This window comes from Cucurbita maxima, unplaced genomic scaffold (assembly GCF_002738345.1).
Source record: "Cucurbita maxima cultivar Rimu unplaced genomic scaffold, Cmax_1.0 Cma_Scf00044, whole genome shotgun sequence".
Classification (NCBI taxonomy): Eukaryota; Viridiplantae; Streptophyta; class Magnoliopsida; order Cucurbitales; family Cucurbitaceae; genus Cucurbita; species Cucurbita maxima.
Genome location: NW_019272060.1, coordinates 1,032,311 through 1,103,025, shown reverse-complemented (window position 1 = coordinate 1,103,025; position 70,715 = coordinate 1,032,311). Strand labels below are relative to the sequence as shown.

General features: G+C 39.2%; 7 protein-coding genes and 2 pseudogenes across 8 annotated transcripts; 4 read left to right on the top strand and 5 right to left on the bottom strand.

Annotated features, from left to right (window-relative positions):
• Window positions 1–402: 402 nt before the first annotated feature.
• LOC111470397 lies at window positions 403–1,130 on the top strand. Its single transcript, XM_023115961.1, has one exon. It carries the CDS (start codon window positions 461–463, stop codon window positions 959–961), a length of 501 nt encoding a protein of 166 aa, XP_022971729.1. The 5' UTR covers window positions 403–460; the 3' UTR covers window positions 962–1,130.
• A 716-nt stretch (window positions 1,131–1,846) lies between these two features.
• Window positions 1,847–3,523, top strand: LOC111470375 (protein JINGUBANG-like). The gene is made up of 2 exons (XM_023115939.1): window positions 1,847–1,856; window positions 1,930–3,523. Exon 2 carries the CDS (start codon window positions 2,080–2,082, stop codon window positions 3,484–3,486), a length of 1,407 nt encoding a protein of 468 aa, XP_022971707.1. The 5' UTR covers window positions 1,847–1,856; window positions 1,930–2,079; the 3' UTR covers window positions 3,487–3,523.
• Window positions 3,524–29,098: 25,575 nt separating this feature from the next.
• On the bottom strand, window positions 29,099–31,456 carry LOC111470376 (B3 domain-containing protein REM8-like). Of its 2 annotated transcripts, none has more exons than XM_023115940.1 (4): window positions 31,281–31,456; window positions 30,873–31,206; window positions 29,583–29,764; window positions 29,099–29,499 (listed from the first exon to the last, which is right to left on the bottom strand). In XM_023115940.1, exons 1-4 carry the CDS (start codon window positions 31,401–31,403, stop codon window positions 29,239–29,241), a joined length of 900 nt encoding a protein of 299 aa, XP_022971708.1. In that variant the 5' UTR covers window positions 31,404–31,456; the 3' UTR covers window positions 29,099–29,238. The 2 variants fall into 2 exon arrangements, with proteins under 2 accessions (XP_022971708.1, XP_022971709.1); XM_023115941.1 differs by having other exon boundaries at window positions 31,317–31,456.
• Window positions 31,457–37,568: 6,112 nt separating this feature from the next.
• LOC111470377 (B3 domain-containing transcription factor VRN1-like) lies at window positions 37,569–38,500 on the bottom strand. Its single transcript, XM_023115942.1, has 3 exons — window positions 38,417–38,500; window positions 37,934–38,332; window positions 37,569–37,862 (listed from the first exon to the last, which is right to left on the bottom strand). Exons 1-3 carry the CDS (start codon window positions 38,492–38,494, stop codon window positions 37,602–37,604), a joined length of 738 nt encoding a protein of 245 aa, XP_022971710.1. The 5' UTR covers window positions 38,495–38,500; the 3' UTR covers window positions 37,569–37,601.
• Window positions 38,501–42,242: 3,742 nt separating this feature from the next.
• LOC111470419 lies at window positions 42,243–42,354 on the bottom strand (annotated as a pseudogene).
• A 766-nt stretch (window positions 42,355–43,120) lies between these two features.
• Window positions 43,121–46,539, bottom strand: LOC111470388. The gene has a single exon (XM_023115951.1). It carries the CDS (start codon window positions 46,050–46,052, stop codon window positions 43,347–43,349), a length of 2,706 nt encoding a protein of 901 aa, XP_022971719.1. The 5' UTR covers window positions 46,053–46,539; the 3' UTR covers window positions 43,121–43,346.
• A 1,952-nt stretch (window positions 46,540–48,491) lies between these two features.
• Window positions 48,492–51,083, bottom strand: LOC111470373 (cell division cycle-associated protein 7-like). Its single transcript, XM_023115936.1, has 5 exons — window positions 50,777–51,083; window positions 50,346–50,582; window positions 50,066–50,149; window positions 49,681–49,810; window positions 48,492–49,584 (listed from the first exon to the last, which is right to left on the bottom strand). Exons 1-5 carry the CDS (start codon window positions 51,076–51,078, stop codon window positions 48,859–48,861), a joined length of 1,479 nt encoding a protein of 492 aa, XP_022971704.1. The 5' UTR covers window positions 51,079–51,083; the 3' UTR covers window positions 48,492–48,858.
• Window positions 51,084–54,183: 3,100 nt separating this feature from the next.
• Window positions 54,184–58,749, top strand: LOC111470411 (GDSL esterase/lipase At2g23540). Its single transcript, XM_023115976.1, has 5 exons — window positions 54,184–54,506; window positions 54,927–55,057; window positions 56,766–57,014; window positions 57,083–57,338; window positions 58,391–58,749. Exons 1-5 carry the CDS (start codon window positions 54,239–54,241, stop codon window positions 58,612–58,614), a joined length of 1,128 nt encoding a protein of 375 aa, XP_022971744.1. The 5' UTR covers window positions 54,184–54,238; the 3' UTR covers window positions 58,615–58,749.
• Window positions 58,750–65,032: 6,283 nt separating this feature from the next.
• Window positions 65,033–69,034, top strand: LOC111470343 (annotated as a pseudogene).
• Window positions 69,035–70,715: the final 1,681 nt, after the last annotated feature.

Here is a 70,715-nt window from a genome sequence, read left to right as displayed (position 1 = left end):
ATTGCCCTTTCAAGCTCAATTTTTTTCGATGGTTGTCCAAGTTGAGGATAGTGAATACATGCAACAACGCGGTCAGGAAGGTTACAACTTGACAACGTGGTCCGTTGACTCGACCGATCAAATTTGCATGCCAACACAAATAATCAAAGCCATAGTTTCACTAGAATTTTATAGAACTCTTAAGATTCTCACACCATTTCCATCCTCTCTTCTTGCTGAATACGAATCTCCTCTTTATCCTCACCAATAGGGGCAAGCCTCCCCCTCTTTGTGAACACAAATGTATTGCACTTGAACCCCACTCATACCCTTCCATTTGTTGACGTGTCAGATATTTGACGGTTCAACGCAAGGGTATTTTCGGTAACTGATTAATGAATAAAACGAACCGCTAACATTGCATCGCCGCGTTGAAAGGATCAGAAGTTTGCTCAAAAAGTCGACAGTGAGAGACGAAGCTATGGCTTCCACAATCTCACCCATTCTCCAAATCCTCCAACCACGATGCCGATTAAACATCACCGTACGCGCCGCCTCAGTGAAACCACCGCCGGAATCTCTCTCTGCTGCCAGAACTCGGCGACAGACACTGTTGATTCTTACGGCGACGGCGACGGCGGCGGTAGTGGGGAGAGAAAATCCGTCAATGGCAGAGAACATTCCTCTGTTCGGGCTGAGGAAGAAGCTGAAGAAGGTGGAAGAGGAGGCGGAAGAGATCGTGAGGGAAGGATTCGAGGCGGCGGAGAAAGGACTTGAGACGGCGGAGCGAGGGATCGTTACGGCGGAGAAGGGCATTATAACGGCGGAGAGAGGGATCGAAACGGCGGAGAAAGAAATCGAATCAGCGGTGAATTTCGGAGCTCTGTCGCAGGCCGGAGCGGTCGCTGGAGCTGAGGTCGTCGGAGTGCTTGTTGCTACATCGATTGTTAATGGTATTTTGGGTCCTGAAGGGCAGAGTTAAAATTAAATGGGTATTGGATCCTAAATTTTAGTGTTTGTTTACTGCTTTCTTGCTGGGGTTTGTGTTTATAATATTATTGAACGAAATGTTGTAGAAATATTGGATAAATTATGTAGCTTTGGAAGTGATGAACAAACTTTGTTGGACTGTTCCATCTAACATTTGAATAGATGTTTGGTCTGATTCCACTCCTTACCTTTTAGTGTGAATGGATAAAGAAAAACCCTCAAAGAGTTCGATGTCAAACATGCACAACTAAGAAAGTTTACAACATTCATTCATTCTTCATGCCTCAAGAAGGGAGCGATTTCAAGACTAAAGAAAATCAAAGCATCTCTTCCTTTTCGCCTGGCCTGGAGGGCTTACGGGTCTGTGGGCACAGTTGAACAAGACTCGAATTTAGATACAAGTGGAGTTGAAAAGTTAGAAGTTAGCCAACTAAAAACTAAAATGTGAGAAGAAATGACAAGTAGAACCTAAGAGATAGTCTAAGCAAGCTTTGATATCAAGTTATAGTGCTTGAATATAGTACAAGTTCTGAAGGGGATAATGTCGATCAAACTCTCAAAAGGAGATCAATGAGAGTGAGTGAGTAAGAAGAAGCCCTAGTTGGGCTATGATTAAATAAGATAAGAGCTTCAAAACTAGAAACATTTGTGATAAACTTATGACAAAATTATACAATATTTGGACTGAAATTAGGCTTAGGAGTAAATTAGTGACCTGAGAACTTTTGGATAGACTCTAAAAAGCTGATTTATCGGAAATGATGACTAAACTCCATGGAGATGAATGATGAGACTGCGGTACAAAAAAGAGTTTTATTTTATTTTTTAAACCTTATAAAATTTTAAAATAGTATGTTATAAATATTAATGATGAGTATAAATGTGATGTCACATATATATATATGCATATCCTATAGCGTGATCATGTCATGAAAGTATTATGTGCATCGGACTCAGGAGGATCGTACAAATACATACAGCATCCTTGCCGTTTCGATAGCCTAAGAATGAGTCCGCTCTCCACATTCCGTTGTTCTTCCTCAATTTCTCCTCCTCACATACCCTAAAATCCCTCCCTCTCTTTCTCTCTCTTTCTGAGAGAACCGCGCAATGTTCGGCAGCGGAGGCTCATCCAGACGCGGCCTAGTTTTCTCCGAACACGACGACAACAACAACAGCGTCCACAAAACACGCTTCAACAAACTCAATAAATCCTGCCTCCACGATTCCGACATCTCCCTCCGACTCCCCACCCGCCACTCCCACAACCTCGACCACACCATCCTCCCTTCAATGGACACCGAGTCCGACCCGGACCCCTCCTTCTCCACCTCCCCGTTCGCCAGATCCCCATGGTCCGCCCACTTCAATACCGACCTTCCGCCCACAGCCGAGGACAATTCCTTCCTCCCCAATATCCTAATGGGCTCCCTCGTCCGCGAAGAGGGCCACATTTACTCTCTCGCCGCCGCAGGGGACCTTCTCTACACCGGATCCGACAGCAAGAACATCCGTGTCTGGAAGGCCCAGAAGGAATTCTCCGGGTTCAAATCCAACAGCGGCTTGGTCAAATCCATTGTAATCGGCGGCCAGAAGATCTTCACCGGCCACCAGGACGGTAAGGTCCGGGTCTGGAAGGTGTCGACTAAAGACCCAAGCGTCCACAAACGAGTTGGAACGCTCCCCACGTTAGGCGATTACATCAAATGTTCGATGAAACCCAGAAATTACATGGAGGGGAGACGGCGGAGGAACCTGTGGATAAAGCATTTCGATGCAATTTCGTCTCTGAGTTTGAGCGAAGACCAAAACTTCCTCTACTCTGCTTCTTGGGACAAAACCTTCAAGGTCTGGAGGGTCTCCGATTCCAAATGCTTGGAGTCCATTCAGGCTCATGACGACGCCGTCAACACTCTGGTTTCGAGTATTGATGGTTTGGTCTTCACTGGATCGGCCGACGGCAGTGTCAAGGTCTGGCGGAGGGAGCTGCAGGGGAAGGGGACCAAGCATTTTTTCTCGCAGACATTGGTGAAGCAGGAATGTGCCATTACTGCTCTGGCTGTCAACGACGAGGCCACTTTCATCTACTGCGGCTCCTCCGATGGGGTGGTTAATTTTTGGGAGAGGGAGAAATCGTTGTCGCACGGCGGCACTTTGAGAGGGCATAAGCTTGCTGTTCTCTGTTTGGCGACGGCGGGGCGGTTGTTGTTGAGTGGCTCCGCCGATATGGGGATATGCGTCTGGCAGAGGACGGCGGCGGAGCATGCTTGCTTGTCGGTGTTGACGGCCCACACAGGGCCAGTGAAATGCTTGGCCGTTGAAAAGGACAGTGAAGCCGGGGAAGGCGAGCGGCGGTGGATTGTGTACAGTGGGAGTTTGGATAAGTCGGTGAAGATATGGAGAGTGTCGGAACAGCCGCCGGCCGTCGAGCAAAGTCCGGGGCAGCAGTTGGCGGAATCGCCCTCAGGCAGCGGGTTCTTTGTAAATGCTCCCAGTTTCGTAATTCGAGGACAGTAACAGCCGATTTTGAGATATTAATTAATTCTTAACTGGTAGCAGCAATTTGGTTAAATTAAATTAAATTAATAAACAAAATCATTTTCATCAAATTCAACCTTTAATTAAAATATTGCAATTAATCTGATACCGGAACTAAATTACAAAATTATTCGTGAACCACTCATAAATCGTACGATTATACAAATATTGAAATGAATCCAACTACAAAATTAAGCATGCTCTTAGCCATAAAATATATTAATCCAATTAATTAGAAAAATATTAACTATTAAGGATATAATTAATTCATTTGTTATTAAAAAAAGGATTTAATTAATTCATTATAGGCACCCTTTATTGTAATAAAATTGTAAATAAATAAAAACATATAGTTATAAATAACCAATTTTATTATTATCATTATTTCTAATATTTTTATAAAAAATACAGCGATGCTATTTTTAGTAAACCGTCTGAAAAAAAAAACTATGTCAATGATGGATAACTATGTCTGATTGACATGGAACTATCCCTCCAATGTTCGATTGACATCAAATTTGACGAGTTTTCAAATTTCATATGGACGGACTTGACTCTAAAAGTGCATGTTTAAAATCCCTTTGAAATTCCGACTTTCAAGGTTAAGGCCTGGAGCCCTACTCGACCCTTCAACAAGCCTATCTTTGACACTCTTGTCTACTTGTTGCATTTATATCGTTGATGACTTGTTTTCTCTTCAGTGTCCACTTTGTTTGGTGTGCTTGCTGATGCATCGTCCCCTTTGGTCACAGTCTAGGTCCTCGTGTGGTCAGATGTACGCCACTTGAAGGTCGTCACTTCCCTCTTCCAATCTGCCAATCACTGAAAAGGCACTTTCCCCATCCCCCTTCTTTATATCCCAATCACAATTCAGAGCTCTCAAGCCATGGCTTCCTCTTTTGAGTCTGCCACGTGTCACGGTCATGCTCGTCCAAGGCATGTTGCCACGGCCGCATGCCCATGACAAACCTAACCCTTCATGTCTTTTCATATTCTAGTGTTTTACTTTTGTATTTCTAGGAAGTATAACGTTTTAAAAATATCATGTCTAGGCATGTCAGAGATGAAATGCCTCAGAATGTACATGTCAGAGATGAAATGCCTCAGAATGTACTATAGGGGGATACAACTAGTTGTCAACTTCTCCCTACCCAAGGTTATATACTGTGAGCCGTTGTTATTTTTCTCTTGCTTGCTTATCTAATGTCTATTTAAAAAGACTCTCTTTCGAAAATCTCTCTCTGCCCTCGTTTTCTAAAACCTTCTCTTAAAACCTAGGCCAGAGGCTCGAACATACATCGCTTGGCCGTAGACGATGTAAGAACGAATTGGCTTAGCTCACTTGTCGTTGGAAAGTGAGTGTCACACAATCGCAAGTCCGCTGCCATTAAAAGTGCGATTGTGACAAGTGGTATCAGAGCTTTGTAAGCACCGTGAAATAAAAAAGACCGAAAACATGTTGACGACAAAGTCGACACCCAAATCACAAGCCGACCGACTTACTTTAATAGAGGAGGAAATGTTGTTCCTCAAAGAAGTCCCTGACACCCTCCACGAAAAGTCGTAGAGATCGTCGCAATGGGTAACCGCCTGGATGGGTTGCCAATCGCAGAACTGATGTTTCGAGTGACCTCACTCAAAGAAAAAGTTGCTCCTACGAGCAGCCCAAGACCATCTGGTAGCCCCGGTAGCTCTGTCGCGCACAAGGAGGTACGTGGCGAAGAGTTCAACGTGCTACAAAATACAATGATAAGTTCGTTCAATGGATTAGCTGACGAATTCAGAACAGCGATCGATGACATCTAAGAAAAGATGTCCGCCATGAGCACTCGAATCGAGGTGACCATGAAAGTCGTGGAGAACATCTCGGCTGGGCAAACTAATACAAGATCCAACAAACTAAACCCTAGACCTTCAAAGGGAACCGGGATGCCAAAGAGTTGGAGAACTTGATCTTTGATGTCGAATAGTACTTCAAAGCCACACCGGCTTGTACCGACGACATAAAGGTGACAGTAGCCTCGATGTATCTCATAGATGACGCCAAACTTTGGTGGCGTACGAAGGTGCAAAACATCGAGGATGGATTGTGCACCATAGACTCGTGGGAAGACCTCAAGAGAGAGTTGAGGGACCAATTCCTCCCAGAAAATGTAGACCATCTAGCAATGGAAAAACTAATAGCCCTAAAGCAAACTGGAAGCATAAGAGACTATGTCAGACAATTTTCGACCCTAATGCTAGAGATCAGGGGAAAATCAGAGAAGAACAAGGTTCTTCTTTATAAATGGGTTACAACTGTGGGCCAAAATAAAAGTACACGAGAAAAAGGTCCAAGACCTAGCTGCCGCAATTGCCAGCGCCGAGAGACTCCTAGACTATGGGAACAAAGCGGGTTACCAAAGAAAAACAACACAGGCCCCAAACACTAGGGGCAAAACATATAAGCCGCTAGGTCATCGAAATGGAAGCCCCAACAGGCCAAACAGAAGTAACGACAGACCAAGCGGGTGGACAGATAGACCTCCTCAGAACAACCAAGCGGGGACATCTTGAGGACCTTACCCTCAAAGGAACCACTCGATGACACCTTTACAATTTACAATGCATATTGTGTAAAGGCCCCCACAAAGTGTTTTACTATCCTCATCGGGCCTCTCTCACTGCACTCCAAGTGTCCATTCAAGAGAGCAACGACACAAGAGTCAAGACTATGCTAGACAAGAAGGAAGATCAAGACAACCCCTAAATGGGCGCGCTTAAATTCTTGTCAGCCCTCCAACGGAAGGTCGACCCGAAGGAGATAATAGAGAAAGGGCTCATGTTTGTGGATGCTACTGTTAGATAAAAACTTGAGGTATCCTTATTTAAGATTACACGTTTTAATTAGTTGATTGATCTTCGTTGACCATTTGACAAACACTTAGAATGAATTGCCAATTCTTTAGGTGGCCATTTTGAAGGAAATGTCACAGATTTAGTTGGCTAGTCTCATACCATTGTTAGGATAAGTTAAATAGGTGAATCTATTGGTGAAGAAAACATCACCTCTTTTTAAGAGTCAAACTGCAACTCTCTCTGTTATTTTTTCACATTTTTATTTTCTTCCATCAACTTTCCTCTCTCTTCCCGTCAAGCCATCGGTGGTATATCATTGCGAATGAGCCAAATTTTCTAATAGTCAAGTTGAATAGTTCAAGTGGTTATAATGTTAATTTAACAATGCATAGGTCTTAGGTTCGAGTTTTGCTACTTCAGGTTTTTTAACTGAAATGCATCATTAACCAATGAGATTGGAGAGCGGGAACTAATAGTGGGGATTGATGCATGAATCATTACTCGTTGGATTTATTTGAGGCATTTACCAAAATATAAAAACCATGTAAGTGTAAGCGCAATAACTGCACCAAGTACGATTTTTAAAGGTTTTTCTACTTTAGGTTTTTTAACTGAAATGCATCAATCCCCACTATTAGTTCCCGCTCTCTAATCTCATTGGTTAATGATGCACGTAAGTATGATGGGTAAAAGCGAGTGCGGGAATCTAACATCGAGCATTTGTAGAAGGAGCTATCGAATATCTGTTTAAGGTTTGCGAGCAGTTTCTAACAGGCGCACGTGCGGGAAAGATGGTGATAAAAAAAAGGAGTCGACCGATGGCAAGCCGATCCAGTGCACGAACTGTGGGAAGAGAGGTCGATGATTTTTCAATGCGGATCANGGGGCTCGCCAATAGCATCACCACTCTAGGTGGGAGCAATAGCGAAACAAAAACCATGAAGAAGATGCTGAGGTAGTCCCCGATCACACCTCGAGCAAGAGTTGCGATTTCAATCGAGACATTGCTTGACGTGAACAACCTAATGTGGAAGAGGTGTGATCGGAAGACTGCGTAACATCGAGTAGCAGAAGAAAAATACCGCTTCAGCTGTCGACGCTTGCATGCCTAAAGCTCCGCGACAACACCGGCGAGAGCAACGGGCCCTCTAGTTGCAAAGGCGGTAAGAAGCCATGGAAGTCTCACGGGCGCACGCGCGGGAAAGAGATGGTGATAAAAAAAAGGAGTCGATCGATGGAAAGCCGATCCAATGCTCGAACTGTGGGAAGAGAGAGGTCATGACCTAACTAAGCAAGAATTGGCAAGCCGATCCAGTGCTCGAACTGTGGGAAGAGAGAGGTCATGACCTAACGAGAGGTCACCTAACTAAGCAAGAATTGGCAAGCCGATCCAGTGCTCGAACTGTGGGTAGAGAGGTCACCTAAGCAAGAATTGCTGGAGCAAGCTCAGGAACAAGGAGAAGGCCGAGAAGACCTATGTGGCTCAATCCGAGGAGAGGACGAGCTAGCCCTCTTCATGGTAAGTGCATCGGTCTTATTCGGCGTCCCTAGTTTCGATTCCAAATCCACGGAGGTGGAGGTAATCGATGACGGCATAACTGATCCTATGTGAGCGTCGAACCTGAGCTCCAGCTGGGCGTAGCAAAGGCACCAGTTGGGGAGTCAATTCAACTAAAGGAGGAGCGAGTGTTCGCTCAGATCAGCGATGGGTCCTCAACACAGGGGCAACAAACCATATGACTGGGGCTAGATCTGCATTTTTCGAGCTAGACTCGGGAATTCGCAGGACGGTGAAATTTGGAGATGGCTCTGTCGTCGAGATCGAAGGGCACGACACCATTCTGTTCATCAGCAAGGGAGGCGAGCACCGCAAGCTGACTGACGTCTACTTCATCCCGAGGCTCAAGGCTAACCTTGTGAGTCTGGGTCAGCTACTCAAAATCTGCGATGATCGACAACGGTTGCTCACGCAAGTTCGGCGCATGACAAACCATCTTTACATCTTGGAGTTAGAGATAGAGCAACCCATCAGCCTCTCTGCCAAGACTGAAGAGGTATCTTGGAGGTGACACGCAAGGTACCGACACTTAAACTTTCCTGCTCTAGAAAACTACAGAAGGAGGAGATGGTGCACGGTTTGGTGACAATCAAAGGCGTGAACAAGCTGTGCGATGGGTGCCTCGTTGGCAAACAAAGACGCACCCCCTTTCCGTCTCAGACATCCTACCGCGCCGATGAGTCGTTGGAGCTTGTACATGGCGATATCTGCGAGCCCATCAAGTCGGCGATCCCAAGCGGTAAGACTCTCTTCCTCTTGTTGGTTGATGACAAGAGCCGCTTCATGTGGCTGATCCTGTTGCAAGCGAAAAGTGAGGCGGCAAAGACGGTTAAGCGCATTCAAGCGCGAGCGGAGGCCGAACGCGGGAAGAAGATGCGAGTGCTGCTTACAGACCGATGAAGAGAATTCACCTCAACAAGTTTCGGTAAGTACTGTGATGAGTTCGGTATACAAATGACAACTAATGGCGCCCTACTCCCCCTAGCAGAACGGAATGGTGGAACACCGATATCAGACCATCGTCAGGATAGCAAAGTCTTTGCTGATGAAGGTCGGGATGCTTAAGAGATTCTGGGGAGAGACGGTAATGACGACCGTCTATCTCCTCAATCGGTCGCCAACCCAAAGCCTCGACGGAAAGACGCCATATGAGGCCTGGTACAACAAAATGCCAGTGGTACATTACTTCCGAGTGTTTGGCTGTATTGCATACATGAAGGTAGCGCGTCCCTACCTCGCCAAGCTCGATCCTAGGGGGCTGAAGGTCGTCTTCATCGGCTATGAACCCAGGAGTAAGACGTACAGACTCACGTGTCTCGCGACGTCATTTCCGACGAAAGCACCTTCTGGCAGTGAAACGACGTGATCGAGGTAGACTAGAACCCAAATCAATTCACAGTAGAGTACCTCGTCACCGAGCCAGGAGGAGGAGCTCAGCATCGGGAACTGTCATCGTCGCTAGCAGTTGCAACTCCTAAACCAGTGGAGTTTGCAACACCACGGACTGCGAATTCGATGCTAGATGCCGATCACGATGATTATCTGATGGCCAGGTACCAGAGGATGGACGACCTAGTGGGAGGAGGTGAAGGACCTGGACTGGTGGCGCGTGAGCTCAAAGAAGTTGCCAAACTGCATGCCATCAGCGCAGATGAACCGAACACCTTCACCGAAGCAGAAAGGAACCCAGGTTGGCTGAAGACAATGTAGGAGAAGATGACATCCATCACTGAGAACCAGATGTAGAGTCTGAAGGATATGCCACCAGGACATCGAGCCATAGGTCTCAAATGAGTCTTCAAACTAAAGCACAATGAAAAGGGAGAAGTCGTGAAGCACAAGGCCCGTCTGGTGGCGAAGAGATACATCCAGAAGCAAGGAGTGAACTTCGAAGAGGTATTTGCGCCGGTGGCAAGGTTAGAATCCGTCCGCCTTTTGCTGGCAATCGTGGCACATTGCTCTTGGGAGGTCCACCACATGGACGTGAAGTCTGCTTTCCTTAACGAAGAGCTGAAGGAGACCGTTTACGTACGACAACCACCTGGCTTCCTGGACAACGATAACCCGGGTAAGGTACTGTGCCTGCACAAGGCACTCTACGGGCTTCGGCAAGCACCACGAGCCTGGAATGCGAAGCTCGACAGTACCCTACTGTCATTGAAGTTCAAGCGCTGTGCCTCTGATTGTGAGAGTGTACGTTGATGACCTCATAATCATTAGAGGCGACATGGAAGTCCTCAGAAGGTTCAAGAGGGAGATGTCAAAGAACTTCAAGATGATCGATCTCGGTGTACTCAGCTACTACCTCGACAACGAAGTGCAACAGAGTACTGCCGGCATCACCATCTGTCAAAGTGCGTACGTAAAGAAGCTGTTGGATAGTGCTGGGCTAGTAGACAGTAACCCTACAAGAACGCCAATGGAGGCCCGACTCCAACTGAGGAAGGCTGGCACTATGACGGCAGTTGACTCCACCAATTACCGCAACATTTTCGGGAGTCTGCACTATCTGGTAAACACTTGCCCTGATCTCGCTTATTCAGTTGGATACGTGAGTAGGTTTATGGAAGCACCAAGGGAGGAGCATCTAGTGGCTGTCAAGAGCATCCTGCGCTATATAGCCGGAACCAGAGGCTAGGGTGTAAGATATTGCGTAGGGAGAGGAAAGGAGAAGCTTGAGCTGGTCGGCTACAGTGATAGTGACATGGCCGGTGACGTTGATGATCGTACGAGCACTAGCTGGATAATTTACTTCCTCTCAGGCGACGCGATCTACTGGCAATCAACTAAGTAAAAGGTAGTTGCTTTATCTTCTTGAGAAGCAGAGTAAATTGCCGCTTCGACGGCAGCAACATAGGGGGTCTGACTTGCGGGCTAATGGAGGAATTCATCGGAAAAGAAGGCGATCCGCCAATGCTTTATGTGGACAACAAAGCTACGATCTCCCTGATCAAAAATCTGGTTTTGCACGACCGAAGCAAGCACATAAAGATCAGGTTCCATTACATTCGGGAGTGTACAGATCGGGGATTTATCAAGATTCACTTCATTCGAACAGAGGAACAGCTTGGAGACATCTTCACCAAGTCTCTGGCACGGGTAAAATTTGAGGAACTTCGTTCAAAGATAGGAGTTCAAATAATAAGGTAGATATACCACAGGTTTTAAGAGAAAATTGTTAGATAAAAGCCTGAGGTATCCTTATTTAGGATTACAAGTTTTAATTAGTTGATTGAATATCTTCGTTTGACCATTTGACAAACACGTTGAATGGATTACCAACTTTTTAGGTGGCCATTTTGAAGAAAGTGACATAGATTTAATTGGCCACTCTCGGCCATTTTTAGGATAAGTTAATTATTTAAATAGGTGAATCTGTTGGTGAAGAAAACATCACCTCTTTTTAAGCAAAGTCAAACGGCAATTCTCTCTCTGTTATTTTTTCACATTTTTATTTTCTTTCAACAACTTTCTTCTCTCTTCCTGTCAAACGATTTCCTCTCACACCAATTGTGAAAAGGGATTTCTGTTGCCGTCGAAAAACAACAGCGACAATAAACTTTCGACTGAGCAAGAGCACCTTGATAGACTCAGGAGCGACTCACAACTTCATCGCCAATCAAGAAGCACGAAGATTTGGACTCACCATAGAAAAAGACCTTGGAAAAATGAAAGCTGTCAACTCCGAGGCCTTGCCTATTGTGGGAGTTTCCGAAAGAGTCCCCTTGAAATTAGGGGCTTGGACAGGAGAGCTGGACCTTGTCGTAGTCCGCCTGGATGACTTTGACGTGGTACTTGGGATGGAGTTCCTCCTAGAACACAAAGTTATTCCAATGCCACTGGCAAAATGCTTGGTGATCATCGACTGCAACCTCACAGTAATACCTGCAAGCATCAAGCAGCTAAGTAATCTTAGAATGATCTCGACCATACAATTGAAAAGAGGACTCGCACGAGAGAAACCTACATTTATGGCTAGACAGTTATGCTGACATAATGCCAGAGAGCTTACCACAAACATTACCACCCCGTCGAGGCATTGATCATGAAATTGAACTCCTTCTAGGGTTAAACCCTAGCGAAGAACGCATACCGGATGGCTCCCATTAAGCTAGCCGAATTGAGGAAACAATTAGATGAGTTGTTGACGGCAGGATTCATCCGCCCGTCAAAGGCATCTTACGGAGCCCCCGTACTATTTCAGAAAAAGAAGGATGGGATGTTGCGTATGTGCATAGATTATAGAGCCTGAAACAAGGTGACAGTACATAACAAATACCCACTGCCGATAATATCCGATTTGTTCGACCAACTTCACGGGGCCAAATACTTCACGAAGTTGGACTTACGATCAGGGTACTACCAAGTACGTATCGCCGAGGAGGACGAGCCCAAGACGACGTGTGTAACAAGATATGGGGCCTTCGAGTTCCTGGTAATGCCCTTTGGCTTGACAAATGCCCCAACTACGTTTTGCACGATAATGAACTAGGTTTTCTACGAATACTTGGATCAGTTCATCATAGTATACCTTGACGACATAGTTGTATACAAGACAACCCTAGAGGAATACAAGGTGCACTTGAAGCTGGTATTTGACAAGCTGCGACAGAATCATTTGTACGTCAAGAAAGAAAAATGTGCCTTTGCACAAACATGCATCAACTTCCTTGGACATGTCATCAGTTGTGGACAGATCGGGATGGAAAGCGATAAGATAAAAGCTATCCAAGAGTGGAAAGTCCCTACTTCCGTATCTGATGTGCGGTCCTTCTTAGGATTAGAAAACTACTATAGGCAGTTCGTCGAAAGGTTTTCACGACGAGCCGCCCCCTTAATGGAGCTCCTGAAGAAAGACCACCCTTGGTTGTGGTCAAATAAATGTCAAATGACCTTTGAAGATCTGAAAGCAACCATGATGAGGGGTTCTTTCCTCGGGTCAGTAGATGTTACAAAGCCATTTGAAATATAAATAGATGCTTTTGACTTTGCCCTAGGCAGTGTCCTTATTCAAGAAGGTCACCTCTTGGTCGTGGTCAAATAAATGTCAAATGGCCTTTGAAGATCTGAAGGCAACCATGACGAGGGGTCTTGTCCTCGAGTTAGTCGATGTTACAAAGCCATTTGAAATAGAAACAGATGCTTCCGACTTTGCCCTAGGCGGTGTCCTTATTCAAGAAGGCCACCCCATCACTTATGAAAGTCGAATGCTCAATGGTACCGAACGGAGATACACTGTCTCCGAAAAAGAAATGTTGGCTGTAGTCCATTGCCTACGAATCTGGAGACAGTATCTCTTGGGATCACAGTTCATAGTGAAGACGGATAACAGCACCATCTGCCACTTTTTCGATCAACCAAAATTGACGGCAAAACAAGCCCGGTGGCAAGAGTCGTTGGCAGAATTCGACTTCAAATTCAAACACAAGGCAGGGAAGAGTAATCAAGTAGCCGATGCGCTGAGTCGAAAGGGCGAACATGCGGCCCTGTGCATGTTAGCCCATATTCATTCAAGTAAGATTAATGGATCGATGCGCGACATCATCAAAGAACATTTACACAAAGACCCATCCGCCAAAGCCGTTGTTGAGCTAGCTAAAGCCGAGAAGACACGACAGTTTTGGGTCGAGGGAGACCTTCTAATGACTAAAGGAAACAGATTATACGTCCCAAGAACGGGAGAACTGAGAAAGAAGCTCATTTAGGAATGTCATGATATCTTATGGGCCGGACAGCCTGGGTGGCAAAGAACATATGCCCTAATAAAAAAGGGTTACTTCTGGTCGAATATGCGGGACGTCATCATGTAGTACACCAAGACGTGCCTCATCTGCCAACAAGACAAAGTTGAAAAAGCCAAAGTCTCGGGACTTGGAACCTTTACCTGTGCCAACAAGGCCTTGGGAAAGTGTATCTGTAGACTTCATAACACAACTCCCAAAAAGTCGGGGAATATGACTCTATCTTGGTTATCATAGACTGATTCTCAAAATACGCGACGTTCGTCTCCACTCCCAAATTATGCTCGGCTAAACTAACAGCCCAACTATTTTTCAATCACGTTGTCAAGTTATGTGGCATTTCGTCGAGCATCATCATTGATAGGGATGGTAGATTCATTGGCACATTCTGGACCGAACTATTTGCCTTCTTGGGAACGACTTTAAACATCTCCTCGAGCTATCATCCTCAAACTGATGGACAAATCGAACGGTTCAACTCCTTGCTCGAAGAATACTTATGTCACTTCGTCGACGCTCGCCAGAAGAACTGGATACAGCTGCTAGATGTCCCTCGATTCTGTTTCAATTGTCAAACGAGCTCGTCTACGGGGAAGAGTCCGTTTGAAATTGGAAGTGGACGACAATTGGCCTTGCCTCATATTATTGATCATCCTTATGCAGGGAAAAACCCTCAAGCTCAAAACTTCACAAGAGAATAGAACAGACAACAAATATAGCCCGGGCATATTTAGAGAAAGCTTCCAAGCATATGAAGAAGCGGACGGACAAGAAGCGGATGGATAAGAAGCGTCGCCCCCTCCAATTCCAAGTAGGAGATCAAGTCCTCATAAAGTTGAGACCAGAATATATCAGATTTCGCAGTCGAAAGGACCAGAGACTAGTTCGAAAATATGAAGGCCCAGTTGAGGTTCTTAAAAAGATCGGGGCGACCTCCTACAGAGTTGCGCTACCCACATGGATGAAAATCCACCCAGTAATTCATGTGAGCAACTTGAAGCCCTATCACCCTGACCCGGATGACGACCAATGAAATGTAATCAGGAGATCGAGCAACGATCTGAAACAAAGAGACCGCAAAGAAATAGAAGAGATCCTAGCCGACAGAGTTATGAAGATAGGAAGACCTGTACAGACGATTCGCGAATTCCTTGTCAAATGGAAGAATCTCCCTACAGAGGAAACCAGTTGGAAACGCGCCGAAGATCTGGACTCCGCCACCACCCACATCACCAAGTTTGAAAGTAGTTGGTTGACAGGGACGTCAACCAATTAGGTGGGGGAGGATGTCACGGTCATGCTCGTCCAAGGCATGTTGCCCATGGCCGCATGCCAATGACAAACCTAACCCTTCATGTCTTTTCATATTCTAGTGTTTTACTTTTGTATTTCTAAGAAACATGACGTTTCTAAAATATCATGTTTAGGCCTGTCTGACATGAAATGCCTTAGAATGTACTATAGGGGCATACGACTAGTTGTCAACTTCTCCCTACCCAAGGTTATATACTGTGAGCCGTTTTTATTTCTCTCTTGGTTGCTTATATAACGTCTCTTTCAAAAATCTCTCTGTGCCCTCGTTTTCTAAAACCTCTTAAAACTGAGGCCAGAGGCTCGAGCATACGTCGCTTGGCCGTAGGCGACGTAAGAACGAACTGACTTAGCTCACTTGTCATTGGAAAGTGAGTGCTGCACAATCCCAAGTTCGTTGCCATTAAAAGTGCGATTGTGACACCATGCCCCATTTCTTCAAACTCATTCTTTCTCAGACACTCGCTCAATCAGAGCTTGTAAGCCATTGTATGTATGGCCATGAACATGCGTTGCCTCGAATGGTGTTATTGTAGAGTATTCCTCTATGGTTTGCGAAGAAGGCGAAAGAAATGATTGTTGAAATTTCAGATGGAAGGGTTTGGAAGATTCTGGGTAGAAATGAGAGGCGGTTGGAGGGCATTTGCTAGGGATAATAGCTTAAGTAAAGATGATGTATGGGTTTTTGAGTGGGTGGCAACCACTAAACTATCATTTAAATCTACCATTTTATCGCAAGTTTTGAGCTCCGTTATCATGTTAGATCTTCAATCAATTCAAGAGTAAATTCACTACAAGAAATGATGGATACGATAGCCAACTAAAAGTAGTATAGTAGACTTTTTACAGCCACAATCAGAATTAACAGACTCATGACAAAACCTGCCAAGAAAGAGAATAGACAGGAAAAGAAAAGAGAAAAAAGGAAAGAAAAAAATATTAGGGTTTAGGAGGAAGAAGAAACTCCGATTCAGCGAGAGGAGGCAGGATTAGATCAAGAGTCCTTTGCAAGAACTTTCAATAGAAAAAGGAGCTTCAACCTGGGCATCAGATTCATTCAATTTCGTCAAGAATGGAGGAAGAACGAAGGTAAGTCTCATGAATTTTTAGGTTTCGATTTTCCCGAAATTCGTGATCATATGAAAGTAATTAGTCTCTGAAAATTTAGTATAATGATCTTGGCACATTTTCGCACATTTCAAATCTGAAATCAAATCGCGTCGGAAGTAGGAGTTAAGAGAATCTCCAACGACGATAAGAGAATTGGTTCTAGCCAAATTTGGCCTTGAATAAATTTGCCTAAATTTGATGAAAAATCCTAAGAAAAATATATTCATGTATATGGAATATGAAATAGAGATGGATTTTGTAGTAATATGTACAAAAATAAAAAGAAGTCGGAAAACTCACCGAAATCTAAAAACAAAATTTTGCAGGCAAAATAGGGTAAGACCCATGTTGCTCAACGACTGGAAGGCGCCACTGGCCTAGAAGTTGACATAGGTAAGTAGTGGGTGTAGAAATGTGGCTTGAGGCATAGGCGACACATAGCTGTCCAACACGTGAGCCAACCTGAACCGCTTACTAGACCGACCCACAAACCGCACTCGCACCCGAGACTCGAAGCGATGCTACACGTGTCAATAGGAGAAAAATCAGAAGAGAGTCGTCTGCCAATGGATTCGAACGCATTCTATCAGACCTGATCCCGCCAACCAGTTGCTGACTCGTTGCACACCTGAGGCGTGCATACTTCTCTTTCGAGCGCGTGACAGCCATGCGTGGGACTTCCTCTCAACGTGTGAGGTGCGTGCATAGGGTATTTATGGTCCATTTAGCCTCCATTCAATTGTTTTTCGTCCTGGTTTCGACACGGACCCTAATTAAGCTTGATTCAAGACATACGAGTGAGATTTGAAAAAATTTGGAGCCTCCAACATGCAGAAACGCAAGCTTGGGAGGGCACGATTCATTCCGGTAAGTTGCCACACAAACTCTAGGAAAATACCTGTACGATTCACTTGGACATGCTAGCATGCGAGCTTATCATACCTTAGGTGGTTAGATTATGCATGTTTAGAACGTAAATGAACAAATATGATTAGGTGTGCATGTTTGTAAAGGAAAATTACGAAAATTCCCTTGCATGAAAATAGATGATGCATGCCCATTGAATATTTTCCATTGCACTAGAATGGTGGATGGAAATGTTGTGATCTGCACTCTAGGTGCTAGATGGATGTTATCGTCCCGTTGAACATGTTTGAAATGTATGATTAAATTATGCTAGATTTAGGTAAATGTATGTAGGAATTGGCCGTGCTTATTTTTTTGATAGGAATATTCGTTTATTGAACTTACATGAAACGTTTAGATTATGGTTCTTGTGTACTAGGTGATCGATAGAATTATCTCTAGTAAAGCATGCATATATAATTATAAGTAGGGTCGCAAAACCAAAGTGGTTTTGCAATGTCTTAGGTTTAAACGTTACTAGTACGTTGAGCACCCTCGGATTGGGAGCAGCAATCAAAGATCTAGATGCACTCGAAGGAGCTAACCCCGAGTGATCTAGAAACGTTTGTTGTGACCTAATCCACCTTGACGCTTTAGAACCTAATATATATCTCCACGGCACCCAATATGTATTACATAAGTAGATGATTTAAGGAACTACCACTGTGTGTATAATAGCCCATCTTAAGAGGGGACGAGGGATTACATAAGTGGGTGACATGAGAAATTGCTATTGTATGTATGATAACTCGCTTAGAGGAGATAAGGGACTACACAAGTAGATGATTGAGGATATACTATTGTCTGGAGAATAAACCCACCTTAAGAGGGGACAAAAGACTACATAAGTAGTATACTAAGGAGCTACTATTGTGTGTGGAGGAAACCCACTCTGAGAGGAGACGAGGGACTACACAAATAGATTAGCTCATGATAGACACCATTATGTGTGAGGTAATTTGGAGATACTTGAACTAGGCCAAACTTTTTATGACTTAATGATAAGCCCGTGAAAACATATTAGGTTAAAGATGCGACAAGAGCCTACAGGTAGGTTTCTTATTGAGTATTTTATACTCACCCTTTTTCTCTTTATTTTTTCAGGTACTAGTCAGGGTGGAGAAGTGCTCAGGAGCTGCGCTATCACAGAGAGATGTCGACTTGAAGCGTCTATTTTATATTTTATTTTGGGTTGTCGTTTGTATTAATTTTCCCCTCATCCATTCCCTTTTGTAATTGTTTTAGATTTTGACAATGGTGTTTCTTTATTTCAATCCGGTGCAATTTTACCATATTTTTAATTGTTTGTTTTTGCCCTTATCTTCATTCTTTTTATTTTAATTTTCCTCTTTTTGTCCTGGTCCGATTTCTCAAAGCCTAAAAAATCGGGTCGTGACAGATTGCTATCAGAGTAGTCAGGTTTTAGATCCTGTAGACTTTTGTGACTCAGCTCTTCGACACGTCTCACTCAACTAGGTAGGTTGTTTGAACTCATACTATAGAATATAAGTCTTATGGTGATGTAAGTCATGAAACATGTGTATTACAATTACCCTTTATTTCCATTGACTGAATGATGTACTAGGATAATAAGTAACTTCAGCTTGTTGTCTATGATAGATTATGGTTCCTTAAAAAAGGGAGAATTACGTCGGACTTGGACCCAAGAGGGGTAGGAGAAAGGTCGAGGAGGGCATCAGACAGTACAACACCTTATTCAGGATTGTTGAGGATTATTGGGAGTGAGTCCCACATTGGTTAATTTAGTGGAAGATCATGTTTTTGAGTGATCAAACATAGAGTATGAGTGAAGACAAAACTTTAGCGAAGATCCCTCACTTCGATGGTCACTATGATCATTGGAGTGAGCTAATGAAAAATTTTCTCAGAGCAAAGGGTTTATGGAGTGTGGTGGAGATTGGTTTCTTATAACCTGAGGAAGGAACAATGCTAACTGAGGAATAAAAGGGCCACCTTGATGATGCTAGATTCGAAGATTACCAAGTAAAACATTATCTCTTCCAGGCAATTGGTCGTACTGTCTTTGAACAAATCTTGGATCGTCACACAGCCAAGATTGTTTGGGACTCAATGAAGCGAAAATTTGGCAGAAACCAAAAAGTGAAGAAATCTCTTCTTAATGCATTAAAGAGAGAATTTGAGATCCTAGAGATGAAGAAGGATGAAAGTATCACAAATTATTTTGCAAGAGTGATGATAATCTTCAACAAGATGAGAAGCAATTGAGAAGATATGCCAGACAAGAAAATTGTAGAAAAAATTATGCGTACCCTGACGAAAAAATTTACTTATGTTTTAGTTCGATTGATGAATCCAAAGATACTGATAACATGTCCATTGATGAATTACAAAGTTCATTAGTGGTGCATGAACAAAAATTTTGAAGATCCAACATTAATGGAGAGGAGCAAGTTCTAAAAGTCGAAGGACGAACGAAAATAAGTAATAGAGGAAGAGGAACTTACAGGGGCAGAGGACGCAGAAGAGGAAGACCAACTTTCAACAAATCAACTGTTGAATGTTACAGGTTTCATGACTTATGTCATTTTCAATATGAATTTCCAAATGAATAAGGAATTGAATTATGCAGAGCTGGAAGAAGAGGATGAAATGTTGTTAATGGCTCATATGGAAAGATATGAAGCAAAAAGAAGTGATGCTTGGTTCTTAGATTCATAGTTACTTAAACCATATGTGTGCAAGTGAAGGTATTTTTTCAAGCTTATACAAGACATTTTCCCACATTGTCAAACTTAGAAATAATACAAGTATGAAAGTTATGGGAAAGGGTGTAGTAAAATTAACCTTGCATGGGGTTCATTGCACTATTAGTGATGTGTATTAAGTACTTGAACTCAAAAATAATCTCTTGAGCGTTGGACAACTACAAGAAAAAGGAGTAGCAGTCTTGTTTAAAGATGGAGTATGTAGCATTTATCATCCACAAAAAGGAAAAATAGTAGAATCAATTATGAACGCAAATCGGCTGTTTATTTTGCGTACTGAATCATCTACCACAACAAATGGAGGAAGATGCATCCAAGTTTCAAATACGGATCGGTCAACACTTTGGCACCATCGTTATGGTCATCTTGGCTACAAAGCTTGTGCATCTTGAAACACAAAAACATGGTGAAAGATCTGCTGCAGATTGTAGCTCCAAACACCACCTGTGAGACATGTATGAAAGGCAAGCAACATCAGACTTCTCGTTCATGCAGATCTATGTGGTCCAATTTCACCAGCTTCAAGTGGCCAGAAAAACTACCTGTTGTGCTTTATAGATGATTTTTCAAGAAAGGCATGAAGTTATTTTCTTGAAAAAAAAACAGAAACATTTTATCATTTCAAATGTTTCAAAACAATGGTGGAAAAGGAGAATGCCTATAAAATGGCCCTACATAATGTATGTGTTTTTACACTTTGCATTTTCTTCTACTTGAACCTAAGACTTATGTGTTGTTAGGTCAACGCTCTAACCACTTGAGCTATTCAACTTGTGTTGGCTCCTTTGCAATGATATACACCGATGCCTTAGGAAATTAGTTGTTGGAAGAAAAATGCAAATATAAATTATCCTAAAAATGGCTGGAGAGTGGCCAACTAAATGTGTGACTCTCCCTACAAAATTGTTGTCTAAAATTTTGGTGATCCATTCGACGTGTTTTGTCAAATGGTCAAACGAAGATTCTGAAATCGTGTGAATAAGGAAAAATTGTAAAAACTCAGGTTTTATCTAACACTACCTTCATGTATGCGACGTAGCCGAACACTCAGAGATGATGAACCACTGGCTTCTTGTTCTACCAATTCTCATGTGGCGTCTTTCTGTCAAGGCTTCGCGTTGGCGATCGATTGAGAAGATAGACGACCATCATTATTGCCTCTCCCCAGAACCTCCTAGGCATCCCGGCCGTCATTAGCAATTACCTTGGTGTCCCGACGATGGTCTGATTTTGGCGTTCCACCACTCTGTTCTGTCGAGGGGAGTAGTGCACGTTAGTTGCCGCTGCATGCCGAGCTCGTCATAGTACTTACTGAAGCTCGCTGAGGTGAATTCTCTACCTTGGTGTGCGTGCATCACTCGCATCTTCTTCCTGCATTCGGCCAATCCGCTCGCGCTTGAATTCACTTAATCGCCTCCACCGCCTCACTTTTCGCTTGCAGCAGATTAGCCACATGAAGCGGCTTTTGTCATCGACTAGTAGGAGGAAGAGGGTCTTGCCGTCTGGGGTCGCCAGCTTGATGGGCCCGCAGATATCGCTGTGCATGAGCTCTAATGGCTCACCTAAGCGATAGGATGCCTGAGAGGAAAAGGGGGTGTGCCATTGCTTGCCGATGAGACACTCGTCGTACAGCTTATTCACTCCTTCAATTGCCGGCAAACCGTACACCATCTCCTATTTGTGTAATTTTTGTAGAGTAGGAAAGTTCAAGTACCCATACCTTGCGTGCCACCTACAAGATACTTCTTCGGTCCTGGTTGAGAGGCTGACCGATTGCTATATCTCCAACTCCAGGATGTAAAGACGGTTTGTTGTGCGCCAAACTTGTGTGAGCAGCTGTCGTCGATCATCGCAGATTTTGAGTAGCCCGCACTCGATGGAAATGAAGCAGCTGGTCTCATCGAGTTGACCTAGGTCACAAGGTTAGCCTTGAGCCTCGGGATGAAGTAGACACAGGTCAGCTTGCGGTGTCGCGTCCTTCGATCTCGACGACGGAGCCGTCGATGAATTTCACCGTCCCGCGAATCCCGAGTTAAGCTCGGAGAATGTGGATCTAGCCCTAGTCATATGGTTCATTGCCCCTGTGTCGAGGACCCATCGCCGGTGCTCATGCTGCTCGCCCCTCTCGCCGAGCAAACACTTGCTCCTCCTTCAGTTGAATTGGCTCCCCAGCTTGTGATTAAATTGCACCACGTAATAAAAATATTCCAAATAAAAAAAACTTCTTATATCACACAAAAGTAACTATTTGTATCACAGAAAATACAAAGAGACCATCATGTGCGTGAAAAGAAAAGGTCCTGAATCCGGGATAACTCAATTTAAATGTGGATTGTATCTACACAATTTTTTTTTTTTTTTTCTATTTTTGGGGTTGCTAACTCAATGATAGAGTGCTCGGCTTTTAAGTGCGGCTAGCATCTTTTACACATTTCTATGAAGAAACAGATTCGTCCATACTATCGGTAGAGTTTGTAAGACCGCGACAGATCCTGGATGAGTGGAAGGTCCTAAAACGGAGATAACTCAATTTAAATGTGGATTGTATCTACACATAATTTTTTTTTCTATTTTTGGGGTTGCTAACTCAATGATAGAGTGCTCGACTTTTAAGTGCGGCTAGCATCTTTTACACATTTCTATGAAGAAACAGATTCGTTCATACTATCGATAGAGTTTGTAAGACCGCGACAGATCCTAAAAGGAATGAGTGGAAAAAGCAGCATGTCGTATCAATGAAAAATTCTAATTACCATACTAGATTAGGCCAAACCTTGTTTGAATGAATAAATGGATAGAGCCCTACGCTCCAATTATAGAGAAATTAAAAAGTAATGGGCCTCCATGCACAGGGTTGTAATCACTCGCTCGACGACAACAACTCGAGGTCCATCTTTGCGATATCAGCCTCTTAATTGCAGTGATGGAGAAGCCCCACAATATATGTATTTTCGTGCTTTACATTTTCTTCTACTTGAACCTAAGACCTATTTAACCACAGCTATTCAACTTGACTTTTCATAAAATCGGCTCCTCTGCAATGACATACGGATTAAACTTGGATACCACAAAAATAACATAGAGAAATCTTGGATTTGACTTTGCTTAAAAAAGCCGTTATATTATTTCTCATAGATTCACCTATTTAAATAATTATCCTATCCTAAAAATGGCCGAGAGTGGCTAACTAAATCGGTCTCACTTCGCTCCAAATGGCCACCTAAAAAAAAATTGGTACTCAACATGTTTGTCAAATGGTCAAATGAAAATATTCGATTAACTGATTAAAACATGTAAAACCTAAATAAGGAAACCTTGGGCTTTTATCTAACAGAAATCCCAAAGGAAACGACTGGATCGGTTGCTGAAACAATTGAACTAGTTGCTGAAAACGAAGAAGGAAAATCATGGGAGAAACAACTGAACTGGTTGCTAAAATAATTGAACCAGTAACTATTGCACCATATTTGAAAATAGGGGAGGGGAGAAATCAACATCCACCTGTATGGTTAGCAGATTATACTTCCAGTGAAGGCTTAAAGAAAGGCATGACTCCATTTCTAGTGTTCGCAATGCCGTGAGGTATGTTAGATTATCCCCCAAGAGATTGACAAAATTTAAAGATCGTGTTGAACATGAAAAAAAAATTAAATGTAAAGCATTTGTTTGTTTGGATATGGCGACTGGATGGAATTTCACTTATTTAATGCTTGATCATGCTTTAAAATTTGAAAAATCTTTCAAAGTATTAGAGGAAGAAAAATTAGATTATGTTGATTACTTCGGGGATCATGGAAACAAAAGAATAGGGCCACCAACCATTGATGATTGGAAAAATGTTGCAGTGTTTGTAAAGTTTTTGAAGGTTTTCTATGATGTCACTACGAAGATAAGTGGTTCTTTATATGTGACTTCTAATTTTTATTTTCATGAACTTTGGGGTATTCGAGAAGTTTTAATTCAGTGGAGTACAAATGTGACCTCTGTTTTAAGTAACATGTGTTCAAATATGAAAGTTAAGTATGACAAATATTGGGGCTCAGTGGAAAGAATTAATAAATTGATATTCATAGCAATGGTACTCGATCCTCGTTACAAATTGGATTACATATCTTTGCTTTTCGAATATTTATGATGATGCTATGGTTAAAGTGATGGTGGATGACAAAAGAATTATTTAATTTGTTTGCATGATTACTACAAGTATTATGATAATGCTCAAGATCATCATCAATCTGAATCAAGACTCACTCCTAAGTCTATGAGTATGGAGATGGACACAATTGATGAAGAGAATTTGAGTGGTTCAATATTAGTATTATCAAGATACAAACGAAGAAGAGAAGAGCAAAATTCACTCAAGTTAAAGAATGATATGGATCGATATTTATCTGACCCTAGTGAAGAACTCGATGATAATTTTGATGTTGGGCATGGTGGAAAGCAAATGAGTTTAAACATAGAGTTTTATCGAAAATTGCCCAAGATGTTTTGGCCGTTCCAGCGTCGACTGTATCTTCTAAATCCGCATTTAGTACGGGTGGGAGGATTCTTGATTCTTTTAGGAGTTCTTTGACACCTAAAACAGTGGAAGCTCTAACATGTACATCAGTATCATTAGTTATTCCTCAACAACATGAAGATTTGGAGATTTGTTCTAAGATTGAGACAGGTAACTCCAAATCTATTTATTGTCTATTTGTTAAGGTGTATTCTATATTGTTATATCACAATTTATATTTTATTTTCAGATGATTAAAGACCTTCAAGCTCCACCAATGTCATGCAAGAATAATTATTTTTCAATGTAAGTAAAATATTTGAAGTTACACTATGCTTTATCCAATCAATCTTAAAACGGTACTAACTTTCAAGATGCTATTTTTCTTTTGCAGGAATTAAGAATGCAATAGAGGGTTGGATAGTTTTAAATTTTTAGACATTTTGTTGAATGTTGTAACTTTGGAATTAATTCATTGAATATTCTTTACATATTTATAGGTGAATTTTTAGGCATTTTGTTGATTGATTATATATTGTGAATGTAGATAATTTAATTAGATGTGGTAACTTTGGAATTGATTCATTTCATATTTTTTACATATCTATAGGTGATAATATTGATGCAATTGAGAGTTTGATATTTTTGATCTACAACTTATAGGTAGTAATTGTTTTATCATTTTAGGTCGTACAAATTAATTTTTTTTATTTTTTTGGACCAACCCGAACCCAACCCGAAAATAGAGGGTTGGGTTGGGAAATTTTTTGGGTTGGGTTACCAATCCAACCAACCTGAACTTTTGGGTTGGGTCAAAAAAATCCTTCAACGCAACCCAATCCAGACCATGTATACCCCTACCAGACATCGGACGATGTGCCAACCTTCTCGTTATTCCTCAAAGGGGGGTAGACACGATTTAGTGTGCCAGTAAGAACGCTGGGCCCCAAAATGGGTGGATTTGGGGGCAGTCCCACATTAATTGGAGGAAGGAAAGATTTTCAGCAAGGACGTTGAGCCCCGAAAGGGGGTGGATTGTGATGTCCCACATTGGGCTAGTGACCCAAATGGGGGCAATAAGATGATTGAAGAATGGGGCTTTCTGCTGAGTATGGTCCTAGCAGAATTAAATGTTGGCCTACCCATTCCAAGTTGAAGGTTGAAGCCAAGACTACCCGAAGTTCATTAGTGTCGTGTGTCGACACTTCAATATGGGGAGATCTACTCGTTAAGTAAAACTAAGCTCATTTGACAAAAGCTTGTAGTTCCGAAGTGGACAAGACTGATGAAACAGAAAGTGCACCATGCGGAACCCTCCAAAGAACCGTTCACATTAGAGGAATAGTGTAAGTGGTTACAAGCAAAGAAGCCGAGAGACGAGAAAAGACAAGCGTCGGCCAAGTGCGAAAGTTGAGTAAAATGTAAGTCTTTATGGGAGGACGACCTTGCTGCAAAGAGGCTGTCTGCCAAGTGCGAAAGTTGAGTACAATGTAAGTTCTTATGGGAGGACGACCTTGCTGCAAAGAGGCTGTCTGCCAAGTGCGAAAGTTGAGTACAATGTAAGTCCTTATGTGAGGACAACCTTGCTACAAAGAGGCAGCCATGTTCGAGTGGGGAGAGTCGAATCAATAAGTCTCTCACCCCGTAAAGGTGCTCTAACATGCGAGCACACGTGTATTCCTTGAACCACCACCTTGTGCCTAAGGTGGATGACTCCACAAGAGATGTTGAGACCAGTATCCGCTCGAGAAGTGAGCATCAAGCTGAAAGTGGACATAGAGAAGTGAAGCTGCGAGAAGGTCGTGAGAAGTTCAAGTGCAACAATAGCCACAAGAAGGTGGAAAAATACAAAGAGTTGGCTGAAGGGTAATGCCAACAATTGAAGCGACTTTGTCAAAAGTTTTGACTTGACTCAATAGAAGAAGTGGTTGCGACGAGAAGATGTCGTGGTTGGGCTTACAAGCCCACCTTGTGCAACTCAGAGAATACACACATTGAGGCCAAGTTGGCCACAATAGGGCAAAGTGCCCCTTTGAATTCCATAGCCGTCTGGGGAGTGTCTGTAGAGAGAGTTAGCCTCACCCACAGCTATGGCAAACACTGAATAGCCATGTCTACGTTGCGAGTCTCGGTGGCCGATTCCAAGATGGGTGAACAACAGAAATAGGTCCAAAGGGGGATAGCCCGTAGATAGTGTGCACAAATTTTCGTATTCGTCTGAAGCACGTTTGTTTTCCAGCAAGTCAATAACATGTCGTCTAAACTCCGCTCCCATAGTATTTAGTACTGTGAAGAATAATATCGTGGTTGACTTGCGAGCCACACCCCGTGGGGTGTACCGTTATGTGTCACTAAGAAAGTATACAAATTGGCCAAGAGTAGTGCCAAGCCAAAGTTGAGGCAAGTTTACCCAACAACTGACCAAGTCAAGAATCAGAATATGGTGCCATATGACAAAGGAAAAGATAGAAGCATCCATTCGAACTTGTCCCCAAGCTGACGGAAGACCTCAGCAAGATGAGCATTATGACAAAAGATAGTCAGGTGCTTAATAATTTTATACTTTTCTGAAATACAACCAATTCTAGCGAGTCGAGTCAGCAACAGTTAGAGAGTTCGGATTGTCATCTAGATGATACTGAGATTGAGCGGGGGAGAATTTCACAATCAGTGGGGCGAATGCTCCCCGAGAAAGTCATCGAAGATGTTGACTAAATTAAGTGAGGGAGAATGTCACAATCTGCAATACGATTGTGTCCCGAGTAAGTCATCGAGGACGATAACTAAGTTAAGTGGGGGAGAATGTCACAACCATACTATGAAGAGAGTAGGTTGTGACCCTCACGTCATGACAAGCAAAGTGGCGTCTCTCAAGAGACGCCCATCTGGTAACATGCGGGCCAATATAGAAGAGTGTCATGATGCGATCGAGGAGGACGATGCATGATCCAACACACCACCAAGCGAAGTGGGCATTGAAGACAAGTTGAGACATAAGCAAGACAAAGACATTGAATAGACATGCAGTGCAAAGATAGGCTTGTTGAAGGGTCAGATAGGACCTCGGGCCTTAACCCCAAAAGTCGGGGTTTCGGAAGAAATTTGGGCATGCGGTTCGGGAGTTAAGTCCATCCATATGAAATATGAATGCTTGCCAATTTGGTGTCAATCAGACACCGAACGGACAATGCACGACATCTTATGACCGTTCAACAAAATCATGTCTACGCCTGGAAGATTGAAAATGACTCAAAATGTACTATAGGGGTACTATGGTGTTAGCTCTCCACCACCCTTGGGCCCTGTGGCCTAAGTGAGCTACCATGTGGCACATACGTGTGTTACAGTGTGAGCGAGCGTGCCGAGACGAGTGCCTCGGGTGACTTCCTTTGAAATGAGTTTTTGAAGGATAGTACCGGACGTCATGGGTATGCTGGTATTGCGCCCTAGCCCACGTGTTGGAGGTTGCTACATACACCCTTTATCCGGTACAGTATTCGTAAATGAATCGGCATGGGCACGGGAGGACCAATGCCTCGATAGAACCCGGATGGATGGATGTTTGGGAAATCTCGATAAGATGAAAGACACGCGGGCTCATTCTCAATGGCATGACCGAGCGAGTTATGATGGCCGACAACATCCCGAGACTCAGGGTGGCGTCAAGACATATGGACTCTGTCGATGAGGATCGAGATGACAAGATGAGATGCAACGTTGCATAAAGGTCGAGCCGAATGACTTGGCCTAGTGTAAAGGCATGTCGGATGTGTCGCAGACGATTGAACATGCAGGCACAGGCGGCGTGTGTGGTTGAACAAGCTTGGATTCCGCACAAGCGATGTTCGATTGGCGAAGAAAAACCTCTCCTAAAGTCCGACGAAGCCACGAAGCCACGAAACCGAGGTGAAAAATATATATGGGGCTTAATTCCCCTTAATGCTAGTCATGAGCGTGTCAAGATCACGACGCCGCACGGTAAAAAATGTAGGACTTTGACAGTTGGTAAGGTGTTAGAAACAGAGAGAGAAAACTGGAAAGATCAGAAGAATTTGGAGAAATCTTACATTGGTTAAGGTAGGGAATGATCATGGGTTTATAAGTAAAGGAATACATCTCAATTGGTATGAGGCCTTTTAGGAAGCCCAAAGAAAAGCCATGAGAGCTTATGCTCAAAGTGGACAATATTATACCATTGTGGAGATTCGTGATTCCTAACATGGTATCAGAGCCATGCCCTAAACTTAGTCATGTCAAAAGAATCCTTAAATATTGGATAAAGAATTGTGAGCCTCGAAGGTGTAGTCAAAAGTGACTAAAGTGTCAAACAAACGGTGTAATTTGTTCGAGGGCTCCAGAGAAAGGAGTCGAGCCTTGATTAAGGGGAGGTTTATAGTGTACTTTGTTATTGTTGAGGATTATTGGAAGCGAGTCCCACATTGGTTAATTTAAGGGATGATCATGGGTTTATAAGTAAAGAAATACATCTACATTGGTATGAGGCATTTTGGGAAGCCCAAAACAAAGCCATGAGATTTTATGCTCAAAGTGGACAATATCATATCATTATGTCCTATTGCCAACAGAGTGCCTCCGACCCCAGATTCCCCTAAGTTAGTCCCTCGAACACCCGTGCAAGAGGAAATGCCACTAGCTCAGCATGCACTCCCAAATGTGCAGAAACGAAGGAGTCACTGCCGCAGCTGCAAAATCGATATCGGTAAAAATGATGTCAAGATGCATTCCGTCATCTAGAAAGTTGAATGGTTACAATAAGAACCAATTTTTAATGGTTAATTTCATGTTCTAAGAAATCAAACCATTAGAAAACTAAAAAACCAAAGTTCTAATCAAACTAAGATTTGAAAACATCTTCAAATTTCCAAACACATACGATCATACATTTCAATTATCAAAACCATGACAAAAACATGCATACACCACAAAGTTCCCCAAATTATGAAGATATAAAACATACCCCAATTCCTCAAAACCCTCAAAAATCAACCTTGTAATCAATCAAGAAGCCCGAAAGATGTCAACTTTGAAAGCGATTGTTGTGCTGTTTTTGCTGATCATCTCAAAAACACAGAAGTCCGCAACTTTCAAGTCATTGTCCACAAAAAACTTCCTCCAACCACTTCTCAATTCAACCCTCCTTTTCATTTTTGGAGTCAAATAAGAATAGTAAGTAACGCCCCACGTTCTTCCATCTAAATCCTGAAGAGTCATCTCTGTAGGCTCTTCTATATGCCTCTCTGCAAATCTTCTTGGCACATTCTTTTCACAAGTAATTAAAAGCCATTATACAAGATGTTGTTGATGCAAAATTATACTAAACCCATCATTTTAAGTTTGCTTACAAGATATGCTCCTGACTGAATGTGTGAAGGATAGATCTTGCACATAAAAGAAGGGTTGGGAGTCATAGATTGGAAAGTAGTAGCTTTGGCCATCGCCCCCGCTCGTTCGCTCGTTCTCGTCATCAACCGCAACTTTCTCTTGTTGTTCATCAGTTCCATGGCGCCAAAGCTAGCTTTCCCAACTTTCAAATTAGGGTTTTTTTTTGTAAGTTGGTTGTTAATTAATCGGTGGTTGTGTGAAAATAAAGTGAGATACTAAAAGATCTAATAAAAATCCCATTTTTATCTTGGTTTGTAAGTTCTTCAAATGCTTATTTGAGTAAGTTCATTCGATTGTTTGCTAACATTGCCTATGCTTTAAAGCTAACGATGATCAAAATAGCTAATTTTACTAGATTAAAGAGGTAAAAAGTAGACACTTGGAAGGTTAAAAGAATTAAAATAGTTCTTCAATTAAAATTTGTGAGTCTAAGCAAGCTTAAATAATTTAATCTTTGTATGATTTATTAATCGTACCAAGTTATTAATGGGTGGAAAAAGTTCTTAATAGTTCAACATTTCGAGTAGAAGTTATTAGCTATGCATTTTTAAGAGAATAATGGTCGGTGTTTTTTTTTTTTTTCCTATAAATAGTTATTACTTATATGTTGTGCTCAAGATTATAATCTTATATTGGGTAATTAAAAAAAGAATATTATGAGTTTATAAGTAAGGAACACTATCCCTCTAATTACCAGACCTTTTGAAAAAATCAAAAGCATAACCATAAAATTTTATGTTTATAGTGGACAATATCATACAATTGTGGAGGTTCGTGGTTTCTACCATGGTATTAAAGTCATACCCTTATCTTAGTTATGTCAATATAATCCATATGAGAATTATACCCTCATCTTAGTCATGGCAATGGAATCCTGTCAAACAAAAAAAATTGTTAGCTTTGAAAGTTTACTTTGTTCGAAGGCTCTAAATAAGAAGTCGAACCTCAATTAAGGGGAGGCTGTTTTGGATCTTCTCCAAGAGAAGGAGGCTCGGGAAGACTGTATGGTGGTAAGTTTTTTAGGGCTCTAAAGAAAAAGTCGAGTCTCGATTAAGGGGAGACTGTTTGGGATCCTCTCCAGAAAATTTGAACGATTGAAAGAAAAAAAAAAAAAAAAAAAAACTTTCTACTCGTGTGATCACATTATTTATTTGTTTTTTTTTTTTTTTCCAACTTCGATTATTCGTTTTAGTGTGCTTGGATCGACGGTCGTAAGTAACTAAATTCTCATTTTGAAACAAGAAACATACCTTGAGGGTGAGGGTGAGAAATTAGGTGAAGATCATCAAAATTTGTCCCCATCTTTAGCTTCTTTTTTAGTGGATACTTGATTTCCGTAGCAGTAGGATCAAAGATAACGACATGGAAGCACGAAGATCGGAGTTCATATTTGAACACAAGAAAGTACTCCAATCCAACGTTGTAAAACTCTACAAACTTCTGCCACCCATAATCAAACCACACTCTTCCATCACTCTTTGTGACACCCACTTCCCACTCTTCCCCATCAGCCACCTTAAGCCTTGTTGGGTTATTTTCAAAGGCTTTCAGACCATATTCTCCCACAAACTTCTTCGGAATTTCCTAAACCAAATGAGAAGGATAAGGTTTGTGTTCAAATACATAACAACACATATAGATACAATAACTGTGCTTACAAGCTTTTGTTCCTTGAGAGCATGAGCAAGAACAATCTTAAAGAAATGGGGATTGTCGGGGGCTTTGCAGAGTTGACTGGAAGAAGCCATAGCGGGGAGCTGTTGTTGAAGAAATTTGGACATTCTTACTGTTCTTCAAATCAATTAATCCACCCTCGTGTTTGCTACTCGGTGGAGTGTTTACAGATAGCTTTTTAGCGGAATTATTATGTGTCAGTCCCATTGTGGGGATATTGAGAAATTGGGTGAACTCAAGAGATATACAAAATCTTCCTATTAAATGGATTCAACTCAAGTAATTAATGACTTCTTTTCAAAAATAATTTTAAACTTTTGGTTCATTTTGAAATGTGTATTTATTTGATCTATAGTTTTAAACTTTCAAACTTTTAAAAATTCATGGTTTCGCAGGTACAAGAGAAGAGGGGTCGTCATCCATAGAAGTCATTTCATTAAGTTGTATCTTTTAAATTTTGTTGGTTTTGTTGGAGGATGAAAGTCCCATAATTTAGGGAATGATCATGGGTTTATAATATATGAATAGTATCTCTATTGGTACGAGACCTTCTGAAGAAGCCAAAGCAAAACCATGAGAATTTATATTGTCGACAATATCATACTATTGTGGAGATTCTTGATTCTTAATACGGGTTTAATTCTAATTTTGTTGGTTTGGTGCTAGGAAAGAAATCATCTAAATGTTGATTTTAATTACTTAATTGCGACATTGTAAAAATATTGGTGATCATAAAAAACTAAATATTGGATTACATACATGCCTATCTCGATAATCGTACACCCAAAATAGCTCTCATAAGATTATGTCCCATGAAAAACCTAAAGTATCAAAAGGGGAGAAATGGAAGAAAGTCACTGAAAAGGTCATTTTTCCAATTATTAAGGACCTTTCTCGATTTTTAATTCCTTATTTCCAAGCTCAAGAAGAAGAATATCTAGAAAAAAATTATGAATTTTTCAAGAAAAATAATATTAAAATATTCGATAAGTGGCAAATGACCAAAATACTCTTGGAAGAATGTATAATAACGAAAATGCCTCTCTGATTATAATCAGAGCATCTACCGTGACCATCTGAGAAATATCTCTCAAAAATCAAATCTCAATCGTTGGATCTTCCCCAAATTTGGATAAGATCTAGAAAATGGGCAAATCACCACATCCAACGACTAGTATTCAAAACTAAAGTCGGTAAAACCCTGAAGCGGATATTTCTAACGAATTATCCAGAACGTTCAATCTCTGAATCACGACGATTCTTGAGCTTTCAATGTCAGTTTAAGCTCCTCCTATAAAGTCTGAAGTAGGGGCAACAATATGGAACAAGACTCGAGCAAGGTCGAGCACCCATTCGAGAGTTATGAGCGTTTAGATTGTGGGTCTTCTACTCTTGGGTTTCTTCCAAATTCGAGAGCAATTCTCCACTATTCCTCCTCAAACTTATTCCTATAGTTTCTAAAGAAAATTACCCACAACTTCTATGAAGGAATCAAGAGTTGAAATGCGTAGAACAAGATACCCAAGAGATCGAAAATCCAACGTTTCGGGTGAGTTGCATACCGAGAATGATTTCTCAAAATTAAGGACCCACACCCAAAGACGTTCCTCCAAACCAATTCCTATAGCATGAGGAAAGGATATGGAAGAGGTTTCATGAAAAAATCGGGCCTTGAAAATCCCTAGAATCGACTACCCAATAAGAAATCTCCTATTTTAGCTCCGGCGAGGAAAATGATTTTTGGACGAACTATGAAGACGAATATCTTAGGCTATGATCAACAAAAAGGTATGAAATCAATCCCAAGCTCTTCCTTGTAATACCATCGTTAAGTTTCATGAAGAAATCGAGGGTAGAAATGAAGATATCGGGGCTGTGGAAGACCACTTTCAGACGGCGGCGCAAAGGGCGCGCGCGTCTTCTTCCTGTCCAAAGGAAGAAGACGATGACGTGGGCGGTCCAGTTGAACTAGCCAAGTCAGCCCAAAATCTGCCCTTCCCTCGGTGTTTCACAATTTTAACCCCCTTCCAGGCCAGTTATCATAACAAAACTTATGGTTCCAGAAACTAGACACAATAAGAAGTCTATGAAAGAAAATGTGAAGTAATTCGGATACCGGAAGCTCAAGAACAGAGGTCCCAAACGTTGACGATGAGATAAGTAGCTACCTTGGAACTTTTTCTTAAGAAACACTTGTAGGAATCGCTTAGATTTTCATATGAACCCTAAACCAAGTATGACACAAGGATATATGAAAGAAAAATCCAAAGAACTGTGAGTTAAGGCCCTAAACCGATTAAATTGCTCGGGATTTAAGGAACGTTAAGACAAACAACTAAATGAGCTCTAATGCCTATGAAATTTTAATGCTGAGTATAATATATCATGTTAAGGTTATGTATGAAATTTGGTGGTCATTGCATAAGGATAAGTAGGTAAACCAAGAAACGGGAAAAAATGATCATAATGCCCCTAAGGATATCTACCTACGGTTCATGACCAAGATGACCTCCAAATGCTATGAAACTCTACTATAGGTCTTATTTTATGATTGGTGATGAGGTGGTGAAGTTTGAAAGCTATTGGAACTCGTTAAGTAGCAAAACCAAGAATTAGGGGAAAATTACCATAATGCCCCTAACGAAGACTACCTATGGGTTAAGCCCTAAATGACCTCCCAACATTATGAAATATTGTATGAATCCTTATCTCAAGATGTTGTATAAGGAAATGAATTGGGAGTCATTGGGAAACGTTAGATAACGAAAGCAAGATATGAGGAAAAATCTACATCACGATCCACATGACTTTACTTCCTAGGATGACTAACGAGGTACCCATGAAATAAGAGATTTCTCACAGGTACCCTTGCTTGCTAATAATGCACAAGGTTACGTTGGGCTATTCCTAAGAAGAACCTTTAAGTTCCAAGCTTGACCCAAGACGTTATGCATAAACCTAGAATCCCCAAGAATACAAGGAAACACCTAGGTTAATGCAGATGGTATGCTTAACAAGTTGCTAGGATCCATGCTCAGAGTAACCATTATCTCCCATCACGAAGTGTACCACGAGATCCCTATTCCTCTTTAGGTGAGATGCCCTACTATATGTACCACAAGCAGGTTGTCATGATGGACTTATTATTTTTCTCACCTAAATGAGATGCCCTACAACACGATATGCCAGCAGGATGCCACATTTATGATAATGTCATCTATGCACTCATAGGGAGAAAACTAAGGGTTACTTTGAAAATGTTTTCAGGACCAAAACACGATATATGACATGACAACTACTATGGGTTAGTTCCAGAAAACAAAACAATAAGTCATATCCTAGCTCAAGGTCTAAATATGCTCCAAATCACCAACCATGTTCTACAAGGTCTACTTTATATGACATGAGAATAAGCTCAAGATTTCAAGTTGGTTGGAGCAAGTTTGGAACGTAAGCCAAGATGGAACTTAAGGAAACGCCTAAAGAAAACATGTCAAGATTCATGACTCTTTTAGAACCCTCTAAAGAACTCCCTAGGAATCTATGACCTTCTAGAACAACTCACGCTAAGATGGGTTCATATGATTACGAATGCATTTTACAAGTTATGCTTCAAGAAAATAAGAACCTTAGAAACTTACAAGGTTAAGAGCCAAGAACATTACCAAACAAGCTTTACAACTACCAAGATAAGAAGAATGCTAGGTACCACTCAAAGATGAGGACCAAAGTCCTTAGATATGAAAATTCAAGAATGCTAGGTATTACTCTAAGCATATCTAATTGTGGCCCATAACTCCCACCTTGCGGTGCTTTCTAAGGAGGCCTTTTTCCTCTCCTAGGTGGGATGCCCTGCACCGTGTTTCCTTTGCAGGATGTCATGCTTGGCCTCATTCCCCTCACCTAGATGAGATGCCCTGCGTCATGCTATGATTTGCAGGATGTCATGTTCATGTATGCATCGATCACGCGACCTATATGGTCTATGTTAGATTATTCGACCTTTATGGTCTATGCCATGTTCATGCATGCATCGATCACGTGACCTTTATGGTCTATGCCATGTTCATGCATGTGTCGATCACGTGACCTTTATGGTCTATCATGGGGAGAACCTATGGCCACGATGGAGCAAGAAGAGAGTAAGTTGTCCTAGCCATGAATTAAGAACCCCCTAAGACCTCCCATGGTACTTCATGTTTATGACTTAGACTACGTTGCTTGGAACGTATGAGGCTTTGAGAGTAGGTATTAAGACTGTGTTGCTTGGAACGCATGAAGCCTCGGACACAGGATGACAAGTTTATGTCTAGTACCGTAAATCCTAAGGGGAGTGTCTTAGAGAATGAATTAAGAAACATAACAAGAACTTACAATAAGAACAAGAACAAGAACATGAAAAGAAAAAGTGTGGTACCCTAGCATATCAAGGACACAATTAACAGCCTGCAAGTAGGCTACTTACTGAGTCTTGTACTCATTCCTTATTCTCCATTTTTTTTTCAGGAAATAAGGAGCTTGTCGAGGTCGGGAGCGGACTCTGGAGCAAGTGCCATAGACAAACCTCACCCGTCGTCCTTCAACCCTTTTGTGTCGTCCCTTAACTTATGTTTTAACTGTTGTGTTGTGTTTTAAAATAATTTGTGTAAACTCTATTTTAATATAATGTTTTATATGTTTTAAGTTTGGGTTGTTTTATTTTATGAAAAATTTTACCTATTTTTTAAAGTCATCGAGTCAGCCCGGTTCTTACAATAATCATAGAAAAGTTTAAAGTATAAAAAAAAAACATGTTCTAGAAATTAGTTGGTGTGATGAACTTACATAATAATAATAATAATAATAAATAATAAATAAATAAATAAAAACATGTTCTAGAAACTAGTGGGTGTGATGAACTTACATAGGTTGAACTAGCTTCAAGGATAAATTGGTGAGGTTTGGTTGGATGGAATGAATGAAGTATGAATAACACTTGATTTGTGACCCTCCACATGTCATATTTTATGACTTTTATGGCAAGCATTATATTATGTGATACTATAACTTGTGTTATGCTATGACTATGTGATGATGTGTTATGAACTTACGCTATGCTATGATATATCATGCAAACTATGTTAGCATGATTATTCCATGACTATGAAATATTGTTATGCGCAAGTATGTATTCATGAAAATATTTATGAAAGAACAAATTTAGGAATTGGATCTTACATTTATGACATGATTTACCGTTATGGGACCTCATTCATTTTTTATGTCATGTTCATCAGGATACTTCCCATTATAATGTTTACGTTATGATATCTATGTACTCTATGATATTATGTGGGCTCCTTTTTCTTATGATATTTATGTATTCTATGATATTATGTGGGCACCTGTTTCCTCATTGGTTTTGGCAATGTGCTTGCGCTATCTAAAGGGCAAGCCCAAGGTACGTAGACGCTCGCCTCGTGGGTCCATGTATGCGTACTTGAGGCTCGTGTATAAAAGTACTATACTTCCAACTTTAGCTTGAATTGAAAAGTAGAGTTTAATGCCATTAAATGCTTTAGGAAAAAATAAGTCCTACCATGATTGCGTGTGTATGCATTTTTCGACCATGGAATCACAGTGGAGCCACTTACGGAATATTTCTTAAAATACTCTAAGTCAAGTCATATTTTGAGACAAAGGTAAGACACCCATGTCCGATTGATGACTCCACAATGACGCCCACGGGACCAAAATTAAGGTAGCTACATCCATGTTATTTTTCTTTCATAGCCTTTAGGTTAGATCAAGGAAAATACTTTATGTTCTTTGTTTTTTAAAATTTGTAATCATTTATTTTCCACGACTTCCTAAATCGCCAATAAACTCATTTTCTAATTCATTGATATATTCAAACTCGGTAATGTCAATAGCCCTATAATTAACGTTGATTTCTACTAATGGTACCTTCTTCAAATTTTCAAGTCTACGTGTAAGGAGCATTAACATACTAATATCTTTAACTTTACGATAATCCATCTGTTGAAGTGTTAATATCATTAACTTTACGATTATCCATCCGTTGAAGTGTTAGTATCATTAACTTTACGATAATCCATCCGTTAAGCTCTTGTATCGAACGGTGAAGTATGAATACAAAGAAAAGTTGAAAATAAATGAATAAGGAAAACTTAAATCACTTTAAAATAACATTCTTAAAACTCAATCTAACAAACTGATGAGAGAAAAATAAAAGGGGTAAGGAGATATTAAAAAGTTGGTTCCATAAACAAAATGAGTCTCCAAATTCATGCTCTTGTGAGTACTCAACCTCGACACCCCGATCGAAAAATGGTAGCTTTAAACGATAGCTCACTGGTTTCCATCAACTCAAACACACAAATATCACCCTTTTTCAACCCATTATCTCTCGCAAAATCCCTCCAACCCCCTCTCATTTCCACCCTCTTCACACCAAGAGGCCACCTTTCACCGCACAAGATCTTCCAAACCCTTCCATCCGAAACTTCAACATTCATCTCCTTCGGACTCTCCATGTGGGCATTTGCAAACCATAGTGGAATACTCTACAACAACACCCAAATTCAATCAAACCAACAATCTCATAACAACAAACAACAAATAAGAAGATCATTACCAGATAGCTCTTGCCTGTATGAAGATACGAAGCTCCCATTGTTACCATAAATGAAGGATTCATCGTTAAAGATTGGAACTTTGTGGCTTCTTCAGTAATTGAAAACCTCTCCCTTTTTTTAACTTTCCCTCCACAACCTAATGGATACTCAATCTCCGAAGCAGTTTTATCGAATATAACAACATGGAAGCATGAGTTTCCTTCATATCTAAACGTCAAAAAATGACCAATTTCAACGCTGTAAAATTTCACAAACTCTTCCCATCCTTTTTCAAACCATATTTTTTCATCGTTTTTTGTCAAACCCACTTTCCATTCTGCCCCACTCGCTACCTTAAGACGCACCTCTTCAGTTTCCAAGGCCTCCCCATGTTTTCTAACGAATTTGTGCGGAATAGCCTGAAAAAAACACAAAATTTTAAAACCCCATTTGATAATACGGATTATCAAAAGGAACAATGGTGGAAGAGATGAAGAACTTACGAGCTTTGATTGAATGAGGGTCTGTGGAAGAATGACCTTGAAGAAATGGGGCGTGGCGGACTCGAAAGAGGAAGCCATGGGCGAGGGGCGTTGGATGGAAGATTAGATATGAATAGGTTTTCAGCAGTTTTCTTGGTTCATTAATGTTCAAACTGTCTCTCACTTATCAAATGGGGAGATGGGTTATCATTCAAATTGTTGTTGAATTGAATTAATTGACGTGAAATCCTCTCAGGATATTCTTTTTTTTGAATCTTGTAGGATCTGTTTTCATATCTTTTTAGATTTTTTGATTTATACTTGTTTTTTTTTTCTTAATTTTTGGATTATCGTTTACATGAACCCTAATTTTTTTATCTATTTTGGTCCAATGGGTTGATTTGACATCTTTATTTGATTTTATAACCTATTTAGGTGAGGTTAGAATGAGCAGTATAATAGCTGAAATAAGCTGAAGCTCATCACTAGCCATAATGTTGAGTGGGTATGATATAGATGTTGATTAAATAAGTTAAAATTGGATTAAAATTTGAATTGATCCAAAATTTAATTAGGAATGAATGAAGATGGAGAGGTGCGGAATTTGAGGAGTTTGAATAGGAAAGGTTAGATAAGGGAGCAATGGAAGGGTTTTTAAAAAAGGATTCAGTTATAGCTCTCAAGATTTGATTTGCTTCCATCTTTCTCTGTTAATCAAACCATCTCTGACCCATATGCCATCTTGTTCTACCATTTTTGTTTTCCTATCCCTTTTCTTCCCTTCAATTACTCTACTTATAATTAATGAATTACTATACCTCTAAGTAGGAAAAGTCTTCATGTTCCAATTGATTACTCATTAATAGTCGGGACTTCAACACTCCTCAATAGGAACTCTCAGGATGTCACCCTGACCCAATTCTACACTCAATCGTAACTCAACTAGTTTCGTGATTCTGTAAGCTACTTAAATCATGTTAAAACATCATGGAAGTCTACTAGGTTCTTAAGGGCATTCATGCGGTTTAAAATCAATTTCTCAATTATAGGACATTCGGGTTAGCCCCTTGACTTAACAATCCTTAGGTGCACATAGGTCTAACCCGTGTTAGATGAAAGTGTCCCACATTGGATGTGAGACCTTTTGGGGAAAATGTAAGAACGTATGAATGCAATGACGAGACCTATCATTTCAATTTATTTACCAATGGTACTGTCCTAATGGGTAATTTGGACGTGAAACATATACTATGCACATCGCCATACATGCGAGTATGCGCTCACCAGTCAGTTCGCACACCGCTGAGCCACTTTCCTTGTCGGGCGAGCATACTCTAGGAGCTCCTAGTAACCGTCACGATAGTATTATGCAAAATATAATGATCATTGTCCTGCCATTGGATGTACATGTTTGTACCCTCGTGATGGAATAGGGGTATCCCCTAAATGCAAAAATTTCTTCTTTTATCATTAATGAATATAACCCTGCTATCATCTTTCATGCTTAACATGTCATTTCTCATTTTTCAGTCTACGTATCATACAGAATTCTAATCGGGTTACACTTCATTTCATTTATCGTGATATCATGTCATTCATAACATGTTGTATACACACAATTTAGAAAACATAATATAACGCTCCATGCTTTTAACATGTCATTTCATAACGTGCAATTCATACAACAACTACCTCAATGATCACACAAAACAATCTAAAAATAACATATCACATCACAATATATCATATCATAAACATGTCATATCGTAAACACTTCGTGGTCATATTGTTCCCTAACTTATCATAGCCTTAACGTTCTTATACCTATCACAGTCATATAGGAATGTATCCTAATGCTCATATCGTTACGTGAACGTACCTTAGTCATATCATCATAGGAATGTATCATAACGCTCATAACGTTACGTGAACGTACCTTAGTCATATCATCACAGGAACATATCCTAATGCTATCGTTCTATCAATCTATCACAAATCTATCCCTTTCTACCCATATCCTAACCATATCCTAACCATATTCTTTCATCAATTTCCCTTATCCATAGAACTCCGGTATGTAACCTAATCTTAACATTTCATGAACGTATCTTACTCCTATCGTTACATTTTTGTTTTGTGCATCTTTCTCATATCCTATCTCAAACATATCCTTGAACACATCGTACCATAATTATTATCATACCATCCACATATTATAACATAACATAAACATAATATAAGTATACTGATTCACAGATAATTCACACATATCAGTATATATGACACGTGTAGAACCACAGACACGTGTCAACATCAAATATAACCATGCCGATGGTAAGGTCACTTACGTGGCTAGCTTAAGTCGTTATCACGAATATATCTTTAATGAAAGTTTGATTCCATTTTTTGAAATCAGAGTCAGCCTATGTGAGCCCATGACATCAGTTTCAAGTTTAAACTCTATAACATTATCTCTAATCTACCTTGGTTCATTCTTAAAAGTCTTAAAATGTTATATATATAATGTTATTTTCATTAAATATCTTATTTTCTATTATTACTGTGGTAAGGAATATATTCTTGATAAAATTTAATGGAATTTCTTGTCCTCTTATATTCCTGATTTTATTTTTAAATTTTTTTGACCAAATCTTTCCTCCTAACTTCTAATGGTATAAATAGATTATATTCCTCTAAACATTTTATTTTTAAATCCTGTTGACTAAATCTTTCCTCCTAACTTATGATGGTATAAATAGATTATATTCTCTAAACAGACCTTCTTAACTCAGTTTTTATTTTCTAAACAAACATTGTTGGCCAATTTTAATCAATTATTTGTCTAATCTTATGAGATTTGATTATTATATGATATGGTCAAATATTGGATAGAGGAAAGAAATCCAATCCTAAATTAATTTCTTATAACTATAACTATAAATTTAAATGAAATTTGAGATAGGATTTTACTGTAATAACAAACAAAAGAAATCTGAGATAGGATTTTACTGTAATAACAAACAAAAGAAATCTGAGATAGGATTTTACTGTAATAACAAACCAAAATCTCTAAATCTGCAATCTGCTATTGTTCAGAGCCATTTTACTTTTTTTTTTTCAATTTTCTGTTTATTTTTGGACGGTGATATTCCAATGGTCTTGTAACTTTGTGTAATCCCTTTGCACTATAACATAAGGCTCCACATCAAAGTTCATGTCATTTAAAGGTCACTTGGTCATAAACTAATGGTACATAATTTAGGGGCATTTTAGTCATTTTACACCTATACTTGATTTAGCCCGTTATCATAACCTAATAGTCACCAAATTTCGTACATAACATTATCATGTCATATTGAGCATTCTTCTAAAATTTCATCGCAACATAATTCATCTAAGGTTTATGACTTAGGCACTTAATTGAAATTTTTCCCTTCTTTCACTATTACAACTACTGGATTAATATGTTCTCCAAATCAAATTCTCTAAATTGAGCTAAAGATTCACTAATTGACCTTTTTGCCCATATATCCTCAAAATCTCATTTTAAAATACCAGATCTCATTGTGATCAGTCAAATATTGCAAAGCCCCGGTATCTATTATCGGTCAGAATTGGACTATAACGAAATTTGGGTCTATACCAGCACCGTAATATTTTACTGGGTAGGAAGATTAGAATTAGAGATTAATCGAGAAGCAAAGATATGAGTGTGTGTGAGTAGGAAACAAAAAATATCTATTCTAGTTCTATCATTAGTTATAGGTTTGAATCTTAAAGAAATTCTCGATATTGTTTCTACTCTAAAATTTTTCTTTGTTTTTCTTTAATGATGAGTGAAAAAAAAAAAAGTTTGGACCATTTCTCGATTTTTGCATGTCATCCTTGCGCAGGGGCCATGTTAATCTTCTCTGTATCGTTCCAATTTTATCGGATGTTCCCCTCCGCCCAAAGAGGACAATATCTGCTAGCGATGGACCTGGGTCGTTACTAATGGTATAAGAGCCAGACACCAAACGATGTGCCAGCCTTCTCGCTGTTCCTCGAAGGGGGGTAGACACGAGGCGGTGTGCCAGCGAGGACGCTGGGCCCCAAAGAGGGGTGGATTTGGGGCGGTCCCACATCGATTGGAGGAAGGAAAGAGTATTAGTGAGGACGCTAGGCCCCGAAGGGGGGTGGATTGTGATGTCCCACATTGGTTGGGGAGGAGAACAAACCACCATTTATTTTATAAGGGTGTGAAAACCTTCCCCTGGCAGACGCGTTTTAAAGCCTTGAGGGGAAGCTAAAAAGAAAAGCCCAAAAGTAAAAGCCCAAAGAGACAATATTTGGTAGCGGTGGACGTAGGTCGTTACACTAATTTTATAATATACATGTCATAATTATCCAAATTATTCATCCTAGGTCCTATAGACCCATATTCTAACCACCTAAGGTTCATCATGCTCGCATCCTAACTTGTCCTAGCGATCTCTACAAGTATTACTTGTCTCGAGAAACAAGTGGGCTATTTTTTGCAAAATAGTGCTCAATTTCTTACCTACCATAACGAGACTGCAAAGGTCAGGAAAATAGATTTACCAAGTGAAAGAAGGAAGAACGACAAGTATTTCTTCATTTTTCGAGCAAGAAGCAAAACTATAAGCCTCTAATTGAGGTACGAGCACGAGTAGGTCACCAGAACGTGGGATGGCCTCTTCAAGATGACAAATTTTAGATGGCCTCTTCAAGATGACAAATTCCTAGACAAAATCTAAATCTAACCAATTATAAACATAAATTGACGAAGCTATCTGCTTGAATTCCAAGAGCAACCTTAGAATCTGAGCACAGATTGAAATTCAAATAATTCCTATCCTCTCCAAACAACATAACAACTAATTAAAAAAAAAAAAAAAAAAAAAAAAAAAATGATTCTTCTAACTCTATGAACAAATCACCAATACCAAACTCAAGTTGTTTGGGAACCTTCTTCAACCAAAGCAAGCGTTCCCTCTCTGATAAAGGAAGGATTCAAGAACTTCGCCACAAATGCCCACAGTTTATAAACGTCTTCGAAGTTCGTCAAGAATCCTAACGAAGCTGTTACGACCTCAAGCCGTGCAAATCCGTGCTCCCCACGCCTTCCATTCTCGGCTTGCTTGCACAGGGACGGTTCTTCAAGGTTTAAAACGCCACGTTGCCGTTTCGGGCTGTCCAAAACCCGAATGTGACTAAGGAATCCAATGCCAAGAGATATGCCATCTCTTTCAGCAACCTTCTGAACAAATTCTGGATTGATTAGTCCCCTGTTTCTGTTCCTCACATTGAAAGCTACTGCTGCTCCTCTTTCATATTTTATTTTTGGTCCATAAATCTGAACCAGATTCGCTTTGTTGTTTCCTTCCGAATCCTGAAACTTTAACTGAAGCAACGACGTGACGAGCCAATTTATCAAAAATCGAAGTCGAAGTGTTGTCTTGTTCAGACCTAACATGTTTATGTGATCGAGATGTCGACATATAATCTCGGGTTCCCTCCTGTTCCACGTTTCCTCGTCTTCATATTCTCCGTTGCTGGTATAATCTTCATCATCCAGGCTCGTCATTGTTACTTCTCCTGGCTCGATGCTATGGTTTAAGTGCTCGTTTCCATTATCTTCCATTCTAAACGAAACTCGTCTTACATGCTTATTTCCTTCCCTTCTCCCTAGCAACCTGAATTCACCTTCTGTTTCCCTTCTAATGGCACTCTCCTTCGTCTCCGGGCATATTTCCGAGGCGCCGTTGGAAAGTGGTTTACTAGCTTCTGTTGCTTCGTGGATCTCGGTAACGACTCGGTTATTGGAGTCTTTTTTGCTATTAGCTGACATGGCACTTGTTTCTGCCAATAGTTCTCTGGGAACCTCATCGACGAAGTCGAGTTCCTGACATGCTGACTGGACAGCAGCATCAAAAGATAGTACAGGGTGATCGTCATAAGGCCCTGAGTTAAAATCGTTGTCTTTGTCGTATGATGGTTCACTGTGGATCTTAGAAGTTGGCTTAGGAGAGAGTAGTTTGTTCTTCTTGCCTTTTAACCAATGCTGAGGCAGGGGAGAAGCAAGTTTCTGTGTATGCAATTGACCTGCATTATCAGATCCGAGCGGACTCTGCCCTAAGTCGATCCAAATCGAACAATCCGACGATTCATCTTCACTGAAAACCGGGCTCTTCATCACCTCCCCAAGAGAAATAGTCTCACTTTCCTCAAGTATGGTGCTTGTTCCATCTCGGTCAGAGATGTTGTCATGATCCATCTCGGTTTCAAGAACATCCCGAACCTGCGCAGACGTGAAGGCACCAGAGAAAGCAGGCAGTTGCGACCCCTGACGAGTTTCGGACGTTTTATCCACAACCCCAGCAACTCGATCATCTTCAAATCGACCCACTTGATCAAGATCATCGATCGAGTCACTCAGGTACACGGGATATTCAGGGGTAATCTTCACCATTCCAGAGCCAGTACATCCAGACCGAGTTTGTAAACTCCCCATCACTGATCTCTTGATCAGAAGACATCCAAAACCAGTGGGATCATATCCAAAAACCCTATAAAACGATGTTATGATAAAATCCGGTCGAAAAAGCGATAAACCGAGCGAATCCATGTCCTTAGGACCTAACGAACCAGCATCAAGCAAAACATGCCAATTGTTCTGTTGTGCCAGAGCCATCCACTGATACGAATACTTAGCACCAGTCACTCTAGACTGAACAGGAAACACAAACAGACCAACAGACTCCTTCTTCTTCCTCCTCTTGTTTGTTATCCGTTTACGCAAATCGGTCGAACAAAGCTTCAAACTCGGCCATTTAAACCAAGCATTATAAGCCTTGGCACCCTTCTCCTTAGCAAATTGAGCCATCCAATTCACAGATTGGCTCTCATAATCAAACATGGTCAACAATTTCTTATTGGTATGAAAAGGATACGATTCAGCTAGCAATTTAAAAGCAGACCCTCTACTAACAGTGAAAACAAGGCCATATTCATGCTCAGGTATATTCAAATGATCCATAATCCTACTCTTAATATCGTGTTCTACTGTCCCTCTCTCAGCACCACCATACAAAGCTTGATTACTCAAATTAGCAGCAATCTCAGACAAGCTAAACGTAGAAGACTCCCAATAATGAAGACTCTGAACATAAGAAAACAGCCCAAATCCACAGTAATCAAGACATACCTTAATCAAATGAGAATATTCATTCGAACGAAGCTCATCAATTTTCTCTGAGCTCTGATACTTTGGGTACATTGTGAGAAACTTAGAGAAAGCTTCACGAAGATCAGGAATGGCATCATCAGATTCATACGTACGGTCGGCCGCCATGGCTGTGGCCTTGAGGAACTCGCGTTGAGCTTGAAGCCTAGCGAGCGACCGAGATCGACCCAACCCATTTTCGTCGCCGTCGTTGCGCAGTGGCTCAGAGTCCACATTTTGCGATTTGAAGAGCGACCCATCTTCTGAAGCTTCTTCAAGAGCTTCTCTAAGCTTGTGTTCTTCAAGTTTTCGAAGAATCATTTGGTGTTTGTTGACATCCATCGCTGAATCGTACCCATCTTTTGTTCTACTCCGCTTATCCATAATCAAAGCAACACAGTGAGATAGAGGCTTCCATAGCGAATGATGCATCGCTTGAGCTGCAACACTGCAATGGGGATTTATTTCGCCATTAAAACAAGCTTCGTTTGGATATGAAATTGAAAACCCACATCAAATTTAAGATCCCCATAAAGGAAATTTGAAAGAAATCGACACCCACAAGAAGAAGAAGAAGAAGAAGAAGAAGAAGATGATGAATTATTTAAAGGGTCAAACCCTAAAAACACAGGACCCGGATCCCCAAAATCTTCAGGGACACTCGAATTAAGTGCAGAAGAAGAGAAATGAAAAACCCAACAGAAATAAATCCATTGAGCCTCAAAATCAAATGCCCATTTACACCATTTTCAATTCAGAGCCACTCTTCATTGAATAGACACACACAGAGCATTAATGCATTTCTTCGAGTGTCCTCTCAGGCGAACTTAGTGAAGGCAGTGCCTTAAGAAACACAGGAAAAGGAAATTGGGAAGTAAAGACTTTCATTCGTTTTTCTTTCAAAAAGGAAAAGAACAGCTTTAGTTTGAACAATTCATCTTTACTCCCATTGAATGAATTGAATGATTTTTTGGCTGTGTGCTTTACGGACCCCACTGTTGCTTTTTTTCTTAAAAAGAAAATGAAATTTATCTCTGAAATTGGCAGATTAAAAAGTCAAATATTATCTTCGCTGGATTGTCAAAAAAGCTGTTTTCTGTCCAACCAAGAACTCCACTCACCTCAACTGGTTCTTGTTCTTCATTGATTTCAAGTTTATTTTAATTTCATTTTTTTTTCTTTCGGAAAGGTGTAATGAATTCCCAAAAAAATTAAAATTTTGAATTAAACTATCTCGGTCAAGTTTAGTCTCTAAAAACAATGTTTGTTGGAAGTGATCATTGGTGATAGATGGTGGCCAATAGTCGCCAACACCATTGATACGATCCTTCAAAATGTCTTAGCATCAACCCCCATTGATATGATCTTGTTTGCCATGAAGTCATACCATATTCAAAGTAACGACTATCTATATGCAGCTCACATTTTAGAAAAAGAAAATTATAATCCTTAAGAGATTAAATTGAATTCGATAGAACTCTCTTCCTAAAAAAATTTTGTGTATCAAACCACTATAGTTCTAATCTTCCTATTTTCATGTTGATTCCTTCAACTTATGACTTTGTTAAAGATTTTGACAAACCCTATCTCAAGGAATGCTCTATCGTTCATTGCAAACTTCAAGCTTCTCACCGAACATAAAAAAACGGCCTTCTAATAATCGAAAATTGAAAAATTATAATATAGAAATTTGAAGAAAAAAGAAAGTGAATATTTTGAAAGGAACGAAGAAAAGAACAAAAAAAAGAATGATGATAATTGAGAAAGTAGAGTTATAAAAAGCATAAAGAAAAAAGGTAAAACAATTATGATTAAAGTAATAGAAGTGGGATTTCTTTTGCACTTTCCATCTCAAAAAGGCCAAGCAAAGTTTACGAACTTTATTTGAAGAACACACAAACCTCATACAATGATTATTACAATTCATTAACTTTGTGTAAAGGTTGAAACCCAAAAGTCTCCCAATCAATTCAATCAACCAAAAAGTCATTATAAAACATAATATAAAGTAAACCCATTAGATGACAATCAATTTTATAATATAGCCTTTAAAATAAAAAATTTCGAACGTAAAAAACCCATCGATGCAAAAGTCATACTCATAATGAAAAAAATAAGTGGAAACAAGTCAGGGATGATGAAATGAGTTGGATGTCTAGGCTTCAGAACTGTGTTACTCCTTCATCTATTGAGGTTGAGTATGTGGCAGTAGTCGACGCTAGAAATGAGATGGTATAGAGGACAGATTATCTAGAAGAATTAAATAAGCAATAGTCGTAATTTAGTGGAAGAAAGTGATATGTGTTTGAGAAGAAAGGGAGTGCAAAGAATCCAACAAACATATTTATATAGTGTGTTGATATTGGGAAATTGAGGTTATACAATGCCTTGGTTGGTCGGGTGGGTTGAAGATATTGATGATGAAGTCAATCCATTAATAATGAGGTTTTGGGTTGATCGGATTAATCTAATGTTTACTTATAACTTACTTAATGACTAAATAATAAATGACATATATTTGAAGTGATGATATAAATAAGTATGTATGATAAATGATTATACATTATAGATGAATATATTCAACTTTGTACATATTCTCTTAGGTTGTTGTGAATATATACTTTCTATGAATACTCTATGTTGTGCTTTTGTGCTTTGAATATGTACTTTCTGTTTTCTCTATATTTATTGTACGTATAAAAAATTATTAATATCTTTAAATCTCTCTCTTTTGTTCTTCGTGTTCTTCATCTAAATCAAGTGTGTGAGTTGTGCGATCCTAACATGAAAGTGAAGAATTCTCTTAAAAGTCACTCCTTATGAAAGACACTCGCACTCACATCACTAAATTAAAACTTCACGTTGTATATTTGCAATTTTGCATTGCACAAAAAATTAACGCAACACATTCTCGTCACATTACAGACTGAAATCAGATCGGTTTCGAAGGATCGGTTCAACTGCTAGGAGATGTGATTTGTAAGCTGTAAAACAAAATACTGGGGGATCCAAAAAACTACTGAGCCGATTGTATGCAACAAACCACACACTCCTTGCTCCCCTTGCCACCTAAAAACACACCAGTTTTCTTTGTTCCCAAAAAGTTACTTGCCTCAAAAAACTCTGGTGTCAAAACTACACATAATTTAGCACCATTTTGTTTTATCCCTACACGTCGCAAAACCCTACCGCTACTTAAGATTATAGCTCAGACGGAGTTGAGAGTTTCGCTCGGGGCCTACGTTTTTTTATTTGATAAACTGTTTGAACCCTCTTCTGATGTTTTACACCCATCCTCTAAACTATGTTCTTCAGTTGTACTCTCTGAGCTTGTTTGGCTGCTAATATCAGTCTTCTTTTTGAGGCTTTGGTCTGTTGACGATGCAGATGCTTGAACTTCCAATAATTCTTTCTCACTGTGGTCATCATTGCCACACCCCAGATCCATGGTGTTGTTTGATTCTACCGCAATTGTTGGTATCTTTTTAGTTATTGGACATTCATCAGAAGGACAGTAGTTATCACCATTCTTTCTCTTTAGGCAATGCCTTTCCTTTTCTTTTTCACTGATGACGTCTTCGGCAAGTTCATCGTTTTCAGATTGAAGTTGTGATAGTTCCTCATTTCCATGGTTGAGATGATTTGGAGGTTTAGTTTCTTTTGAGCCCTGCTGTTCCAGGCCTGAGAAGCTCAGTGACCTCTTAACAGAATTATGATCCTTAATCTCGTTACTCTGTAGTATATTCTGCTTCTCATTTTCAGATTCATCTACAGAATGATGTTCCATTGTTTCTAAGAGATTATCATTAACCTTAGGAGAGCCTGCAGGATTGACTTCAAAATTGGTGAAGGACAACGACCTCTTGGCAGAAGCAAGATCAGTCGGATTCTGCACTGAACTCGGTTTTGAACGTTTGGTTTGGATGAGAAAATGTGCAACAGACTTGAACCCCATCCTTGCTATCTATACAGTTCAAACTCAATTGACCTTAGCAGCAAATTCTCCCGAGTAAAACAGAATATACAAGGAGATGATTCACATTACAGATAAGAAATTTACCTTCTTATACAGAGGTCCAGTAGGAAGCCATCCTTTTGCTTGGCGACACAAACTGCAGTTGCAAATTCCACGACAGACGGGACATATCCAATCGGGATTTTGTTGCGCTTCAAGAACATGCTCTCCATATCTGCAGGAATGAGAAAACAATGGGAATACTTGCAACCCAAGTATAAACTCCATGTACCAGTTTCAGTGTTCTAAATCCACATAGAAAATTGAAAAGTTTTCATTTGCAAAAAGCCAAACAAATTGGAGTTTATAAGGTTTATGCATCCAAAGATTTGAGACAGCACATCATATTTGCCAAAAACAAATATACAAAAGAGAGAATATGAAATCCAATTGCAGAAAGAACTAAAAAGGAATGTTATCAAGAGTGTACCTCATATACAGACAGTCTCCACAAAATTGCCCTTGGACCATGTTACATTTGCTGCAATGAGTGCGATGTCCTAATGTTTTTTGCCTGTAAATATAACATTTCCAATTTTCCATCAAAATAAAATCATAACACATGATATAATGCATTTTCTACTAGCTAACGAAGCTGTTCTTGATAGCACTGTTGAACAAAATCAGAGAACAATGCACAAATAGATAATAAGATCACACAAACAACAGTTTTCCAATGAAAATTTGAGAAAAATTTCATTTCGATGAACCTGCATTGATGGCACGTCTTTCCCTTTACTGGATCATAAATTCGTTTCCCATCGTTACCGTATCCATCCACAAATAGCGTCCAGCTCTTCTCTGTACTACCCAACACCTTCTCATGCTCTTCCGAGTATATCTCCGGCCTCGAGCCATCTTCAAGAACCACATCCTCCTCCTCAGAAAACTTGTTTTTCCTCTCGATTCGCAGTTCAGAATAAGTTACAGGCGTCACATTCTGCAACCTAAATCCGCCAAAAAAAAAAAAATCATAATAGAAAAAACTATGAGGTTCAGAAGAAAACTGGACTAATACAGAATAAAGATAATCGAATAACAAAATGATAACTAATATCCCCTATCTGTATCCAAATATCAGAGAACGAGCACTGTCAGTTCCGATAAGGGCTAAGAACGAGAGATTGGATTCGGAGAAAACCTGGATGATCGGCGTAGGGGTCCCGTCGGCGGGAGGTCGAATGAAGGTGGAGAAGCTTTGGGAACAAGTGATTTTCGGCGATTTTTCTTTGAAGGAGCGGAGGTTTTGAGCTTGAGAGAGAGATCAGGAATGCCAAGTTTCTGCATGCGCTCCATGTTTTCTCTGATTCTCAACTCTCTGGACTGCTCGTACTGAGAAATCTCCGGCATCTGGGAGGCGGAAGGCTGGTCGATTTCCATTTGGGGTGGTTCCGATGAGGGTTTTGGAATTGGGGATTTCTCTATGCCGGAAGGTTCTGTCATTTCTCTTACCGATGTCCTCGGCTCCTTCTTGTTAGTGCTTTTCCAATTAAAATTTTAACGGTCATATTTTTGGAATCCATAATTATTTATGCATTATATAAAATACAAATATTTTAATATATATCATATTTTGTTAACTAAATCTCCAAAATCAATACTAATATTTATCCTATTTTTATTTGTAGGAAGTCGAGCAAAGTGAAGTCGTTTTCAATACAAAATCTTGTTTCTCGTAAGTTATGTGACCAAAAGAACAATTTTTTCCTTGTCTTTTCGGTTTGTTACTTGAGTCCGTTACATTTCCAATATTGTTGAGATCATTAAAAGTTAGATAACGTCTTATCAAATTTCCGCTGTCGTGGAGCTCATGTTTTTGTATAGCTTTCTCAATATATATATATATATAGTAATGTTTATATATAGTAAAATGAATTATAAATATATTCTATCCACGGTAGTACAACTCATCAATATAAATCTCTAGCTGCCATGGAGTTTACCATCCCGTTGTTACCATGTATATTTCTCTTTGTGTTTTCTTTCTCTTGTTCTTCTAGATTAGGCATGTGAGTTGTGCAATCCTAACATCTTGTTTCAAAGTTGGGAGAGATTCACCAAAATCTGTGAAAATTGAAAGCTCAAAAATCGAAATCGAGAAGTTTGATGGATCTGATTTCGGTCTCTAGAAGATGTAGATTGAAGATTGTTTATACTAGAAAGTGTTAGAACATAACTCTCTGTGGGAAACACTAACACTCTTTATTAACACCAAACTAGAAGAGAATACAAGACACTCTCTAGAATACTATACTTTTTATTGTTTTTGGATTTCTTGGATGAAAACCTAGGGTGGAGGGTATTTATACTCGAGCCTACTCAATCTAGACCTAAAAAATCTAATTTTTTTCCTAAAATATATAGATATTTCTCCCAAAATATCGAGATATCTTTCCTAAAATCTCTACTAAAATAAATATACAATAGGCTCCTACACTTATTGGGCTGGACCCTATTGAGCTAGTGGTGATATTTCAATAGATACAATGAGCTTGTACACTTATTGGGCTTGACTCTATTAGGTTAGTGATGATACTTCAACAAAAGATCTTCACATATCCTTGTATGCGATGATTTGGATTCCATGACCATGGAAAAGTGGAAGCTCTAGGATTGGCAAGCTCTAGGGTTGATTCAGTTGATGTTGTCCAGAAACGTGATGTTCACTATCGTCAAGGAGAAAAGAATATTGGATTTGTTGAAGGCGTTGTCGAATATGTACGAAAAGAAGAATAAACATAATCACAAACTGGGAGATGATAATGATTCTGCAAATTCAACGAAAGATACTAGGGATGCTTTAATTCTTGGTGTGGATAGCCTCGTTGAATCTTGGATTTTGGATTCCAGTGCGTCTTTTCATTCGTCTCCAAACAAGCAACTGTTTCGAAATTTCAAATTTGAAAATTTTGGGAAGGTGTATCTTGTAACAAAATCTTGGAGATTGAAAGAAAGGATGATGTATGCATATAAACTCTAATAGAAAATCAATAGACATGTAAAAGTGTTAGATATATTTTTGGTCTAAAAAAGAATCTGATCTTTATTGGTTAGTTGGACACCACGGGTTATGAAACAAAGTACTGTTGAGTATTGTTGTATCGGAGAATTTGCACCTTGAGCAAAGGGATGTAAAAACATAGATACCTAGATGAGAAGATCTATATGCATGAATCATAAGGGTTTATCGTTCCAAGCAAGGAACACATGGTGTGCAAGCTCAATCAGAGCTTGTATGGATTGAAAGAAGCAACGAGACAGTAGTATAAGAAGTTTGACTCCTTTATGTGCAAGAGTGATTTTCACGAGAGTGAAAAGGATCAATGTTATTTCTTAAAGAAATACACTAATTCCCATGTGTTTTTTAGGATCCAATATAAGAGAGATAAACTACTTGAAGGCAAACATGTTTTCAATATTTAAGATGAAATATTTAGGTGCAACAAAGTAGATTTTTCAGATGAGGATTTCTCGAGATAAATTTGCTAGCACATTAAATCTATCCGAAGAGCAGTACATTGAGAAGGTGTTGTCCATATTCGGGATGAATGATGCTAAACTCTAGACTACCCTTTGACAAATCGTGTTAAATTGCAAAATGGGCATTCTCCCAAGACAACTAAGGAGTTGTGAGCAAATGGCATTTGTTCCATACGCTTTTGCAGTTGGGAGATTGATGTATGTTATGGACTGCACTAAACTTGATATAGCATATGTTGCCGTGAAAGTTGTTAGTAGGTACATGGTAAATTTGGGGAAAGAATATTGGGAAGCTGTGAAGTGACTTTTGAGAGATCTAACAGGTACATCTAGTACTTTACTCTATTATAGAAATGACAAATTAATCTATAAGATTTTATGAATGTTGATCTCAGTGGAGATGTAGACTCTAGTAAGAGTACATTTGGATATATCTACCTTATAGATGGAACAACAGTGAGTTGGATGTCCAGGCTTTAGAATTGTGTTGCTTCTTCGTCTACTGAGACTGAGTACGTGACAATAGTTGAACCTAGAATGACAGACTATTTAGAAGAGTTAGGTAAGAAGTAGTGTGAGAAGATTCTTTTTACAAATAGTCGAGTGTGTCGTACAATTGGTAAAGAACTTGACCAATTATTCAAAGACAACACATTAGAAAACGATATCATTTCACTCCGGGGTCAATGAAAGAATGGAAGAAGGTGATACGTGTTTGGAGAAAATAGAGTTTTCTGGTTGGGGTGCTATTTTCTATGTGCCTGAAATTCCCTTTGTTTTGCAAAAAGGAAAGAAAAGAAGGAGATGATGATGGTATGGTAGGTAAGCCAACCAAAACTCATCCAATTTACTCCATCATAGCGTTATGAAGTTCGTCAAATGAACAGCTGAACCAATTTATGTTTGAAACTTTTCTGGTCGAGAAATAAAATCTGATGAACTACCCTATCAAAGTCACAAACTTTTGAACCAGAACACAAAAGTCAAGCCAAATGGGTCCTAATTCAAACAATAACTTGCATAAGTTTTATCAAATGGGAGTCTTGTGGCCTTCAGAACGCTGCCCACCAATGCCATGCAAAACATTACTGCTTATATATAAACATAAAATGGGTTCGTCTCTATGGTAGCCATGGGAGGCTGTAAAATGATCGTTGGTTTGATCTTGATGGGGTGTTTGCTGGTTAATAATGGAGTCGATGGAGCGAACAAGAAGGTGGATGTTGGAGCGTCGTTTATATTTGGCGATTCACTGGTTGATGCAGGAAATAATAACTATTTATCGACCTTGTCTAAAGCTAATCTTCGTCCCAATGGCATTGATTATACTCCTTCTGGAGGCAACCCCACTGGCCGCTTTACCAATGGTCGAACCATCGGCGACATCGTCGGTAAGTGCTTCTTACTCTCCTATATACTTTTGATTACCGAGGTTTGAAGTTGATATTTATTTGGTCCATTTCAAAACAAATACTTTAGCCCTTCAACTACTTTGACCGTTGGTCGACAAATTTAATGAAACCATATCATGAAACCATTCTTTATCCACTCGGGTACCAAATCCCACCATTTTCTATTCAAATGGGGGCGGACTTGACCGCTTCGATCCTGTCTTGCACCTTTAACGGCCAATAGCGTTTCGTTAGATAGGAAAAAAATTGATAAATACTTATAATTTTCGAATGGTATAAACACGCGTGTGAGATAGATTGGTCCAACCGAGACTAAAACAAGGGGAGTTAGCCAATTAAAGTACGTTTTGTTAATTATTAACATGGTTACAAGTTTTGATGGGAGTTAGTTGGTTGCAGGTGAGGAGTTAGGAATACCAAACCACGCAGTGCCATTTCTAGACCCAAACGCCACCGGCAAATCAATATTGTACGGCGTTAACTATGCATCCGGCGGTGGCGGAATTCTTAATGCAACCGGAAGGATCTTCGTACGAAATTTCTCTTTCTTTATTTATTTATTTATTTATTATTATTATTATTTTTAATAGTTTTGATCATTTTCAATTTCTTTTTGTCCAATCCAACTTTCTATCACTTATTTAAAAATAAAACATTGGTAAAATTTAATTTTAATTATTAGAAAAAAAAAATTGATAAAAATATTCTTAAAATTTATATTTTACCTCAAAGATATTTAAGATTGGTCTTTCAGATTATTTCTAATAGTTGAGACGTTGTTTCTTTTTCACCAAGTTCGCTTCTTGCTCACCAATATTAGTGTTCTTTAGATCTTCAGGCGCATCAATACTTACCAAATATGTGTAGTTTACTCTCCCATCTTCTTGGGTAAGATTTCTTTAATACTTACCAAATATGTCTCAAATGGTGAGATGAAACCTAACCTTGGCCGGAGAAGCTTATTGATCACATGAGCGCAGCTCACCATCGCTTCCGCCTAAAATCTTCCATAAATATTATTTGTGTGTAATATGCTTTCGATTCTTTCTTTCTACTACACCATTTTGTTGTGGCATGTTCGAAAAAAATACTATTTCTTTCTTTCTTCCTACTGCACCATTTATGCCAGTCATGTGGTTTGAGGATCCTGAATCAATGATCTAGTTATTCTCATAGTAGATATGCTCTCTCACCATAGTACCTATGCATCCTATTCATTCTCTATCTCCATTTTGGAGGTTGTTGCATTGCTTTGAACAAATTTTTTCTTGGACCAACAATCCTTGGACATGTGTCTCTTCTTTACGTAATTGTAGCAAATACTTTCAAATCTCTTATTTTGAGAAGTTTTGTTGTCAATCGTCTGAGCTCCCCTAGGTTGTGCGATTCTTTTGTAGCTTCTTCCTTTGTCACCATTTTTGTATCTATGCAGCTTATTGTTGCTCCAACTTATACTTGAGTAGAGTGAATTTATGTCTCTCATTTGCTTAGCCATGACTCCTTACCTAGCTAGAAAATTTTCAATTCCTAAAAGTGATGGTTGAATGAGTCATCTTGTACAACAATAATGAAACTTCTATATTTTAGTCGCAATCTATGGATGATGATCATTTTCATTCAAGCTTCTCTAATGATATACTTTGAATCAAGTTGTGAAATCTCTCGACAGATTAACTTGACTCGGTGGAAGTACTGAACAATCATCGTGTCCCATTGCGAGATCGATAATAGCTCATTCTCTAGAAAATGTAGCACCATATTATTCTTCTTTAAAATAAAATGTCACAAACTTGTTCCATTGCTTCTTTTGGTGTCTTGTCATCTTGAATGTACTCCAACATCTTTCTTCGATGATGGTCCTCAAGACAAACATTACTTTACTTGCTTGGATTATCCCTTTGCACAAGGAGCCATTAGCATCCCCTTTCGTGACGTAATTTCGCTTCCACCAACAACCACCCAAAGGTCTTGTTCTTATAGATAAGATATCTTGCATGTTACCCTTTTATTGGAGTTGTTGCTATTGAGTTTTTTATATTTTTTATTTTTATAACTTGGAGATCAACCATCGTGTTTGTAGTATCTTAGTAATACCAAACAAACTAGTTTTATAACATAACTTGCAAAGTCATAGACTACTCACAGCACGAACAACTCACTCACTCACTGATAATCTCAAAAAATCGGTAGTCAATAATTGTGTACTCATAAAATTATTGAGTTCAACCGTATTGGCAGGTAAACAGGCTGGGAATGGACGTTCAAGTCGATTTCTTCAACATTACAAGAAAACAGTTCGATAAAATCTTGGGGCCATCAAAAGCAAGAGATTACATATCCAAAAAGTCCATAATTTCCATCACAATCGGAGCCAACGATTTCTTGAACAATTATCTCCTTCCGGTGCTCTCCATCGGCGCCAGAATCTCCCAAAGCCCCGACTCCTTCATCGATGACATGATCGCTCATCTCAAGAACCAGCTCACTGTCGGTATCATTTCTTTCCTTCAAAATAAAATCACATTACTTTACAAATAATTTAGTCATTGATGCAGAGACTTTACCAAATGGATGCTCGAAAGTTCGTGGTGGGGAATGTCGGGCCCATCGGATGCATACCTTATCAGAAGACCATCAACCAGTTGAACGAAGACCAATGCGTTGATTTGGCCAACAAATTGGCACTTCAATACAACGCCAAGTTGAAGGATTTGCTAGCCGATCTCAACAAAAAACTCCCTGCCTCCACTTTTGTGTATGCCAATGTCTATGATCTTGTCATGGACCTCATCGTCAACTATGACAATTATGGTAACTACTCTATATTTCTATCTCTTCTTTAAAGTTCCTTTTGTTTTGCCATTTTATTATTTTTATTAAAAGGGTTCGAAGGTTGAGTTGGATTAAGTTGAGTAGGATTAAAATCCTTTTCTAGACTCAACTAAAATGTTCGGATTATAATTTTTTTTTTTTTTTTTTTATAGTAGCTCAAGCTTACTATTAGTAGATATCATTCCCTCTATTTTTCCCTCGTGAGATTCCTTCCCTCAAGGTTACTGCTAGCAAATATTGTTCTATTTGGGTTTTCCCTTTCGTACTTCCCTTCAAGGTTACTCTTAGTAACTATTATTCTTTTTTAGTTTTCCCTTCCAAGCTTCCTCTCAAGATTCAGACTTCCCCTCAAGATTACTCCTGGGAGATATTGTTCTTTTTGACCTTTCCCTCCTAGCTTCCACGGAAGCTTATTACTAACAAATATTATCTTTTTTGTGGTAGGAAATATTGTTCTATTTGAGTTTTCCTTCTAAACTTTCCCTCAAGATTTTAAAACGAGTTATACGGAGTGGATTCCACACCCATATAAGAAATGCTCCGTTCCTCTCTCTAACCAATGTGGGATCTCACAATCCACTCCCTTGAGTGCTAGCATCCCCATTGGCACATTATTCGGTGTTTGACTCTAATACCATTTGTAATAACTCAGACTTTCTCTCAAGGTTTTAAAATGCATACCAAGGTGGGATCTCACATTTTTAAGCCAAAACAACTTTTATTAAACAATGAACTGAACTCACAAAAATAACCCATCTAATGCATAAAATTTTCATTTATTTGAATTAGCCTAACTTAATTAAATTCATAATCCAACCAAATATAGTACACCATTTTTATTTCTTAGATGTTTGTGAGATGGAGTAAATAATTGTATTTTATTGTAAATAGAAGGGTATATAAATTCGGATTGGTTTGATTTATCAATTTAATAAGAATCTAGTAGCCAATTCAATGCATAAAGCTTTCCATTTCTTAAAATGTTTGGGATGATGTAAAATGATATTGCAAATAAAACTATATATTTATAGGGTTCAAGACGGCTAGTAGAGCTTGTTGTGGGAATGGAGGGCAGTTTGCAGGGATAATACCATGCGGGCCTCAATCAAGCTTATGCACAGAGCGATCAAGGCATGTGTTTTGGGATCCTTACCATCCGAGTGAAGCTGCCAATCTCATTATTGCCAAGAAATTGCTGGATGGCGACCATAAATACATCTTCCCCCTTAATCTTAGACAGCTTCGCGACCTCTAATAATCATAATCAGCAACAACAAAGCTCTAATTTGAGGTTATGTATGGATAATATATTACTCATCATTTCGTTTATAACATGCTTTGGATTGCCTTTAAACTGTTTGATAATATACCCCAATCCTGCTTTTCTTTACATTCTTTTGCTTGGATTGTCATCTTCTTTGAGTATTCTCTTCCATCAATTCCATTCAAATGATGTGCCAACGAGGAGGTTGAGCTCGAAGAAGGTGAATACAAGACAGTGTGTCAACAAAGACACAAGGGTCCGAAGGGAGTGGATTGAGGCGTCCCACATCAACGGAAGAAGAGAACAAGTGCAAGCGAAAACGCTGAATCTCAAAGGGGTGGATTGTGAGATCCCACATTGATAGGAGAGGAGAACGAAACATTAGCTCTCCTTGGCCGAAGCGTTTTAAAAACACTTAAGAAAAAAATCGAAAGAGGACAATATCTAGACTTGTAGGATTAAATAATCATCCTACCTTTGTTTAGAGGAAACATCACATCACAATGATGGACCTTTGTGAGCCTATTTTTGCATGTCGGAGGGGAAGCACATGGTTGAATGGCGTATTCCATCTAATGCACACCAGCCATCTTCCTACGGCTGCCGGAAGTCACCCACAGCGGCGGTGGTCCAGTGTGCAAGAGATGGAATATACCACAAAGCCATGGAAGGAATGAATATGGGTGAAGTAGATGGAGTTTAATAGCTTTTATATAGAAAAGAAGGAAGTTTTGAGTATGAATTGTTTAGGTGAATAAGGGTTTGACTTACTGTTTGCTTTTCTTTTCCCCCCTTTTTGTGAAATCACGTGTTTGAATCACAACAAATTTGACGAGCCTTTTGATAACAACTCCCATTTTTCTCGATTTTGGTTAAAAAATGTGCACCCATAAAGTTTCAGGGAGTGGAATTATGAGCTGTATTATTAATTAACCATTATACCTCAATAACCTCTTATTCCTAGAGTCGAAAAATAAAGTATTATAGGTTGGAAAGAGTCGAATACCTTAGTATATATCTTACATTCGAGTAAATGAGAAGTACATGAATGAACCAAAACTACATTTAAACGAGAATGATCGTGATAATATGATGACTTATAAAAGCTTAAAAGAATTGAAAGTCACCGCATTTCTTTTTTATGGTTCATATAGAAATTTCATGATTAAGCATGTTTTACTTGGAGTAATTTATTTTATTTTTTTTAGATGCATGCGAGTGAAGATAAAATATGGTGAAAGGACTCGTGTTGGTCTCTAGGGATAATTTTCACTCTTAATAAGTGATGAATAGGTAATGTAGCATGTCATAGGAGATACATGGAAATGTCGGAGTCATCTGGTGTCGAATCTGGATTTCGAAATTTTGGCATGGATTGTTACAATATGATTTGTTGTGATTGTAACGACCCTACTTTTTCATTTAAAAATAAGACTGTCATTCCTTGTATGTCATGATTACTATGTGTAAAAAATCATTTAAAACATTTCATTTTAAATGTTGTCGTGAGCTTTATGTTCCCAAAATTATTGAAATCGGGAAAATTATAGAAGTGTTTTAGAAATTTAATTATCCTAACTATAATTTCATGATAACTATAGTTGATATCGTCGTCTGTATATGAGTGTCTTATCTTTACGAAAAAAAATAGTAAACATGGTTTGAGTATTTAAAAATAGACAATAGATAGCCCCACTATTACTGCTCCTTGGTCTCTAATTTCTTTTCAAGGTAAGATTGGATGCGTAGTTCTCCTATACACAGTTTACACACGAGCACATAAACCCATTAGGCAGGCTTGTATACGTACCCCTAGATTTGATTACAGGCTAGAGTTATGAAAAGAAAGGAGAACATATCATATCATGGTGTACACATCGGTATATAACATATTGCGAAAGTATCTCTTGTTTATGACATACAATATACTAAGATCTTGCGTTTCAAATCATGGCATATAGTTGTGATGCACATCTTCCACTACCAGAGTTACACCGAACATGACATTTTCTCTTTCGAGTTTTGATATCTCAAAATTGTTCCCTCACTTTTATGGGTTTGATTTCACAATTTGGTATACATAAACCAGCCAAAACATCATACAGTTTAGAACTGAACAAAAGAAACGTGGTGTTATTGTTAGAACAAATGTAGTGAGAATGCTTGAGCTGTCGGAGAAGATGCCATTTTATATCTGTAAAGCTGTAATATGACATTCCATATCGTCACAGTAATATTCTTCTTGTCGGCCTCTACCTATTCTTTTTATGTAACAAATTATTAAATTCCCTTTTCGATCCAACTTTTCTAATTTGTGCAACTTTCAATAGTTCTATTCAACAATTCTATTCCTTCAATTGACTTTCACCCGCTTCGATTCTTTTATTTCGATCATAAAAATGGTCTTTCGTTATTGAAATTTAATATCATATGTTGACTTTGTTTGTTTAATATTTAAAGAATCTATTGATCTACCCTTAATCGAGCCTCAACTCCTTCTCTAGAGTCCTCGAACAAAGTACACAATTTTTTTTTGAAACTTGAGTCACTTTTAACTACACATTCGTGACTCACAACTTATTTATTCAACATTTGAAGATTCTATGGATAGGGCTAAGTTAAGGGCATGACTTGATATCATGTTAGGAATAACGACTCTTTACAATGGTATGATATTGTAGCATAAGCTCTCATGGCTTTGTTTTGGGCTTCTCCAAAAGATCTCGTACCAATGAAGATTTATTCCTTACTTATAAACCCATGATCATTCCCTAAGTCATGCAATCTGTGACTCCCTTGGAACAATCTCAACTGTTACTCTATTAGTTAGTAATTGATTCTAGCAACTCTACTAACAATTCTCCTAAAGTTACTCCACACATTTGACTAATTTATTCTACTAAGTCAAGTGTAAGAGTGAAAACTCCAATGCTTTTAATAATAGTTCTTCGACACTCTTTCATCGTCACGACACTCTCCTCCGACCCAACTAGTTGTGTAGCTCCATTTTAACAACAGAAACCGAACCATCAAGAAGATTAATGAAAAAGAAGAACGATCAAAGAACTAAATCCTAGTTCTCCCAAAATCATATTAGACCTAGAAGCTAGACTAGAAAGTCTTGAAAATGAGAGTCTAAGTCAAGATGCCCTAAAGCACCTAGTTTACCACCACGACTTTCAGGAAAGATTAAGATAACTTACCACTAGGAGTTGTGAATGGGGTATCACCGAAACAAACTACTTATTTCCTTTGATACCTTATTAGTGCTATTAGTGACCTAGATTGGACCTAATAGGGTCTCTACCGCGTAGTAGAATTTAGGAACCTGTACTGCAACACTCGAGTCCCAACGAGAAATTAAATACTCATTTTTTCTAAAAAGTTTAATGTTTATAATTTTGTTGATGGTAAGATGTTGAGTATTATTGGGAGGGTAGTCTCACATTTGCTAACTAGGGGAAGATTATGAGTTTATAAATAAGAAATACCATCTCCATTGTATGAGACATTTTTAGAAATCACATGAAGAATTTATACTTAAAGTGGACAATATCATATCAATGTGGAGGGTCGTGATTCCTAACATGGTATTAGAGTCATATCTTTTACTTACCTATTCCAATAGAATCCTCAAGGGTTAGAATAAAAATGTTTTAAGTCTCGAAAGTCTAGTCAAAAGTGAACTCAAGTGCTGAACAAATTGTATAGTTTGTTCGAAGGTTCTAGAGAAGAAGTCTAGACTCATTGAAAAGAGGTTGTTTGAAGGCTTCAAAGGCACGAATTTTTCAAACGTAAGATTTTTGTTCTCGAAACTCATCCATTATTTTTATTACGATGTTTTTTTTTTTTTTAATTTCAAATCTTCGAGATGGAATCTGAACGTCCTAACTATTGAATAAACCAAACATGTCCACCTCTATTTTAATAATCATACTGTTCATGTTCACCTACTTTAAGATGCAAGAATCACAAATCCTAAGCATTGATTGAACCATCCCCTTCTAATTTGGCTTGATTGCAAATCTCCCCTTATTTCTCTTTTGATTTGAGACATTGTAACATGCAATTTGTTGAAGCAGGATGAACCATCTCAAAGATTCAAAACAACAAAACGACAATGACTATGAAGCAATTTACTACAACAGTGGTGCTCAAGCTCTTTACTCCTGAGTAATCTTTTCATCATGTTATTACTTGAATTTCGATCCTTGGAGCGTGATTAAAAAAATAACGGTGAAATTAAATAAAAATAAAAGTAAAATAAAACATAAGATGAAAACCCGATAATTTAAATCGAATTAAAGACAACAACGTCAACATTAAAAACAAAATATAATCGATTAGTATATAGTGTTAGTTTGAAATTTTTACAAAAGGAAAAATGGGTTTTAGATACACTTAGCAAAACAAAATACAAAAGACTCAAACACAAAGACGGACTGACACTCTAGAACGACTCTCTCTATGACCGCACAATTCTTGAACGCTCCTCTACCTTGACTGGAAACCTGCGACCACCTTAAAAAGAAAGAGGAAAGAGGTGAGTATATAAATAGACTCGCTAAGCAACTTATTCTCTCATTGCATCCTTAACCTAGTAGGTATCCACAGGATTTACTGTAGGCTCTAAGAAGTTCAGGCATACTTTCAATAGTTATCTGAATATCTAGGGTGCCTTGAAGTTCCAAGCAGTACTTTAGCTGCTTACGGAAACACTCTAGGTATGGAGGGGGTAGTTCACCAATTTCTAATGTCGGTGAGGTGAACTACTTTTCTGTTTTTATATTTAGGTAGCTTTCTTTACCTAAGCAGTATGTAACGGGCATCCTGGGTGGAGGCGCTACCTCGTAAAACTCTCTGGCTAGACAACATGGTGTGTGCTATCCTGTTCTCATCATCCATGTGAGGCTAGTTGGCAAACCCTACCCACAAGACCATCTAGTCACCCAAGGTTTGGGAAGTGGCTTCTGCACTTGCCAACTACTAAGACTACTCACATAATTTTACATCCTCCCTCACGATGGATATGTTGTCAAGGTAATCCAACTAAACTATGTGACACACAACCTTAATCCCCTTAGGGCTAGCTAGGTGGTACTAATATGTTAGACACCATACCAACTACTAACGACATGAGTGTTACCTTTGTCTACCGAATTGTTACAATCTCTCACAATCTCTCTGCCCTTTGACCTTCAATGCTTACTTTGCTTACGGAGTGAATGATGAATGACTTAAATTGAGGTGAGACCTCCTAAAATTATGACGAGACAATATGGTGATTTCTAGTCTGAATATCATATAAATTCCATGAATTTGTTCATAGGAAGCTTAGGCCGGGTATAAAATGGATAAAAACCCTGCTAAGTTCACATCACTAAAGCCTCGTCAACAATCATATTTCAACCATGTTTTGATTCAAAAGGGAGCTGGTTTTTTTCTCTATGTCGTGAGTATTGATTAATAGCCATTGTAATCCAAGTTTGTTGTGACTTTAATGTTTTCATTTTAATATCGTTATTGCCACATATTGTATACTTGCTCCAACCGTTGTAGTTCCATATCATATTGTGTTTCTCTTTCTCTTTGTATGGTATGTCGAATCCGTACACTCAAAATAAATAAAAAATTTTGTATCTAAGAGTAATTTGAAGCAACCATTTCTTAAATACACATGTCGTGATAGTTTATTTCACAATTGAATCAATTTAGAAAAGACCTAATAGGGACTTATCAATCGATAATGTTGCTCCAATACCTAACCAAAGGACAACTGTGGTACCAATCAAAAAGACGATTGTCGTTACTAGACAACGAAATGGATTTTGGAATTTATTGACATGCTCCAAAAACGGCACAGTTAATAATCCTACCGGTACATAAATTATTAAAAGAACACCCAATAGCATATTAACTGCAATTGATCTATCATTACTTATGGAAGGTTATTATTTATGGTTTGATTTACAACTTATTAGTTTAGAGGAGGCTCAATAGTGTACTTTATTTGAGGAGAAGATTGTTGAAACATCTCACGTTAGTTTTTTTTTTAGAGGTTTTCATAGGACCAAACTTAGGTTATCAAACTTAGATTTGGGTAGGTTAGATTTTTTTTTTTTTTTTTTTAATTTTTAGATTGGGTTAAATATTTGAAAAAAAAAAACAATTAAGTTTGCAAGTTGACATTTTTTTGGGTTAGGCCAACCCGAACAACTTGAAAATAGAGTTATAATTCAATCCTGTTGGATGATGAAAGTCTCACATGGCTAATTTTGGAAATGATCATGGGTTTATAAGTGAGGAATACTAACTCCATTGGTATGAGGTAATAACTTTTAAAAAATTTAGTTTCGTAGTACAAAATTATTAATAAAATAAATACAAATAATATTAAATTAGACACCAGAAAGTGAAGTCGACGTCGCTTCCGTTTTATCATTTTGCGTGGATCACTCTCTTTGTCCGAGTGCTGAGAACACTTCCAATCATCAGAGACAAATCAAGATTCCGGTTGGTGGGTTGTTTTCCCTTTCCAAATCTCTGAAGGAGTTGATGAAGTTTCCAAAATCCTGTTCAAATATCCATTAATTGTTATCCCCAACAAATGATTTGATTCAGCATTCGGATTTTTCAATTTCGATTTTCTTGTTCCCTTTGATCTTCTTCTTCTTCTTCTTCTTTCTGTTCGTTTTTTGGGGGAGGTGTCTGATGGGTCTCTGCAGCTCCAAACCCTCCCCTAATTCTGATCTGTTCTCTCAGAAATCTGGTTCACGAACGCCCAATGTAGGGCATAATTCCGCTCAACCAAACTCTGTTTCCGCCACGGGAGGAGATGAGAGGAAGACGGGAGATAGGAGAAACGCCCTCCATGAGACGGATAATGTGAAGAAATCGCCGTTTTTCTCATTGTACAGTCCCAGCCCTGCTCATTACCTGTTTTCGAAGAAATCTCCGGCGAGATCTCCAGCGAATGCGAGTGCTAATTCAACTCCGAAGCGGTTCTTTAGAAAGCCATTTCCGCCTCCGTCGCCGGCGAAGCATATTCGTGCAGTTCTAGCGCGGCGGCACGGCTCGGTGAAGCCAAACGAGGCGTCGATCCCTGAGGGGAGTGAAGCGGAAGGGGCTACTGGTTTGGATAAGAATTTCGGGTTTCCGAAGCATCTTGCGAGTAAATATGAGGTTGGAGAAGAGGTTGGGAGAGGGCATTTTGGCTCAACTTGTGCCGCCAGGTTCAAGAAGGGTGAACTTAATGGCCAACAAGTGGCTATCAAAATCATTCCCAAGTCCAAGGTGCTCTGTTAAGATCTAGTGAACATGATCTATATGAACTTGGTTATGGATCTTCAGGCTTTCCTTTTCTCTGTTTCAAATAATTTTCTACTGACCATGTTCATATTTGTATTACTTGAAGTGCTTTGCTATTTGAAACTAGATCTAGTTATCATGATTCAAGCATACACTATATTACGTTTTCCTAATTGTTTGGCTTGTATTTTTACTGGTAGATGACTACTGCAATCGCTATCGAGGATGTCAGACGGGAAGTGATGTTTAAGTGGTCACAAAAATCTTGTAAATTTCTATGATGCATATGAGGATCATGACAACGTATATAGTAATGGAGTTAGTTTCTTCACACTATCATATAATATCCCTTTTGTTGCAGAAGTTTCTTTCATAACTTCAATGTTTGGATGAGTCTAAATGAGTTATACATTTTCAGGTTGTGTAAAGGAGGAGAACTTTTAGACCGAATTCTATCAAGGTACTCTTATCTAATGCTGTCTCGAATACGTGCTATATTGCATTGGGAAAAGGGAGAAAGCTCTCCGTTCCTGGTTATAGCTGGATTCTTTGGAATCACAAGAATCCTTAGTACCTTTTTGGTTTAGGATTTTCTTGAACCATAAAGCTTTGGTAAACTTATGATTAATCTACTGATGTTCTCTTGAATTTTGTTTTTACTACTTAGGGGTGGTAAGTATCCGGAGGAGGATGCAAGAGCTGTAATGGTACAGATACTATATGTTGTTGCTTTTTTCCACCTTCAGGGTGTGGTTCACCGGGATCTCAAACCTGAGGTAAGTTAGATAGATAGGCTTGTGTTGTATAAACAATTTAAAATATTGAATTTGATTAGACGTTCAATTGGTGCTGTGAGATCCCATATCGGTTGGAGAGGAGAACTAAGCATTTCTTATAAGAGTGTGGAAACCTCTCTCTAGCAGACGCGTTTTAAAATCTTGAGGGGAATCCCAGAAGGGAAAGCTCAAAGAAGACAATATCTGCTAGTGGTGGGCTTGAGCTGTTACAAATGGTATCAGAGCTAGACACCAGGCAGTGTGCCAACGAGATCTCACAATCGGTTGGAGAGGAGAATGAAAAATTCCTTATTAGAGTGTGGAAACCTCTCCTTAGAATACGCGTTTTAAAACCGTGAGGGGAATCTTAGAAGGGAAAGTCAGAACAATGTCTGCTAGCGGTGGACTTGGGCTGTTACAGATGTATTATTACATTTTAATGGTGTACTGGAATTATGAGTTTGGTTTATTTTATCAGTTTTTAATTCTAATTCAACACTTAGCCTCAAATGTAATTTCTTTTCTTGTACATTTCCACTTCATGAACTCTTGGCTAAGCACACTTTATTGGTGGATCAGAATTTCCTTTTCACTTCAAAGGGCGAAGATTCATTGTTGAAGGCTATCGATTTCGGATTGCCAGATTTTGTGAAGCCAGGTTTTCCTTAGTTTAGTTTCAGTATGATTAACTCCAAAACTTGAATATTAGTTTATGTTCTTTAATTTCTTTGGCAGATGAAAGGCTTAATGATATTGTTGGTAGTGCTTACTATGTAGCTCCTGAAGTCCTCCATAGATCATACAGTACAGAAGCCGATGTCTGGAGTATAGGCGTAATTGCATATATTCTTCTATGTGGTAGTCGTCCATTTTGGGCTCGAACGGAGTCTGGCATCTTTAAAGCTGTCCTAAAAGCTGATCCTGTCTTCGATGAGTTGCCATGGCCTTCTCTATCTTCTGAGGCAAGAGATTTTGTTAAACGCCTATTAGTTAAAGATCCACGAAAAAGGATGTCTGCTGCTCAAGCTCTAAGTACGTGCATTAAACAAAGAAACTTGGTTTTTCATATTGTTGAATATTGAGTTCCACTTAGGCTACGTGTTCTATTTACACGTTACTAAGCCGACACAGGATCTTAGACGGGTTTTGTCCCCTTTCTCTCATAATTTCCCCTCTATTTCATCTTTTTAACACAGGTCATCCATGGATTAAAAATTCTCTGGATGTAAAGGCTCCTCTTGATATACTAATATTTAAACTCATGAAGATTTACATGCGGTCATCATCTCTTCGAAAAGCTGCTTTAAGGGTTTGTTTTCTGAAACTTGTATGATTTCCTGCATACCCATCTGCTGTTTTCCCATTATTTTGTTTACTAAAGATTCTTTTGTTATAGGCTGTATCGAGAACGTTTACTTTAGACAAGCTATTCTATTTGAAGACGCAGTTTTCACTCTTGGAACCGAGCAAATATGGCACCATAAGCATAGAAAACATCAAAGAGGTTTATATCCTTCTTTTCTCTTTGGTTTTCTTCAAAATGGTTTCATGTTGGTTATGTTGATTTCTCTTCTACTTATGGTTAGGCTTTGACGAAAAACATATCGAATGCTATAAAGGAGTCGAGGATACCAGATCTATTGAGTTCGGTATTGTTCTCAACTAGTTTCTTGATTCGATTTCCTTTAACCTCGCATTGCTCATGTTTTTCTTTGCTTTTGTGTGACAGCTTAATGCCTTGCAATATAGGAGAATGGATTTTGAAGAGTTTTGTGCAGCTACACTAAGTGTCCATCAACTCGAGGCTCACGATAGGTGGGAGCAACATACACGATGTGCTTACGATCTGTTCGAGAAGGATGGAAACAGAGCCATTGTTATAGAGGAACTGGCATCGGTATGTTTGATATGCTTGTGTGATGAAACGTCTGTGCATTAGTTTCCTTATTTTGCAAATCATACTCAAGTAGTTTATAAATGGTTTCAAACACGTAGTTCTAAAAGTCTCGACGTGATTTCGTTCTATTGAGATTTACGTAGAATTCGTACACAACCTTAGTGTACCAACTGGGCTAGTACTAATGAAAAGGTATGGCTTACAAAGTTACAAAACTACACATGCAAATCTATGGTATTGTAAACTCTAATGTATGGCATTGTGGACATATCAGGAACTTGGCCTCAGCCCTTCTGTGCCTGTTCATGCAGTTCTTCATGACTGGATTCGACATACCGATGGAAAATTGAGCTTCCTTGGGTTTGTCAAACTGTTACACGGACCTTCTAGTCGAACTCTGATGAAACCATTATAAGGCTTATAACTCAAATGTTGAACATTCATCTAAAGTATTGGCTGCTCCATCCGGATTCCATCAGCTACGTATCTCTGAGATTTGAGTCGAGAAATACTTCAATTTCGATTTGGTCGGAGCTTGTGGATACTCACAACAGGGATGACGATCCGACCTCATTGGTAAGTGAAGTGAAAATGTACCTCATTGGTAAGTGAAGTGAAAATGTAGGAGTTGGAGTTTTTCTCACCGTATCTGTATAGGTTTGAATCAAAAGTGTGGTCAATTGCAAGTGAAGATAATCCTCCAGGGCTTTCAGAGGATAGCACTTGCATATCCAGACATGTAACTTCTGGGTTGTAATTGTGAGGTTTTCTTCTTCCTTTCCACTCAATAGTATGAATAGCATCTTGATCTGTTATAATGGTTTTGTGAGATCTCATATTGATTGGAGAGGAAAATGGAGCATTCCTTATAAGGGTGTGGAAATCTCTCCCAAATACACTCGTTTTAAAATCGTGAGACTGATGGTGATATGTAACAGGTCAAAGCAGACAATATCTACTAGCGGTGGGCGTGGGCTATCATAGCTTTCTTTCACTCTATTCCTATGTAGTTATAGTTACATTCATTTTAGTCTTACTACAAAGTTCGAAACACTTTAAATTCTACTTTTATCAGAAAATGCGAGGACTGATGGTGTATTTTAATGTTCGTTCTTGCATCCATTTCTTCGTCGTTTTAATGTTCGTTCTTGCATCCATTTCTTCGTTGTGTTCCTACATTATTATCGACATAGTTTCACCGTTTTCGTTTTTCGTTCTTTCTCCGTTGTCGGAGAGTGTTTGCTTTTGCCCATTGATCAAGTGTTGTGTTTTGAGGATAGGATGCAGATTGACTGGAAACAAGAAGTAGAGGCCATTCAAGTCAATCAAACTAATGTGATGTTGTTAAGACTGTTAGAGGTGCTATGTCATCTCATGCTGACTGCAAATCCTGTGGTTACATCCGAGGGTCAAGTTATAGATCAAAACTGATATATTCTCAACTAAATTCGTCAAATCAAGCTTTCGATTCGATAGCTGATGAGTTCATAAGCTGAAGACACTAATGACCTCTTTTGAAGTTGGTAAAAGTTTATTATTCAATGAATTCAAAATATAGGATTTAGGGTTTAGGGTCTAAAAATTGATTGTTCGGTTGATTTTGTTTAGGATTTAAGATTTAGGGCTTAGTAACTTTTGTTGAATTCAACATGTAGGAGTGGAAATTTGAGATTGGATGCCTACACCAATTAAGCTATGTTAACTCAAAAGTTAAGTAGGTAAACTATCAGTAATTCAGCAAGTTTTCAGAAAAAAAAAATGGAGATCAAATCAGCAAAAATGCTTTGAAGGATATGCTTCATCGAAGTATTACATGGACTTTAGGTAAGTAATACTTGTAAGAATCATTAAGATGAGTTAGCATGCGAGCCTATTTTACCTTAGATGATTAGAATATGCATGATTATTACTCATAGAATGAGAAATCGAGATACATGCCTATTTTAATGTCTTCGATTGTATTAGGATAGAGGATGGTAGATTGTGATATATGTTCTAAGCTATCTCACTAATCAAACATGTATGAATGAATGAGTATGTTCTCTTATATCATAGGTGATCGATAGGAATATCTCCCTAGTAAAGCATGCATGAGCGAACCAAACTAAAAT

What these genes read in the sequence shown, in the direction of transcription:
- LOC111470411 (XM_023115976.1), top strand. Translation starts at nt 54,239, where the DNA reads ATGGTAGCCATGGGAGGCTGTAAAATGATCGTTGGTTTGATCTTGATG. An exon ending in AACCATCGGCGACATCGTCG is followed by an intron (nt 54,507 to 54,926) that starts GTAAGTGCTTCT and finishes AGTTGGTTGCAG; the next exon opens with GTGAGGAGTTAGGAATACCA. An exon ending in CGTCAACTATGACAATTATG is followed by an intron (nt 57,339 to 58,390) that starts GTAACTACTCTA and finishes ATATATTTATAG; the next exon opens with GGTTCAAGACGGCTAGTAGA.
- LOC111470397 (XM_023115961.1), top strand. Translation starts at nt 461, where the DNA reads ATGGCTTCCACAATCTCACCCATTCTCCAAATCCTCCAACCACGATGC.
- LOC111470375 (XM_023115939.1), top strand. Translation starts at nt 2,080, where the DNA reads ATGTTCGGCAGCGGAGGCTCATCCAGACGCGGCCTAGTTTTCTCCGAA.
- LOC111470377 (XM_023115942.1), bottom strand. Translation starts at nt 38,494, where the DNA reads ATGGCTTCCTCTTTCGAGTCCGCCACGCCCCATTTCTTCAAGGTCATT. An exon ending in CCCTCATTCAATCAAAGCTC is followed by an intron (nt 38,333 to 38,416) that starts GTAAGTTCTTCA and finishes TGTTTTTTTCAG; the next exon opens with GCTATTCCGCACAAATTCGT. An exon ending in ATACAGGCAAGAGCTATCTG is followed by an intron (nt 37,863 to 37,933) that starts GTAATGATCTTC and finishes GTGTTGTTGTAG; the next exon opens with AGTATTCCACTATGGTTTGC.
- LOC111470388 (XM_023115951.1), bottom strand. Translation starts at nt 46,052, where the DNA reads ATGCATCATTCGCTATGGAAGCCTCTATCTCACTGTGTTGCTTTGATT.
- LOC111470373 (XM_023115936.1), bottom strand. Translation starts at nt 51,078, where the DNA reads ATGACAGAACCTTCCGGCATAGAGAAATCCCCAATTCCAAAACCCTCA. An exon ending in AAGACGTGCCATCAATGCAG is followed by an intron (nt 50,150 to 50,345) that starts GTTCATCGAAAT and finishes TTATATTTACAG; the next exon opens with GCAAAAAACATTAGGACATC. An exon ending in CTGGACCTCTGTATAAGAAG is followed by an intron (nt 49,585 to 49,680) that starts GTAAATTTCTTA and finishes TGAACTGTATAG; the next exon opens with ATAGCAAGGATGGGGTTCAA.
- LOC111470376 (XM_023115940.1), bottom strand. Translation starts at nt 31,403, where the DNA reads ATGTCCAAATTTCTTCAACAACAGCTCCCCGCTATGGCTTCTTCCAGT. An exon ending in CTCTCAAGGAACAAAAGCTT is followed by an intron (nt 31,207 to 31,280) that starts GTAAGCACAGTT and finishes CATTTGGTTTAG; the next exon opens with GAAATTCCGAAGAAGTTTGT. An exon ending in TTCAGTCAGGAGCATATCTT is followed by an intron (nt 29,500 to 29,582) that starts GTAAGCAAACTT and finishes ACTTGTGAAAAG; the next exon opens with AATGTGCCAAGAAGATTTGC.